Here is a 72,089-nt window from a genome sequence, read left to right on the forward strand (position 1 = left end):
TCTCTCTTCAGCCCGTTAGCATTTCCCGCCTAAACCCACCAATTCAAATAAAGAATTTCGAATTTGATTATTTCTTCTCAGATGCTGTTTTGAAAATTAAATAGAATAAAATCTACCAAACCAAATTGAACAAATTGTATATATTTGGAAACCTTGTTAAATTATCTACAAGACTACACTGGTCCCAACCTTAGACTTATTGTAGAATAAATGTGACAAAATAAACAAGGCAGGGCCTTTTTCCTCTTCAATTAATTATTAAAAATTAAATAAAAATGCTATTGAGTTGATTCCAACTCTCAAAAATCATATATCACCCTATCTATCTAAATCTGTAAAAATGTGGCATAGTTGTTTGTATGATCTGGGCTTAGTTTAAAAATTGGCCCTATGGCTATTTCTAGATCATTTTAAATATGCTACATTAATTATTAAAATGTATGAGAGTTTCTCTCTCATTTAAATCCTGTCTCAACTAAGTTAATGTGAGTGAGAGACCATGGTCAACTAGAACTCATATTGAATTAGTGGATGATATTAAATCATTACTATGTGTTATCAACATGCATGAGGTGCATCACCTCATTTAAATCACTTTCCCAATTAATACTTGTGAAGAGGTTGACTTTGGTAAACCTAGGTCATATACTATTAATTGAGGAAATTAAATCTTAATAAGATTCAATGAGAGGAAATTATTTCTCCCAAGAATTAAATAGAAATCTTAATTAATATATGTAATGAGAGGAAATTATTTTTCTTAAAGAATAAAACAAAATCAACTCACATAAGAAGCATGTTGTGATGATAGTTTAGTTTGAGTGACTCATGTGTGCTTAGATTAGTACTTAAGCTTTGTGTGGTGATTGTGTGTATTGTATTCGTATTTAGACGCTAGTACCGAGGAGTACACCGAGGAGGAGGAGGTCTACTTCCAAGAAGAGGAAGACCACTTTGACCAGTACACCACTCAAGGCAAGATAATACTCTTGCAAAGTGCAAGCTCATTCATGAGCAAGGCATTACCCATTTACTTTATGTTCATGAGCCTACTTCCCAGTTTTATTTCCAAGCTTTATTTACCTTTGTTTTATCAAAGTACTTTTTGATTCATGATTTACTAGGTTAATGTTAGAGTAGCACAAGAGTATCAAAGTTAGCTTAGAAGCAAAGCAAAGTACTTAGCACCCCTCATACCTAGATGCTAGTACTAAATTAAAAATGACTACTCTAGATGGGAACATGTGTGGTGAAATGATGATGGTGAAAACTATGGAATGATTTTTGAAGGTGAATATGATCAAGAGAAGATAGTGATTTTAATTAAAAACTAATGTTGGTTTGGATGCGATACCTTTCCAATTTTTGAGTACCCCCACAATACCTGATTATGGGTAAGGGCTTAACTAGAAGTTTATGTATCTTAGTATGGGTTCCCTCTGAACACACATCATAGGAGTTATGCCGAGGCTGCCTCCGTTGTTGAGAAATGATGTGAATTGAGGTGAATTGTACGGCCAAGCCTCCGTGCGGCTCCTGGGCTGACAGCTTGGTCTTCACTGGGAGGCCAAGCTCATGGGGAGAGGTGCTCATACTAGGGTTAGTAAATGAAAGGTTATGGTTGATGATCCGCGTACTGTGTTACGATGATTCGGGGTAATCCCGACGGATGAAATCAAATGTTGTGGCACAAGTGTGCAACCTCTGCAGAGTGTAAACCTATTCGAATAGCCGTGTCCACGGTTACGGACGGTTGGAAAGGCCATACAGTTTCCAGTATTAGATATTGAAAATATGAATGGTGAATGATGAATGGTGGTGAATCACAACTAAGTTGTGGGAATGACACTAATGTTCCCACTTGAGCTAGTTAACTTATGAATGACCGATATGAAATGCTTATGAACTAAAATTGGCTTTATGCAAATAAAACTAGAGCCTAGCACCCCCTTACTCCAATTAATAGTAACCACATTAGTATTAGATTGCGAGTACTTTGAAGTACTCACGGCTGTGTCCCTGGCTATTCAAATTGCCAGACTATGAAGAGGAGCAGCTGTACGAGGAGGACGGTCAGCAGGACGTCTACAACAACTAGGAGTCTGCTAACGTCAAGCGTTGGCCTGTGGACTATAGATTCCATTTATCTTTACGCTTCCGCTATGAACTTGTGCTTGTTCGTTGATCAATAGATCAACTATTCGTGTAATATGGATCATGTGATTCCAAAGTGTAAGACATTATGGTTTGTAATAAATGATGACTGTGATACTTAACTATTATGCCTCGCAACAACAATATTCCTGGGATTGCGATGTATGACATAATAGGCATCCCGACTTAAAAATCCGGGTGTTGACACTAACACAAAAGGATTGAACTAGGAACAGACGAACCGTAATAATGCTAGATCTAACACAAAATGATTGAAATGAGATAAGAACAATGGAACAAAGGGTTACCTCCGGCTCGTTGTCGACGATGCTGGTGTCGTAGGGGTTCTCCAAGGCGTCGTACCGCACCGGTTCGTACGGGTCCCAATCGACGGGGACCGGACGGTGGCGGCGGCCGATGCGCCGACCGCTACGTTGGAAGCAGCGACAGGGGCCTGGACGGGGGCGGCGGCCGATCCGCCGGCTGCTACGTTGGAAGCAGCGACAGGGGCCTGGACGGGGGCGGCGGCCGATGCGCCGGCTGCTACGTTGGAAGAAGCGACAGGGGCCTGGACGGGGGGCGGCGACTGATGTGCCGACAATGGGCATCTCATTCTTCTCCATCGCCGGCGGTTTTCTTCGGGGTTTTTTCTTCGGTTGTGGAGAAGATGATGGGACAGGAGAGGCGGTTGCAGTGAGCTGATACGTCTCCAACATATCGATAATTTCTTATGTTCAATGCTACATTATTGATGATATCTACATGTTTTATGCACATTATATGTCGTATTTACGCATTTTCTGGAACTAACCTATTAACAAGATGCCGAAGAGCCAGTTGCTGTTTTCTGCTGTTTTTGGTTTCATAAATCCTAGTAAGGAAATATTCTCGGAATTGGACGAAATCAACGCCCAGGTTCCTATTTTGCCCGGAAGCATCCAGAACATCCGAGAGCCGTCAGAGAGGGGCCACGTGGGGCCCACACATGGTGGCGGCGCGGCCCAGGCCCTGGCCGCGCCGCCCTATTGTCCGGCCCCACCGCACCCCTCCGAGGCTGCCCTTTCGCCTACAAATAGCCTCCGTCGCGAAACCCCCAGCACCGAGAGCCACGACACGGAAAACCTTCCGCAGACGCCGCCGCCGCGAATCCCATCTCGGGGATTCAGGAGATCGCCTCCCGGCACCCCGCCGGAGAGGGGATTCATCTCCCGGAGGACTCTTCATCGCCATGATCGCCTCCGGAGTGATGAGTGAGTAGTTCACCCCCGGACTATGGGTCCATAGCAGTAGCTAGATGGTCGTCTTCTCCTAATTGTGCTTCATTGTTGGATCTTGTGAGCTGCCTAACATGATCAAGATCATCTATCTCGTAATTTTATATGTTGTGTTTGTTCTGGATCCGATGAATAGAGAATACTATGTTATGGTGATTATCAATCTATTTTTATGTGTTGTTTATGATCTTGCATGCTCTCCGTTATTAGTAGAGGCTCGGCCAAGTTTTTACTCTTAACTCCAAGAGGGAGTATTTATGCTCGATAGTGGGTTCATGCCTTCATTGACACTGGGACAAGTGACGTAAAGTTCTAAGGTTGTGATGTGCTCGTTGCCACTAGGGATAAAACATTGATTCTATGTCTAAGGATGTAGTTGTCGATTACATTACGCACCATACTTAATGCAATTGTCTCGTTGCTTTGCAACTTAATACCGAAAGGGGTTCGGATGATAACCTCGAAGGTGGACTTTTAGGCATAGATGCAGCTTGGATGGCGGTCTATGTACTTTGTCGTAATGCCCAATTAAATCTCACTATATTTATCATATCATGTATATGCATTGTTATGCCCTTTTCTATTTGTCAATTGCCCGACTGTAATTTGTTCACCCAACATGCTTTTATCTTATGGGAGAGACACCTCTAGTGAACTCGTGGACCCCGGTCCTATTCTTTACATCGCATACAATCTATCGCAATACTTGTTTTATCGTTTTCTTCGCAAACAATCATCTTCCACACAATACGGTTAATCCTTTGTTACAGCAAGCTCGGTGAGATTGACAACCTCACTGTTTCGTTGGGGCAAAGTACTTTGGTTGTGTTGTGCAGGTTCCACGTTGGCGCCGGAATCCCCGGTGTTGCGCCGCATCACATTTCGCCACCATCAACCTTCAACGTGCTTCTTGGCTCCTCCTGGTTCGATAAACCTTGGTTTCTTTCTCGAGGGAAAACTTGCTGCTGTGCGCATCATACCTTCCTCTTGGGGTTCCCAACGAACGTGTGAGTTACACGCCATCAAGCTCTTTTTCTGGCGCCGTTGCCGGGGAGATCAAGACACGTTGCAAGGGGAGTCTCCACTTCTCAATCTCTTTACTTTGTTTTTGTCTTGCTTTATTTTATTTACTACTTTGTTTGCTGCACCTAAACAAAACACAAAAAAATTAGTTGCTAGTTTTACTTTATTTATTGTCTTGCTCTCTATATCAAAAATACAAAAAATTAGTCACTTGTCTTTGCTTAGTTTACTTTATTACTATTAAAATGAGTAATCCTGAAGTTGAAGTTCGTTCTTTTAAGCAACAAGGTGGAGAGAGTTTTAAGGATGCTTGGTATAGAATTAGGGGGTGTTTGGTGTGGCTTTTTTTGGCTTTTGGCTTTGGCAAAAGCCACCAAAAGCACCTAAATAGGTGCTTTTTTTGGCTTTTGGATTTTGGAAGCCAAAAGAATAGGATCTTTGTTTTTGGCTTCCAAAATCCAAAAGCCAAAAAAAGCACCTATTTAAGTGCTTTTGGTGGCTTTTGCCAAAGCCAAAAGCCAAAAAAAGCCACACCAAACACCCCCTTAGTAATGCTCATCATAGGTGCACTAAGAAACACTCCACCACTATCCTTCTTAGGAACTTTTATGTTGGTTTATCTAGTTGGAACAGGTATGTTCTTGATACTCTTTCGGGAGGTAATTTCCTAGGTACTCCCGCTTTAGAAGCTAGTTGCATCATTGAGAGTCTTGTTGGAATACCACCTGTTGATGAAGTTAAAATTGAAATCTCTCTTGAGGATGTTATGAAAAAATTGGAAACCATAGAGAAAATTTTTCCAAGTATTGAAACTAAATTGGAAATGTTATTGGATAAAACTGATGAACTTGATAAATCCCTAGGAGGAATTGATGAAAGAATTAGTGTCCTAGGAACTTGTGTTGTCCATGATAATCAAACCAATAGGATTGATGAACTTGAAAAAGCTATGGGAACCTTGGGTTCAACCTTTTCTTCTCTCAAGTATAATGAGAAAGCTTATGTGGGTAAAGAGCAAAAATTCATGTATGCCTCTAAAGTGCCTAAATAAAAGAATTACTATAGGCCTAAAATTGCTAAAACCCCTAGCACCACCATAGAAAATTTAGATAATGGAGCACCTAAAGTACCCTCTGCAACAAGTTGTGTTTACATGAAAAATAATGATGTTGATGCTTCTACTCTTGATGTTACTTGATTTGCACTTTCTGCGCCTAGCTGAAAGGCGTTAAAGAAAAGCGCTTATGGGAGACAACCCATATTTTTACTACAGTAATTTGTTTTATATTTGAGTCTTGGAAGTTGTTTACTACTGTAGCAACCTCTCCTTATCATTTTTTTGTGCCAAGTAAAGTTTCTATGTTAAAGTTGATGTTATATTTGGGATCGCTGCGCAGAAACAGCATTGCTGTCTGTCACAAATCTGGGCACAAGTCTCTGTAGAAAATTCGAAAAAATCTGCCAATTTACGAGCGTGATCCTCAGATATGTACGCAACTTTCATTAGTTTTGAGTTTTTCCATTTGAGCAAGTCTGGTGCCACTTTAAAATTCGTCTTTACGGATTGTTCTGTTTTTGACAGATTCTGCCTTTTATTTCGCATTGCCGTATTTGCTATGTTGGATGAATTTCTTTGATCCATTAATGTCCAGTAGCTTTGTGCAATGTCCAGAAGTGTTAAGAATGATTGTGTCACCTCTGAATATGTGAATTATTAATTGTGCACTAACCCTCTAATGAGTTTGCTTGAAGTTTGATGTGAAGGAAGTTTTCAAGGGTCAAGAGAGGAGTATGATATACTATGATCAAGAGGAGTGAAAGCTCTAAGCTTGGGGATGCCCCCGTGGTTCACCCCTGCATATATTAAGAAGACTCAAGCGTCTAAGCTTGGGGATGCCCAAGGCATCCCCTTCTTCATCGACAACATCATCGAGTTCCTCCCCTGAAACTATATTTTTATTCAGTCATATCTTGTGTTCTTTACTTGGAGCGTCGGTTTGTTTTGTTTTTGTTTTTGTTTGAATAAAATGGATCCTAGCATTCACTTTGTGGGAGAGAGACACGCTCCGCTGTTACATATGGACAAATATGTCCTTAGGTTTTACTCATAATGTTCAAGGCGAAGGTTGAAACTTCTTCGTTAAATTGTTATATGGTTGGAATTGGAAAATGCTACATGTAGTAATTATAAAATGTCTTGGATAATGTGATACTTGGCAATTGTTGTGCTCATGTTTAAGCTCTTGCATCATATGCTTTGCACCCATTAATGAAGAAATACATAGAGCTTGCTAAAATTTGGTTTGCATATTTGGTCTCTCTAAGGTCTAGATAATTCTAGTATTGAGTTTTGAACAACAAGGAAGACGGTGTAGAGTCTTATAATGTTTACAATATGTCTTTTATGTGAGTCTTGCTGCACCGGTTCATCCTTGAGTTTGCTTCAAATAACCTTGCTAGCCTAAACCTTGTATCGAGACGGAATACTTCTCATGCATCCAAAATCCTTGAGCCAACCACTATGCCATTTGTGTCCACCATACCTACCTACTACATGGTATTTCTCCGCCATTCCAAAGTAAATTGCTTGAGTGCTACCTTTAAAATTCCATCATTTACCTTTGCAATATATAGCTCATGGGACAAAATAGCCTTAAAAACTATCGTAGTATTGAATATGTACTTATGCACTTTATCTCTTATTAAGTTGCTTGTTGTGCGATAACCATGCTTCTGGGGACGCCATCAACTACTCTTTGTTGAATATCATGTGAGTTGCTATGCATGTCCGTCTTGTCTCGAAGTAAGAGGGATCTACCACCTTAATGGTTGGAGCATGCATATTGTTAGAGAAGAACATTGGGCCGCTAACTAAAGCCATGAATCATGGTGGAAGTTTCAGTTTGGACATATATCCTCAATCTCATATGAGAATAATAATTGTTGCTACATGCTTATGCATTAAAGAGGAGTCCATTATCTATTGTCCATGTTGTCCCGGTATGGATGTCTAAGTTGAGAATAATCAAAAGCGAGAAATCCAAAATGCGAGCTTTCTCCTTAGACCTTTGTACAGGCGGCATGGAGGTACCCTTTGTGACACTTGGTTAAAACATGTGCATTGCGAAGATCCGGTAGTCCAAGCTAAGTAGGACAAGGTGCGGGCACTATTAGTATACTATGCATGAGGCTTGCAACTTGTAAGATATAATTTACATAACTCATATGCTTTATTACTACCGTTGACAAAATTGTTTCATGTTTTGAAAATAAAAGCTCTAGCACAAATACAGCAATCGATGCTTTCCTCTTTGAAGGACCATTCTTTTACTTTTATTGTTGAGTCAGTTTACCTATCTCTCTCCACCTTAAGAAGCAAACACTTGTGTGAACTGTGCATTGATTCCTACATACTTGCATATTGCACTTGTTATATTACTCTATGATGACAATATCCATGAGATATACATGTTATAAGTTGAAAGCAACCGCTGAAACTTAATCTTCCTTTGTGTTGCTTCAATACCTTTACTTTGATTTATTGCTTTATGAGTTAACTCTTATGCAAGACTTATTGATGCTTGTCTTGAAGTACTATTCATGAAAAGTCTTTGCTTTATGATTTACTTGTTTACTCATGTCATTACCATTGTTTTGATCGCTGCATTCATTACATATGTTTACAAATAGTATGATCAAGATTATGATGGCATGTCACTTCAGAAATTATCTTTGTTATCGTTTTACCTCGCTCGGGACGAGCAGAACTAAGCTTGGGGATGCTGATACGTCTCCAACGTATCGATAATTTCTTATGTTCCATGCTACATTATTGATGATATCTACATGTTTTATGCACATTATATGTCGTATTTACGCATTTTCTGGAACTAACCTATTAACAAGATGCCGAAGAGCCAGTTGCTGCGTTTCTCGCTGTTTTTGGTTTCAGTAAATCCTAGTAAGGAAATATTCTCGGAATTGGACGAAATCAACGCCCAGGTTCCTATTTTGCCCGGAAGCATCCAGAACACCCGAGAGCCGTCAGAGAGGGGCCACGTGGGGCCCACACATGGTGGCGGCACGGCCCAGGCCCTGGCCGCGCCGCCCTATTGTCTGGCCCCACCAGACCCCCTCCGAGGCTGCCCTTTCGCCTACAAATAGCCTCCGTCGCGAAACACCCAGTACCGAGAGCCACGACACGGAAAACCTTCCAGAGACGCCGCCGCCGCGAATCCCATCTCGGGGATTCAGGAGATCGCCTCCGGCACCCTGCCGGAGAGGGGATTCATCTCCCGGAGGACTCTTCATCGCCATGATCGCCTCCGGAGTGATGAGTGAGTAGTTCACCCCTGGACTATGGGTCCATAGCAGTAGCTAGATGGTCGTGTTCTCCTAATTGTGCTTCATTGTTGGATCTTGTGAGCTGCCTAACATGATCAAGATCATCTATCTGTAATTTTATATGTTGTGTTTGTCGGGATCCGATGAATAGAGAATACTATGTTATGGTGATTATCAATCTATTTTTATGTGTTGTTTATGATCTTGCATGCTCTCCGTTATTAGTAGAGGCTCTGGCCAAGTTTTTACTCTTAACTCCAAGAGGGAGTATTTATGCTCGATAGTGGGTTCATGCCTTCATTGACACCTGGGACAATGACAGAAAGTTCTAAGGTTGTGATGTGCTGTTGCCACTAGGGATAAAACATTGATTCTATGTCTAAGGATGTAGTTGTCGATTACATTACGCACCATACTTAATGCAATTGTCTGTTGCTTTGCAACTTAATACCGAAAGGGGTTCGGATGATAACCCGAAGGTGGACTTTTTAGGCATAGATGCAGCTTGGATGGCGGTCTATGTACTTTGTCGTAATGCCCAATTAAATCTCACTATATTTATCATATCATGTATATGCATTGTTATGCCCTTTTCTATTTGTCAATTGCCCGACTGTAATTTGTTCACCCAACATGCTTTTATCTTATGGGAGAGACACCTCTAGTGAACTGTGGACCCCGGTCCTATTCTTTACATCGCATACAATCTACCGCAATACTTGTTTTACTATTTTCTTCGCAAACAATCATCTTCCACACAATACGGTTAATCCTTTGTTAAAGCAAGCCGGTGAGATTGACAACCTCACTGTTTCGTTGGGGCAAAGTACTTCGGTTGTGTTGTGCAGGTTCCACGTTGGCGCCGGAATCCCTGGTGTTGCGCCGCATCACATTTCGCCACCATCAACCTTCAACGTGCTTCTTGGCTCCTCCTGGTTCGATAATCCTTGGTTTCTTTCTGAGGGAAAACTTGCTGCTGTGCGCATCATACCTTCCTCTTGGGGTTCCCAACGAACGTGTGAGTTACACGCCATCATGAGCCAGTGAGAACGTGCGTCGAGGGAGAGAAAGAGGGGCTCTATAAAGACGAAGGTGGCGTGTACCGCAACACGCGTCCGCTATGCACGGCTGCAGCGTGCACCGCTACACGAGTCTAACCCTGGGACGTTTGGTGTACTCGGCTATAACCTCATGCCTTATACAGAAATTTTATCCGTACTCAGTTTTCCCCTCGAGGACTTAGACCGGCAAGTGCAATATACCGAGTTTTACCCTCAAGTAGCTGGTCAACAGAGAGTCAACAAATGAGATTAACATAGCTAATTGAGTCATTTCATGCGCAAAAAAATCCAAAAAAATAAAAACATAGTGGCAACTACTCATGGAGTCTTCCTACGCAACTCTGCCACCTAGAAAACCTTAACAAACATATATAAATCAAGTTTTACCACAAATTGCCACTTCTCGAATCACTAGTGTAGCTATGAAGATGCATGGTTTTCCACCCAAACCCCTTTGCAAAACATCTTTCCCAAAACATAGTTTGTCTAAATGATGCCATAATTGTCACACTCATGTATATTTGAATTGCAAATAATTTGATGTAGCCCAATATGAATTATATTGTACAAAACACACATTTTTCATTTTGTAATTCTTTTGTTTGAATTCCTTAGTCTATTTACTATTTATGTGCCCTTGGATTCTTAGTACTACTCAGTTTTGCCCTCAAGTACTGTCACAAATGCTCTAGAAGCCCAAACTTATCCTGATTGGTTGAGCCGTTGTCACATGGATCGACTCCACGAACTGTTGATCCACTGATCTAACGGGCAGTATACCCCTATCCGTCTCTTCGTGGCAACCTCTCTCTCTCTCTCTCTCTTCGTGGCCACCCCTCTCTCTCTCTCTGTCGGTGGAGAATGCAATAATGAGTTTGCCACTTAATATAGTTTGGGATATAGTATTGGTATAAACATGAGGCATACATATTTGCGGATTTCGGTGATTGCATTATTTGTCACCCCTCTAACAATTATCAACTATCTTTAGCTGTCCTTTTCTTTTAGGGAATATAGTTTGGGATATAGTATTGGTATTTTGAAACGGCCTAAAAGTGGTATAATTTTGGTATAAACATGAGGCATACATATTTGCGGATGTCGGTGATTGCATTATTTGTCACCCCTCTAACAATTATCAACTATCTTTAGCTGTCCTTTTCTTTTAGGGAATATAGTTTGGGATATTGTATTGGTATTTTGAAACGGCCTAAAAGTGGTATAATTTTGGTATAAACATGAGGCATACATATTTGCGGATTTCGGTGATTGCATTATTTGTCACCCCTCTAACAATTATCAACTATCTTTAGCTGTCCTTTTCTTTTAGGAAATATAGTTTGGGATATGGTATTGGTATTTTGAAACGGCCTAAAAGTGGTATAATTTTGGTATAAACATGAGGCATACATATTTGCGGATTTCGGTGATTGCATTATTTGTCACCCCTCTAACAATTATCAACTATCTTTAGCTTTCCTTTTCTTTTAGGGAATATAGTTGGTAATTTCGGTGAATGCACACACTAACTTTGAAAACAACTACAAGTACATGTAACTGAATAATGGATTTGTAACAAGGTATCCCTTGTAACAACTTCTAGCGCCTGGTGAGCAATGATAAGAACCCGATCGTAATTATACAACAAAAAAAACAACCAGCCATCAGATTAGCTTGCTTCTTCAACTCGATCAGCTGCCTTAACTGCTTGTTCATTTCTTCAGTTCTCCCTTCACTTCCACCAGTTCTGCATTGGGAGCATTAGGCATAATCGGAACGGCTCCTCTCTCCGCCGCATTCTCTACAGCAAGTCCCCCCTCCCAAATTGCGCCCCCCAATAGCGCCAATTGATTCCTGCAACTGAAGCCTCTGAACGTACACATCAATCCACTCGAAATGCCTGCATTTCTTCAAGATCTGAAAACAACAACGTGAACCCTAAATCCCAAATTTGAGGGAATAACAAGAAAATCGAGAGAAAACAGAGAAATTGGAGCGAGATCTAACCTTATCCCCCTCTCTATATGGCAAGCTCTCGCATGCAACGAACTCACGTCCACGGTTGCCGTTCTCGTCCGTCTTACTGCATCGACCGCTTCGAGGCTCTCGGTGTGGGCAGTCAGGGCATCTTGTCAAAGGCACGGGTCCATACTCGTGGCCATGAAGAACGGGAGGTCGAAGAGAAACTAGACATCACCCGCGTGCCGGAGAAGGGCTGCCGCCGGCGGAGAAGAAGAACAATGGGGCGCGGAGAAAGAAAGGGGAAGCAATGGCACGGGCACGGGCGCGGGCTAGCTCGGGCTCCCATTTTGCAACGGTCACCTGGGTAAGCTGTGGGTCCGGCGCGCTAACGTGGACAAGTTGTGGGTCCCACGATGATCTGGATAAGTGGAGACGTGTCCACTGCGGGGCACCAATAGCGCCCACACTTGCCAGCACCAACCAACGTCAACTAAATGGGATTCCTTCCGTCCGAGCTCTTTCTGCGGGTTTCAGACAAGGGCTTGGTGAAAACTGAGGAAAAACTAAGGAGCTGAGGAAAACTGAGTACAACTAAGGATCCGAGGGCACGAAAATAGAAATCCCTTGAAACAAACAAAAGCCCTTCTAAAACATTCCTTCTGCATTACCTTCCCGCTTTTTAATTTGTAGGGAACTGTATGCTTGTCTATCGCTACAACACTGTATGGACTAGCCATCTCCACTTCAGCTTTGAAAGTGTAAAGCAACTGAAAGCTTTTATTCCATGGACCATTGATCCTGTCAAGAGCCATTTCCTTTGCATAGAACATCCTCATGTAAGGTACATTTATATCAAACCTCTCAAGAATCTTTTTCTTGAGTGCTGTTGGACCAAGTGAAGGAGTTATCTCTCAGCCAATCTAGGATTGCATCTGCCAGCCACCTAGTCTTCGCTAGCTTTGTTTTCACATCTGGCTCTCCCCCTCGAGGTGGACACCTATGGACCTCCTCATTCTTCTTTATCTGAAACATAATGATAAGGGATGTCAGTAACAGTTAACAAATTTTACACCGTGATCTAAAATACACAACTGGCTGGCGTAGTACCTGAACCAAGGTGCTTCTGCGCATTGTGGATGCATGCAGCCTCCACCTACACCTCTTGTATGAGCATTTAACTGTGAACCTATCTGGCTCACTTTTAATAACCTCATAATTATTCTTAGAGTGAAGGCAATATGTAGTAATTGCATTACGGCAGTCCATCATCGTTTGAAATACGGTGTCTGCTGCAAGATGAGGATCCTACATGTTCCACTCAATTGTTGGCAAGTCATCACCTTCGTAATCGGCTAAAACGAGGCTATCATTGTTCTCATTCTTCTCTTCCTCATCAGTGTCATCAAATCTGACACCAAAAGCAATATCTTCCATGTATTGATCCTCCATTGCCTGCTTACTGCATCGATCTACCAATTCAGGAAACATCAACTCATCCTCATTATCTTGAGGAGACTGATCCCCAATCTCTGCATCGTCCTCCACATCGACCGCAGGAACGATCTGGCTACCACTAGCACTGGGGATAGATGGTGCTGCTGTGGACCTACAAGGAGCGCCGCGGCGCACACTATTAGCAGAGGCAGCAGCAGTAGAGAGACATGATGCCCGACCACCTGATGATGCCCCAACACCAGATGATGCTTGTCCCCTGTTCACATGGATACGAATTTTACCGAAACGGCAAGAAGCATTCAAAGCAAAAAAGAATTCCCAGATCGTCGTCGGAAATTAGTAGAACCAATCTTCGCTCCGTGTTGTTGAAATATTCGAAATGAACTGCATCGCAAGAGCTCTAGGCGTACTTATTGTAGATGTTAGCTTTCAAATCCCTCAACGAGATGGTGGTTGCAACCACCGCAGGGATGTAAAACTCATTCATATGGCGCTTAGAATCACGTGTAAAGCTAGAATCCAGCCTAACCACCAGCCGAAAAGCCAGCGCTGGATCAATCCTATTCGAAAAGCAACGCAGTTAGTTGAGCAAAAACGATTGGCGCTCAAAAACTACCTACTATTAATTCACATAGGCAGACGATGCTTACCCAGATGGAATCGTTGCGTTAGATCCCTCCGATTCCCAATCTTCTCCGCGGCTAAGGGGAAGAATCGGCACACCAGACGGATGTACAAACTCTACCGCGACAGGGGTAGATCTAGATCTGGTGGAGGCGGAGCCCTATCTGCCTCCCGGGGGTGGTGGTGGGGGCGGGGGCGGCTCGGCGGCGGACGACGCCATAAGGTAGGAGGGCAGGACGGCGTGGCGGCGGAGGGGCGGTGTGTGAGCTCCTCCAGTCTCGGGCGGAGGGGAAAGCTTTGGGTGAGCTCCTCCAGTCAACAGTCAACACAATTCAAAAGCAACGGTCAATTCAAAACCACCGCGGCTCCCTAGCCGTCACCGTAACGGTCAAGGCCTCTGACTAGACGGCAACCCTCCCGTCCGAGCGTCTGCGAAGATTTTAAACTAGAGGGAGGGGAAAACTGAGGAAAAATTAAGCGGCTGGGGAAAACTGAGTACAACTAAGGAACCAGGGGCACGAGAACAGAAAACCCATAATTTAATGCAGGGTCCAACTATAGATGAATAAACATGATGTCTAGAGGAAAACGGAGAAGTCATAGACAAGAATAGTAGATGAAACCAATCATAACAAGAATGGCAAACCTTGGGAAGCTATAAAACCCTTTGGATTTAAACTAGACTAATTTCATGTTTAGAAATAGACCATGTCAAATTATACTAGTCATCATTAGCACTAATCAGCTAATGTGATTATCCAATAAAGGTCACAATCAACAAGTTATAGCAGTAAGAATAAAACCAGTAAGTAATTCCACTTGGCAGTCACCAGAAATTTAATTTAGTATGAATAACTCACACCAGCCAAGCTCATCCACAAGGGGAGCTACACCCAAACCTGGTAACTTATACCAAACAGGACCTACAGGTCTCCACTTCTTCCCGGCCTGTTCAAAGCACCAAAGCATCTCTTCGGTAGGCAATCTCGAAGAAGTACATCGCAGCAAATTCGAAACCATGCAACTAGTACAGTATCGCTAGAGATCAAGAATTTCATTGACATCACAGATTAGTTTACAATTACAGACAAGGCAAAATATTTCTGCTACTCCCCACGCCGAGACATTTGGAATCGAAACTCTCCTAGCTAGAAGGCTAGAGCCCTAAACCCTATGATGTGAAGGCAGCCTGGTGACGGTGACGGTCTTCTTGATCATGGAGCTGCCGCACCTCGCTTGGGTCCTCTCCCTCATGATTGGGTGCTTCTTCTTCAGCGTTTGCTTGATCATCTCCGGCGCCACCACCTTTATTGGCAGACGTCGTCGCTTGGCGTCCTCCGCCTCTCGGTACCGTTCGTTGAACTTGCGTTTTGCAGCTTGCATCTTCTCCTCGGAGACGAGCCCGACACGGTCGCCGCGGAAGATGAGGCCCGGGGCGACGGGATCAGACGCCCTGTTTGTTGTGATCTCCACCGTCTTCTTCTTGGCGGGTGTCTCCGGGATCTTGGCAGGTTGCGTCGGATGGTCCATCGTCTTGAGCTGCTGCGGCAGGTTGGCCAGGAGCTTGGGGGGCATGGCATTTCTGATCGTCTTCTTGGCGGATGTCTCCGGGATCTTGGTAGGTTGGGTCGGATGGTCCATCGTCTTGGGCTGCGGCAGGTTCTCCACCTTGTGCGTGGCCTCTTTGACCTTTGTGTCGTCGTCCTTGACGGAAGCCCTCCACGCGGCGACGATGCCGCCGGCGAGGACGCGGACGCGCTCCGACTCGTGGTTCTTGTGCAGCGCGCGGACGCACTTGGCGAGGTCGGTCTTGGCGAGCACCGTGGGCATGAGCGGGACCAGCCTGAGCGTCTCGAGGGACTCCACCATGACGTCGTCGAGCAGGAGGCAGAGCCGCTCTGCTTGGTCGTCGTCGGCGGCGTCACACAGGCGTTCGACGATGTCGCCCCTTGCGCTCCGGAACTCGTGGCGGGAGAACTCTACCGGGTCGAAGGCCTCCATGGCGGCGTCGATGGAGTCGAAGGCGCGGAAGAAGGGCTTCCAGCGCCGGAGCGGGCTCTGCGCGGGCGCGGCCATGGCGGCGAATTCAGGAGCTTGCGATCTAGGGCTCTCAACTCTCAAGCCGGTGGATGTATGCAGACAGAACAGCAGAACTCCCGCAGCTTATATGGATGGACTTACGATTGGAGACGGTGTCGATTACGGAAGCGCGTTCTCGCTCCAGTCCGAGTCCGGCTCAGCTCTCAACACAACAGTGGGTCTGTGGTATCCATGAGTTGCGCGCGCGCCACGAAAACTTCGACAGGTGCCACCTCTTGTAGCGGCGCGGCCACCTCTCGTCGCTCGCAAAAACGCCACCGTGCGAGTTACCGCTGATGAAGACGCTATCCGCGCGACCGCGCCATTTTGGACGACCACGCCGCCGGTTCATGCAAGAGACGACGGATAGGGAGCACCCAGACTACGAGCTGACGCGCATGCTCAGGAAGTGTGTATTTGCTCTTTATTGTTCTGTTGGATTGAACTTCACCGCACATTTTGGTCCAAACTCCACCGTTTGTAAATTGTATCCGTACAATAATATAGTATCATGATGAATTAAGGATAGTGATCTTGAAAGTGTATGCAAATATTTGGAACAATGTCATACTCCCTTTGTGTCCTGAATTATGTGTCGCAATTTTTTTTTAGATTCGCATTAACTAAAACTAAAACATGATTAGGGTACAGCGTATCTAGATAAATACAAGACAAGTAATTCGAACAGAGGAAGTACTTATTTACAAAAGAATGATGTGCTCGGGCTCCTACATGGATCCATATACGAGTACTTGAGTTGTTTATGAGTGTGCACTTCGTTCACGGCGGATTGTTAGATCCATTTGCTCCACCTAAGAGCATTTTTGGTGGCTCCTCTATATGATCATCTAAATGTGTATAGATGGCCATGAGCTGAAAAAACGCTTTCAGTGGCTCATCTAAACGGTCATCTAAATATAGAGGATCATCCATTTCCTCTACTCATCCTCCAAATCTAGAGGACGGAGCGAGGACCATCTAAAGCAAAATCCTTCCCCGCGCACGCGTCCCCACACACATCTGAGATCAAGAGGTCCACTTGATAGTGACTAAATCAGAAATATAGACGGTCTAGACATAGACGTTCCACTGAAAAACTTAGGACATCTAAAAAGGAATCTTTATAGATGGTCATCTATATGGAGATATAGAGGTCCTCATTTAGAGGAACCACTAGAGATGCTCTAAGGCTTGGTGGTGGCTAGGGTTTCCACCATAGGAATTGCGGCGTATCCTTGGTCTCGCATGCCTTCCCTTATATAGGCGTTCACTCAGAACACGTATGGTCTTTCCAAACAGTAATCAAGTATAACACAAATCTCATGTGTGCATTGTTTTTCCTGAATGGACTCGGTTCCAACCCAAGTTTCCTACATTCGGAATGGTTCAGTCCCCTTATGTAGTTATGTTTGTGACCACATAGGATCAAGACCACTTGGGCGCCAAAACTAAAATTACCCTTCCAAGCTTCCACCGTGGCTTCAAGCCTAACTTGCTCCCATGAACACTCAACCTCAAGTCGATAGTCGATCTGAAACGGCTTCTAGCAGAACATGCCAACTTCCGAGTGTTGTAAAGTCAAAACGACAAACCTTAACAGTTTGTCATATATCTCATTCCCTTTGCTTCCGGACATACCTAATCAAACTGTAGATGATTTCTTATCATTATTTTAATAGCTTGACTCTCTTCTTGATATTTGATATACTAACTCTTAGTTTGACTATTTGGTTAACTCTTAATAGAGTCAACTCTTTATTAGGATAGTGAGGAACTTGTACCATTAATTTTTATCATCATATGGCGATAATTTTGACCGTGCAATTCTAAGGTGAACCTATTGACCCACTTTAGGACATGTGACAAATGGAGGCCCATAGTTTGACATACTCAATAGCCCATAAGAGAAACCATATCCTCACACATGTTTTCTATATAATGCATGGAACACACTTGCCACACATCCCTTTTTTTCACTATCCACAACGCCACAGCACTCTCTACTCTCACCCTTCAGAACCCTTGATCTCAGGCCCTCCTCTATCCACTTAGACCACAAGATCTTAGGAACTCCTCTGCCCACATTGAACACTAGATTTCAGGCACTCGTCTATCCACTTCGAAACCAAGATATCTCTCACTCTTCTCTCCTCTCCCCAGATCAGACATGTCCAAGTGCTCCTCGGCGGTCATGTCGCTTCATCTACTCAGGCCGCAGTGGAGTCCTCCACCTCTCAGGTACATGTTCGTTACATATCATGTTACATTATGTTTAGTTTCTTCTTTTATGTACTCGTCGTGCTTGTGTTTCTTTCGTATCATCCACGAAGGACGACGGGCCAAACCCCCGTACAAGGACGGCGTGACGAAACCTTGCCCGAAGGAACACCGACGGGTCATCGATGAGATCATCATTAAATGGAAAGTTGAAGATCGTGGCCAGAACTGCCTCACGGAGAATGTCCGGCAGGTCGTCGGTGAGGTCCTCATCAGCGTAAGGCAAGTTGAATATGGATATAACTAGAATACAAACTACTACTCCCTCCGTCACAAGTTATTTTAGGACAGAGGGGGTAGATTATTTCTAAAGTAGGTTGTTTATGTTGGATGTGCTGTAGTGTAATGTAGTGAGCTTTATGTGTTAATGGAATATATTATCTTATCTTAACAACAAGTAAATTACAATCTGAATGGAATGGTAATGTTTTGTTAGCAGTGACTGCGATTAACCTTTAGGCCCCCGTAAGGTGAACAAAACACATAAAGAATAATGTGCCGCACCTTCTTTGTACATGACACTATTTTTTTTTGCTTCATGTTGATCTACAGAGACGTATTGGCGTGGTGCCACGATGCAAGAGTGCGTGGCAGATGACCGTGGGTATAATCCGTCAGGTTTCTACCATTAGTGTGCATGGTCTGGCCCAGCTAGAGGCCCACATGATGTTTTGCTAAGGACCATGAATCCTAAGGGAAGCTAGCAGCTACGGAGCATCAGAGGTCCAAATTCTTGGCGTGCGGAACAATGACAAGCCCACTATTAGGAAATCCTAGGGTTCTCCTGTATCTTATAACTGACCCGGCCACAGTACCTGAGATCTAGCCTCCCATATATAGGCTAGGAGAGACCGCTGGGAGGACATATAATCTCTAACCCACACATAATGTACCATAGGCAAGATCCGATCTACGCCACTATAGCTCTCTCGGTGGCACTATAACTTTCATCAATATATAATCAAGATCGCAAAGGCAGGAAGTATGGTTTTACCCTCCGGGGCCTGAACTTGGGTAAATCTCGCCTTCCCCTTTGTTTGATAGCCGACGAATCTACAACGCATCTTTTTCCCTAAACCCAAGTCGATCATCAATGAGCATTGCCGTGGATACCCCACGTCAATTGGGGCAGTTTGTGGGAAGAGTGTGCGCTGGAGTCAAGGCCTCGGCGGATCCAACCTCCACGTCTACTATGGCTCCATCATATTCATCCCGCACTCGCCGGCCTCGCGCTTGGATATTTACTCACAGGGGGTGGATATGCCAAGTCAACTCGGTGGGCATCCTTCGTCTCCCGAACTAGATATGTTGGACTCCGGGTGAACTGGAATCACTATCGACCATTGTGATGCTCTTTGTCCTTCTTCCGTCGGCTCCTTCAGCGAGTCGTAATCGACCCCAACATCAATATTCTACGTCGACTGCGACGCCTACCATGTCGAGGGTGAGAACGACGTCGCTAGGTATCACGTCGGTGGATCCGCCTATCACAAAAACTGCAACAACAGCGGTTACCCGGCAAGTTTTTAGCGTGCGGTCATCGACTCCACCACCGGAGCTGACAACGGGAACAACGACACAGCCGATCGGACCACCATAAACATCCCTCAGGAGGCCTGGAACAAGGAAAAGGAGGCCTTAAAAGGCTCAACCCTATGCGAGCGAACACGACGCGGGAGGAGCTAATGACCTACCACACCCTCCTTCACCAACACCACACACGCTTGACTACGGCACAATCAGAACTCGAAGAGTGCAAGCGACATGCTGATGCTTCGAGCAAATGGCGGCAAAAACTGTCCTCTCTCCACTCTTCCTCATCAAAGCACACCACCGCAGGCGTGCTACCAAAGCGACGTTCTCAGCTGCAACATCTGCCTGATGATGGCAGGCTCGAGTTATCTAGAAGCCTCAACTCACCCTTCATGTCGGTGGACACAACAGGCAACGTAGTGACGAAGACACCGCAAGGCGTTGTAATCGCGGCTACTACGTACTTGCTGTCTAACCAGAGAATGATCCCCGGGCGTCTCTTCATTGATCTATCATCATCGGCCTAGGCTTGATAGGAGACGTAGGAACGAATCAAATCAGATGGTTCAATTTTTCAATGCCGCCCAGTGTCCCGGCTTCTCGGAGCTGAAGCACAAAACCATCGGCGCTGAGGTCAAGAGGCTCCTCAAAGCAAAATTCATCCGGGAGATCAAGAAGTTCACATGGGTAGCTAATCTAGTGTTGGTCCCGAAAAAAACACGGAAGTACTCCGCATGTGTATCGACTACACGGTCATGAACAAGCACTGCCCGAAGAACCGCTTACCGCTCCCGTGCATCGACCAAATAGTTGAGTCGATCGCTGGCTACGAGCGCCTCTCCTTCCTTGATCCCTACTCAGGCTACAACCAAATCAGGAAGAAGGTCGAGGACGAGAAAAGACTGCCTTCATCGCGCCCTATGGTGTATTCTGCTACACAACAATGCATTTCAGGCTCAAGAACGCAGGCACCACCTATCAAGGGTGCATGCAGGCCTACCTGAAGGAGCAAATATGCAAGAACGTCTAGATCTGCATAGACGACATAGTCATCAAGACCAAATATGGAGCCATACTACTAGACAATCTCCGCGAGACATTCGACAACCTCAACAGATACCGCATCAAGCTGAACCCGAGGGAAATTGAAGCAAATCCGGAGAAGACACAAGTAATCCTGACGATGGAGCAACTGAAAGATCTCAGATGTATCCAGGAGCTGGCAGGACGCGTATCAGCGCTCCGCTCTGCCGTTTCATCATCAGGCTCGCTGCCATTATATCGGTTGCTGAGGAAATCCGACAAGTTTGAGTGGATGGCCGAAGCACAAGCAACCTTTGAGGATCTCAAGCACATGTTATCGATCTTGATTGCAATTCAAGACGTAGTTTATTGTTCAAGTGTGAATGAATGTATCTTATAAATTTAGGCAGAAGTTTAACTTAACAGTCTACTGATGATTGACAAATCTCTAAATAGGCATTTGAGATGCCGTGGGGAATTATTGAAATAATAAGCCTTTTACATAGGCCCATGCAGTATTTCAGAATTTGATTAAATCTCATAGCCAACATATGTGGCAGGCCATGTGAGTTTAAGCCCATGTTGTTGGCAGCTCACAAGGAAGTACCAAGAGGCGGGGGTGCAAAGTTTAGTACCACATAAAAATTTAGGAGCAAGTTCAACCATCTTACAAGGTGTATTGTTCCACCACTTGTAAGTGAGTGAGAAGAGAAGTGGTACACACGCTCTCCTCCTCCTCCTCGCTCGCTCACCTCGTCTTGCACGTCGCGCTTGTGTTAAGTGGACTGAGCCTCGAGCCGATATAAACTCTTGCCTGGCTATCCTCGTTTTAGTTATGGTTGTTGTCATGTTTAATATTCTGAAATTAATCATGAAAATATTGCATAATTATCCAACATGTTCGTACTATTACTGCTGACGTCCTATAGAGCAGATGTGCGGCTCTTTTTTCTTGCTTTGTTTGGCATGGTAAACTTCAGGAAAGCCAAGGTTTAGTAAGAAGAGCTGATAAACTTAAAGCTTGAATGCGGGCCACCTGATATAAGCTAGTACACTGGCATGTCGACTGTCCGGAGGCAGCTTTGATCATGAGGCTCGAGGAGGTCCTGCAGCAGCTGATTATGAAAGATTCTTGCTGCTGCGTAGTCTCTGTAGCTTGTAGAATTCAGTGCTAACCGATTTCAGCAAATCTGGGGTCGCCAAAGATGCAAAGTCTGTATTCAATCTTTTTGTTGAGATTTGAGAAACGAGACATGTATGCATCCAATCTTATTGCGAAGAATGAGTGCAATTGGGCAGGGCAGTGTCAGATAAATCGTGCCATGTTACCTTGGGTTCACTTGAGATGTTAGTGTCCCAGAATGGTTTTGTTGTCGTGAGTGTTTGACTTGGTCGATTAATCATACATTCATACTGCCCATCAACAAATTTTTACAGTGACCCATGCACACATTTTGCGGTATCACACCCCCTCCGGCCCTGCCACTCTTCCCTGTCAAAGCCCCAAAGCATCTCCTCGATCGGCAACCTCGAAGATGTCTTGTAGCTTAATGGTTCCACATCGCAGGAAATTCGAAACCATGCAACTAGTACAGTATCGCTAAAGATCAAGAATTTTATTGACATCACAGATTAGTTTTACAATTACAGAGTACAGACAAGGCAAACAATTTCTGCCACTCATACTATTACAATTTTGAGCGGAGACATTTGGAATCGAAACTCTCCTAGCTAGAAGGCTAGAGCCCTAAACCCTATGATGTGAAGGCAGGCTGGTGACGGTGACGGTCTTCTTGATCATGGAGCTGCCGCACCTCGCTTGGCTCCTCTCCCTCAGGATTGGATGCTTCGTTTTCTGCCTTTGCTTGATCATCTCCGGCGCCACCACCTTGATTGGCAGGCGTTGCCGCTTGGCGTCCTCTGCCTCCCGGTACGCTTGGTTGAACTTGCGTTTTGCAGCTAGCATCTTCTCCTCGGAGACGAGCCCGGCACGGTCGCCGCGGAAGATGAGGCCCGGGGCGACGGGATCAGACGCCCTGTTTGTTGTGATCTCCACCGTCTTCTTCTTGGCGGGTGTCTCCGGGATCTTGGCAGGTTGCGTCGGATGGTCCATCGTCTTGAGCTGCTGCGGCAGGTTGCCCAGGAGCTTGGGAGGCATGGCATTTCTGACCGTCTTCTTGGCGGATGTCTCCGGGATCTTGGTAGGTTGCGTCGGATGGTCCATCGTCTTGGGCTGCGGCAGGTTCTCCACCTTGTGCGTGACCTCTCTGACCTTTGTGTCGTCGTCCTTGACGGAAGCCCTCCACGCGGCGACGATGCCGCCGGCGAGGACCCGGACGCGCTCCGACTCGTGGTTCTTGTGCAGCGCGCGGACGCACTTGGCGAGGTCGGTCTTGGCGAGCACCGTGGGCATGAGCGGGACCAGCCTGAGCGTCTCGAGGGACTCCACCATGACGTCGTCGAGCAGGAGGCAGAGCCGCTCTGCTTGGTCGTCGTCGGCGGCGTCACACGGGCGTTCGACGATGTCGCCCCTTGCGCTCCGGAACTCGTGGCGGGAGAACTCTACCGGGTCGAAGGCCTCCATGGCGGCGTCGATGGAGTCGAAGGCGCGGAAGAAGGGCTTCCAGCGCCGGAGCGGGCTCTGCGCGGGCGCGGCCATGGCGGCGAATTCAGGAGCTTGCAATCTAGGGCTGTCAACTCTCAAGCCGGTGGATGTATGCGGAATTGCAGAAGAGGATAACTCCCGCAGCTTATATGGATCCATTTACGGAAAGTCGGTGTTGATTACGGAAGCGCGTTCTCCGTCCCGTCCGAGTCCGACTAAACACTGGCATGATCAATGAGTTGCGCGCGCGCCACGAAAACTGTTTCGACAGGTGCCACTTCTTGCACATACATATGCGCGCGCGGCCACTCTCCTCGCTCGCAAAAAACATTCCATGGCCACCGCGCGAGCTACCGCTGCCGAAGACGCCATCCGCGCCATGATCGACGACCACGCCGCCGGCTCCTGCAAGAAACGACGCATCGGGAGCACCGAAGACTACGAGCTGACGCGCATTCTCGGGAAGGAGGCTTCGGCGTCGTCGTCAAGGCGCGCCACCGCGCCACCGGCATTGACGTCGCGCTCAAGTCCCACCTCCGCCGCTCGCCGGCGCGCGCCGGCTGCAAGAAGACGAGCCACCATTCCCACGTCCTCCATCGTGACCTGCTGCGGGAGGCGTGCTACCTGGCCGCGTGCCGCGGCCACCCGTCCGTCGTGGGCTTCCACGGCATCGCGCGGGACCCGCGCACGGGCGAGTGCAGCCTCGTCCTGGAGCACGTCGGCCCCAGCCTCGCCCACGTCCTGCGCCTACGTGGTAAACCGTTCACGGAGGAGGAGACGCGCCGCGTGATGCGGCAGCTGCTGAGCGGCGCCGGGAGGATGCACGAGCGCCGCATCGTCCACCGGGACATCAAGCCCGGGAACATCCTCCTCGGCGCCGGCGAGGGCCGCGGCGACGTGGTGGTGAAGATATGCGACCTCGGGCTGGCCGTGTCCATGAATGAGAGGCCGTCACGCGGCCAGGCCGGCACGCTCTGGTACATGGCTCCGGAGGTGCTCCTGGGGAAGCCGGACTACGACGAGCTCGTGGACGCCTGGTCTCTCGGCTGCGTCATGGGGGAGCTGCTCTCCGGCGGGCCGCTGTTCAGGGGGCAGAACGCGACCGACCAGCTCCTCAGGATCTTCGATGTGCTCGGCGGCGCCCACGGCAACCCGCGGCTGCGCGAGCTGTTCCCCGAGGAGCGCTTGTCGCAGGACGGGTTCGAGATTTTGGACGGGCTCCTTACGTGCGACCCTGCCAAGCGTTTGCCGGCAGCCGCCGCGCTCCAGTGCCCATGGTTCGCTATCTCCGGCTGACATCCCTGCCTCTGCTGCTGCCGTGGACGACACGCCGGCGTCGCCCAAGCAGAAGGAGACCTGCTCTATCAACATCTCGGATGCAGATTGCCGTTGCTGGCTAGTGAGATTGTTTCATCATCTTGGGGTGTATAGTGTATTCGTTTAGTCCTCGAGGTCACGAGATGATTTGTTGTAATGATTGGCTCTTTGTTGTTCTGTTGGATTGAACTTCCCTGTACATTTCGTTCCTGATTCCAGTTTGTACATTGTATCCTACGATACTCTATTACCATGATGAACTTAGTGGCAGTGAACACCTCTAAATGGAAAGTACAAGCATGCTTAATACTAGTCATAGTGGGGAGTAACATAGAGTAGTAACATGTACAAGTTACTACTCTATGTTACTACCTTCATAGTGGGAAGTAACATATGTGTAGTGTCATGCTAAATCATATTAATTAGGTTGTAGACTCATCTAATCTTGAAAAATGTGATGTGATGGTAACATAGCTAGTTACCACAATGCTCTCTCTCCTCAATTAATGATGTGCCATGTCATCAAAATGCTTAGTTGGCATTGCATGTAGCTCTATGTTACTACTCAAGTTACTCCCACTATGAGTAGTCTAAAGGTGTGCAAATCTGTCTGTTGTAACAGAATTGCAAGTAGAGCATTTCTTGCAAATACTACTATATTCTGCTGTAAAAAGCCACTTCAGTTCTGCAGAAGGCTAGGATCTGCCTTTCTGCAACCCAACAAGCAGGAGGAAACTGCAACACACATGTTACTGTGCTGTCAATATTGAAGTACATCAATCTCAAGAGTAGCAAAATACTACAGAAACGTGACAGTTAAAACATTGTTACACACGCACAAAGCCGTACTAAATTATTTGGCCATAACACGAAGAAATGAGAAAAGTTTATATACAATAACATTGCTTAGAGAAATTGGACGATGCCGCCTCTAGCGCGCTGGAACTCGTCGCGGGAAAGGACGGGGTCGGCAGCCTCAATGGCGGCATCAACAGCGCCAAAGAAATGCTCCCACCTGCGGAGTGGGCTCTGCGCAGGCGCGGCCATAGCGGCAATTACAAGCTCTGACCTAGCTAGCAGTAGATCAGGCCAGTGGTGGTACCTCGTGGACGGACCGACACGGAAATACAGCAACAGTTCCGAGAGAGGGACTCAATCCTTATAGCGCCGATCCTTACAGTGATCTGTACCTTCAAGAAACAGAGCACCTGCAACCAACAACAATCATATCACCCTCATCAACTTCATGCTCATTTTGCATCTCAAATTGCAGATACGTCTAACACACTTACTGAGTCACCGGTTTCATATCTGGCACTGAGCTTGCGCTGTGTCAATACACATGAATGGATCTGCTGCAGTGTGTTTTCTTCTCTGTGTCCTATCCAATATCAAGAGAAGGATCAACTAGCTCTTTCATGTTCTCCAGTCAAGCGGCGGTTTTGCCTTCAAGAATAGATTGATAATTGGAGAAGTAAAAGGTCCATATCAAAACATTGGAATCTTCTTGTTATGATCCCATGCATGAAGTAAAAAAAGAAGTATTCTGGAGCCATATGCCTGTATAAGGGACGGATAAACAGTCAAAGGTTTAAAAAACAAATTACAATACTGTTCTGGTTTTCTGGCTAATATGGAATCATTCTTAAACAATGATAATTCAATGGGGAACACAACACGATTTGTCAGAAAGCTGTTTTGCAAGCCCAAAATCAGAGAAATGTTCAACGGAGAAAACATGTTGCACTTGACATCCCAAGGAATAACAGAATATATGGGACTACTGTGACAGACAAACCATAGAAGACATACCTTAGGTTGACACCCAGTTGAGAATATTTGAATCCTTGGTGTCTCTAAATTAAGAATCGTTTTGCAGCCTTAAAGTAGGTTACGCGTCACACAGAGATTCCAATTTTCAAGTGCAATCACTGAACCTACCCTTCAGTTGAGGGTGTCCTTTGGACCTGACCAGCTGAGCATCATTTCCATTAATCACTGACTAATAAAACCTAAAGTAAACTCTTATACCTATATGGCTTATAGAAAAGGTGATGCTACACACCATGCATGTGTTATCAATTATGGTAGGATATGAGGCTTAAGGCCTATCCGATATTGCCCTGGAGCTAGGTGGCACAATCATGCCTTGATGGCGGACATACTGGCACCACAAGGGCAGAAAGGAGAGTGGGAACAGATTGATTTACCATGCTTAATGAAATCTTTATATTTAGTGCATATATATACAGAATTCTAGTTTATGGATCCAGATGCAACCTGTGGTGCAATTTACTCTTATCAGTTAAAGTACTATAATAATTGTTAGAGAGTGTTATATGTAAGCAAAGCCACGGTATAGGATCAGATTATCATCTCACACAATTCCGACAGTCAGAATTAGAGCTGAATTCTGCATTTTTTTTGTTCAAAGTTCACATACTACAGACCATTATGCTACAGGAGGACTAAGAGAGGCTGGGATAAGTCTGCTGTTATTTCCCAATAGTGAATCCAATGCCATCATGCTACTTAGGGGGTGTTTGTTTGGGTTTTTTCTAGCTTTCTACTAAAATAAGCAGATGAAATGAACCAAACGGGATGCTTTGGCTGTAAGCTTTTCCAAAGCCACCGAGCGAAATACACATGGAAGAGAAAGCACCTCGGAAGGTGCTTTTCTGGGCTTCCCGCAGCTTTCTCACTTAAGACTGAACCGGTATATCCTTTTGACTCTTTTATCCATGGTATTTAAAGAGAACTGCCACTGAGCATCCTGACCGAAACGTCACGCGCGCCACTCCAGCCAACAGGACATGCGGCGTTGCTTCTCCCAGACAAACAAATAATCACTATAGCTAATTATTACGCTGGCCCACTGCATGCAGCTGCTACTAGCTCTTTGATTAACGCACAGTGCATCAGAGAGACAAGAGAATCGCCGTAGAAATTTATAAGTAAACTTTGGCATGCATGCCACATACGGATATAATACAAATGTTTCAAAATCATTGGAAAGAAAACCGTTTGGTGATCCATATTTTTTCTTTGAGTCAAATAAAGTATTACAAATAAATTTGAAAAATTGTATATTCTCATAGCCATGAAGGGTATTTGCGACATTCATCTATTCACAGCCAGACAGCCAGCTAAGTTGCCAAACAGTGAAATTCGGAACAGCAGCTTTTCCTGCACAGCGGCTTTCTCTGCACAGCAGCTTTCCCTGCACAGCCAGCCAGCCACAGCCCAAACAAACAGGCCCTTAAACATCGACTGGTTGGTTCTCCTGGTCTGAGGATATGAATCAAATCAGGGCCATGAATGCTAGTATTATCACTCCAAAGGTTGTCATGTAGGGAAAAGAATCAAATATACATGTAAATATTGCATCTACATTAATGATGCTATGAGATCATATTTTTATTCTGCATACTTAAGCCTTTGTCCTTTAAAGCAATGAGAAGAACCAAATTTCAACAATTTATATGAGCAAGGCTGGTACACGGTCACATTGACAAAGGCTGGTAGCAAGTTGCTTGTCTATACAACTTTTGCTATTTATTTATTTATTTTCATTTTTACAATATATCCCCTCAAAGTATCACGTTTAGTGTGGCAGTATTCAACCCAAACCACTATCCTTTCTTGGGTACCACGATTTGAGGTATATCAAGCATGGGTTAAATAACAGGAAAACCTACTCCATCCGGTACTTTTTACAGTCTCCAACACGGAGACTATGACTGCAATTTCTGAACATAATGTGTATTACAGAGAACAAATAAATGTGCAAAACATAAAAGAATACTACACCATGAATCAAATGTACTTTCACACACATTATGGTCAACATTTCTAATGGTTGACTGCAAGCATCCCATGTTGATATACGTTGAAGAAAAGAGTTAGTAGTAAACAAGTTTATTTACATATTAATTTTTTACACAGTACATATATCTACCTATCCAACAATTTTTAAGTTCAGTTCTTCAAGTTGATGAGTTACTTTGCACCAGACTATATGGTCTTATACGAACCTCAACATAATATGTGTTGCAGAGGCAGACTGTTTAATATTGTCTGAGGAAAAGAATGACAATTATAATTTATTGCTCCCAAAGCAAAGCAAGACATGGAACTCCGCAAATCCTAGGTGTGGAGAGCCTGACACTGACTATCTGCATGAAAAGGAAGGATGGTGCCTGTAAGATCGACATAAGAAAAAGGAGCAGTATGACTAACTTGTTTGGCTTTGTAGATAACCAAATGCATAACAACACGAGGTAGCACATAGTTTGCAGAAGCCATGCAGTACCTCCCAACTGCGATGATGAGAAGTGCCTTCAATTTGACTAGAAACAGGAATTGGTATGATAATCCTGTTTCGGCTAATTGGTCAGTTTGAGCAAAAATATATTGGCATCTAGCTGATCAAACAGCATCCTAACTGGATGTTGCTCCATGCAGTGATCCATGTAACCTGCATAGGTGCCTCACTAATATCAAAACTGCACCTGTCTTCCTGGCCAAAAGAAGTAAGGATAAGTATTAGTTTGTAAGCAAAAGTTCCGTTGAGTAAATTGTAAACTCAGGAAAGAGAAGTGCACTAATGGGCACAAAATTACGTCAACTAAGTTTGTAGACACTTACCATTGAACAGATAGTTCCAGATGAACTGCTCACCAGAGAGGCCAATGGAATTTACAAATCTATTAGCATGAACACATCAGTCAGGCTGACTCAAGTAGCTTCTCCTTGGACTTCACCAACCAGACTGCTAGACACCTCATGCATGCCATTGGTCACCATAGCATATGTCTGAGAACTAATGCAACAGTGTTTATTTTCCATGGTGGACAGCATCTGTGAACATATATCAACATAACCAAATTTGAGCAAACCATCATTTAGAATATTCCATGCAACTTCATCATGATTATAGCCCAGTTCAAGCAAGTCGCTGAACAACAAATTAGCCTTCTCAAATTCTCCCTCGTTACAGAGTCCCAGTATAAGAAGCTGGTATGAGTCAAGATGAGGCTGAAAGCCACATTCTATCATGTTGTTAACAAATGACGAGGCCTTCTCAAAGGACTTGGTATCACAGCAGCACTTTATCAGCAATGTATATATCTCTTCATTGGGTGTTATATCTTTTCCACACATATGATCAAGAAGAATACATGCTTCCTTAATACGGCTGGCTTTGCAGAATCCTGCAATGAGAGAACTGTATGTCGTTGTTGTGGGATTTAGACCATGTTCTGACATCTTTTCAAGAAACTGCCAAACAGTATCCAACTCTATTAAGTTCCACAGGCCGGAAACGTCTATATAACGGACATTAAGATTCGCTCTTAGAAGATACTTGAGCAGAATACAATAGGTCCGATAATCTGGCTCACATGATGCATCCATCATGCGCTTCAGAGTATGAAATGTGCGGTCAATATATCCCATATGCCCACAGCCATCAATAAATGTGTTGTAGGTCACCACATCAGGGGCAACACCTTCTCTCTCCATTTCCATAATTAATTTCTCAGCCTCCTCCAATTGACCTTCCTTGCAGTACGAGTTAATGAATACAGTATATGTGGTTGCACTTGGCTTATGACCTGATGATACCATTTCATCGTACATCCTTTTAGCATGGTCATGCATCCCCTCTCTGATCAATTCGTTGATTACAGTTGTATATGCAACAATGGTACATTTTATTCCCCTTTGAGTCATCTGATCCAGTATCGGCAAAGCTTCCCGCAGCTTCTTTTTTTTGCATAAAGCATGCAACAGTACACTATATGTGTATGAATCTGGTGTGCATCCCTCAGCAACCATGCTCTCTATGAGTGTGGCGGCAAGGTCACTATTTCCAGCCTTGCTGAAACCATCAATTAAAGTAGTATATAGCATCTTGGTTAGGGCTACTCCTTTTCTAACAAGAAATGAATAAGCTTCTTCAGCCTTTCCAGTTTTGCATAATGCACCAGTTAAGACAGTGTATGATTGTTCATCAGGTGTCAAACCACTCTGCTCCATCATTTCAAATAACCTGAAAGCATTGTCAAATTCATGTTCCTTGCACTGGCCTTGAACCAAAGTGGTATAGGTGATAACATTAGGAGTTATTCCATCCTTCTGCATTTTGGTTATGAGCGCCATTGCCTTGTGAAGTTTTTTATCCTGAATCAACCCATACATCAGAGAGTTGTAGGTCCAGGCATTTGGCCGGCAACCATCTCTTTCCATCATTTTCAAGACCTCTAGTGCCAAATCAACTTTCCCGATCTTGCAATAGCCATCAATGAAAGACGTGTAGGTGACCACATTCGGAACTAAACCAGCTGCCAAAATTTCAGTTAACAACATGTTAGCCTCTTTTAACCTATCCTTCTTAATGAGGCTGTTGATGAGCTTTCCGTACACATTTATATCAAGTTTGCATTTCCTCAGCATCATATTATTTTTCACCCTGAGGGCATCATCTATCCTTTCAGCTTTGCAGTACCCATCGATCAAGTTAGTGAACGTAACAACCGTAGGCGTAAAACCTCCTTTAACAGCACTGTCCAGAAATCGCTCAGCTTCATCTATCCTCCCATCACAGAGGCCATGTATCAAAATGCCGTATGTCCAATCATCCGGGCGGCACCCATTTCGTTCCATCAGCTCCTTGATCCCCAGCGCATCCTGCATCCTTCCCGCCTTGCAGTACCCTGTGATCATCGCATTGTACGTCATAGCACTTGGAACAGCGCCTCCCCGAGGCATTTCATCAAGCAGCATCCTGGCATCAGCAGCCCTGCCCTCCCTACACAGGCCGGCTATCAAGAACTTGTATGTGTGCGAATTCGGGGAGCAGCGTTCCCGCCTCATCATCAGCAACAGCGCAAGTGCCTCCCTTACAGACCCCGGCGAGTCGCAGAGACCCTGGATTAAAATGGTGTAGGAGTACTCGTTTCTGCGGCAACCCATCAGCGGCATCATCAGCAGCAGCCAGCAGGCCCTCCTCAGGTCACCCGTCCGGCAGTAACCGAGAATCAGCGCATTGCACGTGAACGTATCCGGCTCCAGCCCACACTCCAGCAGCAGCCTGAAATACCTGTGCGCGGTGGCGAGGTCACCCTCCTTGCAGTGCGACTTGATCATGGCGTTGTAGGTCCTGGTGTCCGGCAGCAGCCCGTCCCGCACGAGCTGCGCGTAGACGCGCTCCATCTCCCCCGTCATGTCGAAGCGCGCGAGCGACCTGAGCGCGAGGTTGTAGCAGGCCGGGGAGAGCGCGTGGCGCGCGGCACCCGTTCGGCAGATGGCCCGCACGGCGTCGGCGGACGCGCGCGCGTCCTCCGCGGTGCGGGCGCAGCCGAACATGCCGAAGACGAGCGCCTCGTAGCGCGCGGAGGCCCGCCGGCGCGCGAGGAGGTGGATGAGCGCGGCGTGGGAGGCGGCCGTGTGGCGGAAGCCCTCGCGGCGCGCGACCCAGTCGAAGAAGGCGAGCGCGGCGGCGGGCTCCGGGGCGGCGGAGGGGGTGTTGAAGAGGTCGGCGACGAGCGCCGGGGTGATGTGGGGCGCCAGGCGCTTGTAGGCCCGGCCCTTGTTCCAGCGGCGCGTGGAGAGGACGCGGCCCAGCTCCGCGACGATGTCCGGGGTGGATGTGGATGTGGATGCGGCGGCGGCGGCGGCGCGCTGGGAGAGGGGCGCGAAGAGGCGCATGGCGGGCGGCGGCGGCGGGGTTTAGGGTTTTGCGGCGGCGGCGGGAGCGTCTGGCTGTGTTGTGGGGTTAGTGCGGGTTTAGCGGCGCGCCGGAGCGGAGGCGGAGGAGGCGGCCATGCTTCTCTTTCTTTTTCCCCAATCCACTCTAGTTTCTGTTTGGGACAAGGGCAGCAGATTGACTAGAGGTGCGGCGCGTTGATCTGGACCGTCCGATAGATCCGACGGCCCGCAGCCTCCCGTCACCCTCCCCAAATTCCCCAACTCCCTCCCCTGCCTCCAAACTTCGACTCCGGCCGCTACTCCGATCACCTCTCAAAGGGGACCAAGTTTCCAATTCCGAATCGGAAGCCGCAACCGGAGTCCTTTGCCCATTTATGCAACCGGCGCTATCCATACGTCAGGTAGCAGCTTCGCTCTCCACCGGCGTCTCCGGCTCCGTTGCCCATCGCGTCCGCCGGTTTCAGGTACAGTACATTGTTGTTGTTGCCAGCATCCACCTTCGGTGATCGACTTTGCTGCTTCATCGAATCATTAGATTCAGAGCTGCTTGATTGCTCCATTGCCGCCAAATCAGGATCTTCCTGCACTACTCTGTCGTCTTGCTACAGATAGCTGCTTGAGCAGTTAATTTTTTTAACAGTTGGTGCCAGCCAGAGTAGCCTTGTTAACTAAAGTCCTGTAGCCGTGTCAATACTGAAGCTACGATAAACTGTACTAGCTATTCAGCATTGATTTCTGGTAGGTCTGGCAAATTAAGTTGGTTCTTAGTCGAAAAATGCATTTGGAACTCGAGCTACCTGTAACCCTTTCTATTTTGAAGATTGTAAAATTGCATTTTAAAGGTTCAAAAAATCCTGCAAAAAATATGTACATGCAGGCAACGATGTACGCTTCAAAATTTCAATCCGAAACTATTTGTATTCTGGGCTATAAAAACAAGGCAAAATCTAACAAGGTTTGAATAGCACTGTTCACAAATCTAGATCTAAAATTTTGTCTTTTTATGTACTCCCTCCGATCCATATTAATTGATTGAAGTTTCTCCAGATTCATATTTATCTAGTTAAACTTCTAGACTACATGCATGCGTATCTAGATAAAGTAGAGTCAATTAGTTTTGACCGGAGGGAGTAGCGTAAAGTACAAAATATTTTAAACTAAGGTTTTGCAGACTTGAAACATACATCTTATCCTACATGTACATATATTTTTAGAATTCTTTGAAACTTTGAAACACGAGTTTCTCCGAATGTTTAAAATAAAGGGCTCTAGGTAGCCCCGGTGCCAAAACGACACACTCGGTTGTACGGGAGGGCGCTACATCTACACCTAGTTTGGTGCCTGGTAAAACTTGATCTATTTTTCCGTAGAAAGTGGTGTTGGTAAAGTTAGAGGTTTGCTGGTTCATAATAATGAGTATGCTAAACCATACGACTCTTTAGTATAGCGTTGCCACCATATTAGAAATCATGTGCTCGACTGATGTTCTAACCAGTCCACATTGCTTCTGCCAGCAGGTATCCTTGAGCAATGGAAGCAAATGCTGTCAACAGGAATGGCAGCTCTAAAGAGGTGAACGTGCCATTGGCCTTGTTTGCTGTGGAATGCAACAGCAAGAAGCGGCTGCTGTTTGATGTTTCGAGTGGAAATATCCGCGGAATAAGCAGCACGCTATTTCCAGATGCCTTTGTCGAATTCGAGAACTCTGGCTGGCTTCTCATGGTCCGACACAAGCCATTTTACTTCCGAGAGCAGATTGTCTTCCTGGTCCACCCTAGCACCGGCAGGCGGATTGACCTGCCGGTGCTTCACTCTCCACTACGGGAAAGCCAGCCTTTGCCGTGCTCCACTTTGCACGGCAAAGAGCTCTATACGCACGGCAAAGCCTTTGCCGTGCGGGGACACACGGCAAAGCTTGCACGGCAAATACATCGACGGCAAAGCCACCTTTGCCGTGCGCTTGCAAGGATTGCACGGCAAAGCTCTCTGCCGTGCGCTTCAATCTCTGCCGTGCGCTGCAAACTCTGCCGTGCGGCACTTCTTTGCCGTGCGGCAGGGGGCTGCCGTGACGGAAAACTTTGCCGTGAGCTGCATTTCTTTGCCGTGCAATGGTCGTTGCCGTGCGCCGACCATCTCTCGCCGTGCGATCCTTTGCCGTGCGGGCTTGCTCTACGTGGCACGGCAAAGCCCCCTACAGGCACGCCCCAGGAGCTCCCAGGTCTACAGGCTGCCGCCACGTGGCTCCTTTGCCGTGCGTGTGCGCACGGCAAAGTGACCAAAAGTCCTTTGCCGTGTGCACACGCACGGCAAAGGGCCCTGTTTTTTTCATTTTTTTGCTGTTTTTTGCTTATTCCCTGCATTTCAAATATAGCAATTGACAATAAAGCATATACACATATAATCTTCAACATAACATCACCAAACACTACGGGAACACCACAAATACATCAAACACACATATTAATGCATACAATGCATTACATAGAGTCCATAGTCCATCCACACAAGTTACATAGAGTCCATAGTGCAATGTCCAATATTACAATCCATTAGAAGCAAACAATCCGACAAAGTGCACGAAGACCATGCCATCAACCTTGTCCTCCGCTTCCGCCGGCCTCATCGTCATTTCCTTGTGACATATAATCTATAAGGTTGATGGAATGAACATTTACATTTGCATTTGCATATTGATCACTTGAACAAGCACAAGTAGCGGGTTGGGCACAAGAGGACTCACCGCGGTTCATGCTCCGGATGATGTTCAAGTTGTTGACGGTGATAGGTGTCCCCGGGTCCGAGTGGGCGGTGGCGGCATCCACGGCATGGAGTAAGGTGGAGGAGCAGGAAGACTCCCGGTGGAGAAGTCGAACCGTCCGGCTCATCAGCCAGCTCATCCGTGCCTGCTCGCGCTTGCATCATCTCGCCGCTGTCGTTGCATCTGCTGCATCATCCGTATCCGCTGCCGCCGGTACTCCGGAATCTGCTCGCTCCATGTGCGCCCTTTGCTCCCGGGCCGCCTGCTCCTTCGCTGCCATCTCCTCCTACGTTGTGTTGCCGCGATGTCATTAACATTTCAATGGAAAGCATGTAAAGGAAATGTAGAGGCTCGAGGAAGAACATACCCGTAACCGCTCGACGCCTAGATCCGGAGCCCGTGGCCGGGGCTCTACCTCAGGCTGGCCGCTCTTACGACCACGACGGATCCGGCGGAGAGAGGGAACCTTCGCCGGGTCGACGCACCCGTCACCAAACCACAGGCGGCCATGCTTCAAGCCTTCTCCCGCAAGCACCGCGACCTCGGGGTCAAAGTCCTCGGCCTCCGGGTTGGCCTCCTCGCCGTACTTCCGCTTGAACTTGGAGACATACGACGTGCACTCGGGTCTCGGATTGCGGGTTAAGCCACACGGCGGACCCCGTCTCGAGATCGGCGTCTTCCTTTGCTTCATCTTCTTTAGCACGGCAAAGACGTTAGGCTTCGCTCCCGTCCCGACTTCCCGCAAAAGAGAACATGTAATCAAGTGAAGTGGCACACCCTTGCGGAGTTAACAAATATATAACATGAATTCAAAGAATGAAGGAACCATTAATTTGCTCACCTCGTTCGCAGGTGAAGAGAGAGGGGGATGCTGCCTTGGATATGCGATCCACCTCGCATCTCTCGCCCGCTTCTTCTTGCCCTCCTCGTGCTTCTTGAGGTACCGGGGGCATGTCCACCACATGACCATCGCAAGAAAGCACCTATCGTCCTTGCCGACGTACTGAGGAGGGTTCTACATGCACAAGATAAACCCATTATGGTAAAATAAACTACATGGCGCTAAAGCAAATCAATAACACATAAATGCAAATACCGCATGTATCGCCACGGCCGCATGAGCGTGTCGCGAGCGTCCTCCTTAGTCATGTGGACGAAGCGGTCGGCGTGCCGGTCGCGGACGCATTGAATACGTGCCTCGTAGTGCATGCCGCTCACCCTCTTCCTTGCAAGCTGGTGTAGGACATCATCGCACGCACGCTCCTTGCCCTCGGCCCTCTTGAAGTATTTCGCAACAACCATGCACATAGGTAAAACAAGGGGCATTAGTGCAATTATTGTGAACCAAGGAGAGTGTATGAATGGTAAGAAGTCAAAAGTCACGTACCCAGAATTTGGCAACAACCAAATCCGCCGCGGTGCCGCGGCCCATAGGATCTTCCGCGAGGCTGTAGTGCGCCCACCTCCAAGCTACGTCGCAGCCACCACTAGGGAAATTGACTATCCCGTGGAAATACCATCTAAGTAGGCCCCCAAGGATGTTCGAGTACCCACGTGGCGGTCTCTCGCGACGGGTCTTCGTACGTTGAACGAGCTGCACCATGAAACGACAACATCAATATGTATGTGATAATAATTTTGATAATGACAAAATTGCGATAACGAAATGCCAAAAATTAACATGTACCTCCTTCCATAGGGCACTAGAACAACGTGCCTCGTACCGCTAGGACTTCAGCCGAGGGAGCCGTGTTATCCCACGCCGATATGGCTTCCTATCACGTGGCCTCAGCCCTCTCCACAGCTGGAACGTACTGGTAATCCGGCCGGCTCTTCCCAATCTAGGCTTTGATCAGGATCGAACACTAAGTTCCCCGCCCACCCCTCATCCTCCGAGAGGTCCTCCTCGTCCCCTCCTCCTCCCGGTCCTCCCCACCCACCTCCTCCTCCCCGGTCCTCCCCACCCCCCTCCTCCTCCCGGTCCTCCCCACCCACCTCCTCCTCCCCGGTCCTCCCCACCCCCGTGGTGCTCCCCGGTCCTCCTCCTCGTCATCATCATCGGCCGCGGGAGGGGGCTAGGACTAGGAGTGAGTACCCGCGTCGCATTCTTCCTACGCGGCCGCGTTGTGGTAGCGACAGGAGGGGGGCTAGGAGGGGGGGTACTAGGTCGGCCCCGCCTCGAAGTCCCTACACCTACCAAGTCCTTGAGCTTCTTTTTAAGACCGCCGCCCCTTTTTTTTGGCGGCATGCTTCAATCACCTGCAAACACAAATGAAGAGAGTGGTTTATTAGTACGCAATATTGTAAAGAGATAAATATTAGTGAAAGCAACAGTAAATATAAGTAGATGAACATTAATGAAAGCAACAATAATGCAAAAGGATGAACATTAATTAGTGGAAGCAACAAATAGCAAGCATAGAGTTCTCTATTACACGGAGTTATTACAAATAACCTAGCTAGCCTCACAATTACTACTACATAGATCAAGAGCTCCGTGTCGCCGTCCGTGATTGGACCGCGTGTCTCATCATCGTCATCGTGCTCGGCGAACCAATAATCATCAATGAAACCCGGAGGTGGTCCATCTGCATCGAGGTCAATCCTCTGCTCCGAACGCCTCGAGCAAACTCAGGTCTTCCGGGGCACAAACATCCTCGCCTTCATCTTCTCGCATTGTCCCCATCCATGCCCGCATCTTCTTGTTCATCGTCTACGACCATGTCATCGATAGTCGGCAAGGCGATTGTGAAATGCCCGGGGAGCCCTTCTTCCCGATAGAACTCGACACTCTTTGCCGAGGGGTCTACGCGGCGGTAATCGTCCTTGTTTGGCGGGGCGGCCTATTGCGTGAAGGCACCGTCATCACAACATCCCATCCATGTAGACGTTTTGTCGGGTTTCGCACGCGTACGGGAGATAGAATACTTGAAAGGCTCTGGGTAGCCAAGATGTACACATCCTCTCCCTTATAAACAGAGTTCCTCTCAACTTCGACCAACCCAATTTCAGGATCCCGTCTCACCCGACGTGGGTCAAACCAATGACATTTGAAGACGACGGGATTTAGCCCTTTCTGAAACCCGTAATTCAGCTCGTATATACCCTCGACTCTTCCATAGTAATGGAGCCCATCGTCACCTTGACATACCACCCCGCTATTTATTGTCTTCGCGTTGGGCCGGCTTGTTGTGTATTTATGGGTCTGGAAGCGATACCCGTTCACGTCATAGGAGTTGAACGCTTCGACGGAATGGTCAAAGCCCCTAGCAATTTTTCTTAGCTCGACTTCATCTCTTTGTCGGTTCTTGCCTACAAGTTTAGCACGAGAAGTTTAGAACGAGAAATGACCGGTAAATGTCTGAAGTGCTAGCTAATTTGGGATAGAAAAGTACCAAATTACGTAACCAGCTTACTAAAACCGAAACCGCCGCCCTTATCGAAAATTTGCTTGGATTCTTCCGGGTAGGCTCCCTGTGGGTATTCTTCCAATGTATAGCCTTGAATTGCCTATACCGATGAAAAGAGGAAGAGTTAGCCACGCAAATACGAGTGAATGTTTGCGAATAACTAAATGGTTCGCACTTACTCGATGTACGGCTTCAGTTCGACCATGGTGTTCAAGACATACGAGTGGATCAAGGTCCGCTCCCGCAGGTCCGTTCGTACGGCTTCGAGCCACTTGACTTGCCACCAAGCCCCACGAAGATGCTAAGCTTGGGTACTTCTTCATTGTTGGCGGCATTGTAACGGAGGACCGGGTTGTGCTTTGTGGGAATGTTGGGATCATAGTGCTTAGTGGTGAAGTTTGCCACCTCCACGTTCAGGATCGCCTCGGCTATGGATGCTTCGATCTTGCATTTATTGCCAGTCATTTGACGAAGCTTTTGTGTTTCTCTCTCGGGACCAAACCGCCAACGGCCCCAATTCGGCCCCCCTTTAAGCATTCCTCCGCGAGGTGCAGGATCATATGTTGCATCGGATTAAAGAACCCCGGAGGAAAGATCTCCTCTAGATCGCAAAGCAACACGGTGCCTCTTCATCCAGACTTCTCAATCACTTTAGTGTCTAACTCCCTAGCACAAATCTGGCGGAAGAAAAACTCAACCTCGCTAGCACTCGCCAAGTCTTCTCGTGGACATAGCCTCGAATCATCACCGGCATTATCCGCTCAAGCCATATGTGGTAGTCATGACTCTTCAGCCCTTGTACTCGCAACGTTTCAATGTTCGGACCCCTCATCCAAGCTTGGTCGCGAACCCATCGTGGGAAAAACAAGGAGTCCTTCATCCATTGGAAGACCTCCCTTTTTGGGCCTTTGTGAGACAGAACGGGGCGTGTGGCTTAGTCCAAGTTTTTTTGGCACCATGAGGTGGCTGCATGTTCAACTCCGGCCTATCGCACCACATTTCTTGATCAATTCGAGCCTTTATGTTATCCTTCGTCTTCTCGGTGTCCACAATCGTGCTCCAAATGGCTTCACCGATATTCTTCTCGGTGTGCATTACATCAATGTTATGCGGGAGCTCGAGAAACTCAAAGTAAGGGAGCTTCCATAAGCACGGCTTGTGAGTCCATTGGTGTGTCTCCCCATATCCCAAGAAACCATTCCCATCAGTGGCTAGGCTTAAGAGCATCTAACTCGGCCTTGATTTCCGTTCCGGTCTTCGGAATTGGCTTCGGGCCACGGACAACACGGCCTTTCTTGAAGCTCTTTACATCACTCCCGTATGCATGCCTCCGCTCAAGGAACTCGTCGAGCTTCATCAAAGCATGAATACTTGCCTCCCTTGTTTAGCCGTAAGAAAGTCACGGCCTGCCCGCACCGTGGGCAAGGCCACTTCCCATGTGTACACCACCCGCGTAACAAAGCACGTGCCGGCGGGTCATGCAGGGACGTGTGGTACCACACATACATATCGAAGTACTCCTTCTTTGATGCGTCATATGTTCGGATCCCGCGACCTTCCCAGCCACGAACCAAGTCATCCACCAGCGGTTCCGGTACACATTCATGTTCTTACCCGGTATTTGGGCCCCGGGATTATCATCGACACAAACATGTTCTCTCGATCTCATGCGTACGCCGTGGGGAGGTTCATGGGAATAACAAACACCGGCCAACAACCGTATACCTGCAGCCGACATACCATATGGATTGAACCCATCGGTTGATATCGCAACTCGCTACGCTCCTCGGGTCACCCGCTTTCGGTGGAAATTTCTTGACAAAGTTCTTCCATGCAGCATCATCCGACGGATGTATCATCTTGTCGGTGTATCTCGTTTCCTTCCACGGCCCACCTCATCTCGCTGGGCGTATCCTCGGTCATGAAGAGCCGCCGGATCCTCGGTAGAACCGGAAGATAGCGGAGGATATTCTTGGCAACCGTGGTCCGCCTCTTCCGACCATCACCATTGCGGTCTACCTCAAAGTACCTAGAGGAATTGCATTTGATGCAATAATTTGTGTCGGCGTGCTCCTCTCCGAATAGCATGCATCCCTTTGGACAAGCGTGTATCTCGCTGAGATGACATCTTAAGGTCACCGAGCAATTTGGTCGAATAGTAGAAGTTTTGCGGCAAGAGGTGCCCTTTCGGCAGAAGGCTGCCTACGATGACCGTAAGTTCATCGAACCCATCTCTGCACAAGTTCCTATGGCACTTCAAGGCCATAAGGCGAGCGATGGCATCTAGTTGGGTAACCTCTCGTATTTTCATGTAGGGGTTTTCGCGAAGCAAACGAGCCTCATAATACTCCTTTGTGTTTTCCTCCGGGTCCTCACTTGTCTCCGCATCCCGAGGTGTCTCCACCTCTACATGAGGGCTTTCGTGCACATTACCATTGGCCAAGTTTTCTAAGCACCTATCAAAACCAAGTGTCATATTCCCCCCTAGGTTGAATCTGCCGCACCTCCTTCCTAGCACGTTTCTTTGCCTTTTCTCCATGGTAAGTCCAAATCCCGTAGGACGGTGTGAACCCAAACTTGATCGGTGCATACTCATAGTTTCCTTGTCCCGTGCCTTTCGGTTAGCGCACTTACTACAAGGGCACCAAACACTTATAGGTCCGCTAGGGATGGCAAACGCCCTATCCACAAACTGCTCGGTCTTTTCTCCCCATTCATCAAGCATAGTTCCACCGACCGATTCTCGCCATCGTACATCCAGCCACGATTATCCATCCTCTAATCAGCAACAAAACAGACGAACATAGCATTTATATATCAAATAGGAAATAAATGCATCATATATTTATTTTTTTACGCGTGCATCAACCCGAAACTCTACTAGGTGGGCTCTTAGCAGCCGCCGGATCCGTAGATTGAGTACGTTCTCCCAGATCTACCCCGATCCGAGACAGAATTTCGGCAGCACCTCCCCGCTGCTCTCCCGATACACGTCTCGGCAAAAAGCCGAGAGGGGTGTGCATCCGGAGAACAAGGGGGAGGCGCTACCGAAATCTTGTCTTGGATCGGGGTAGAGCACGGAGAACATACCCACTACGCATCCGCCGGCTGTCCCGATAAATGCCGTAAGAGTTACGGTTCATAATATGCGAGACCACTAATGCATATTTATCCGCGTAACCCTTACGGTCGGGAAGAGACGCCTAGGTATCGCAACAGACTTGGTGACCTAGACATAAAGAAAAAACCTAGGTACATGTAAAGCTGGGAGGGCCGGAGATTTATACCCTAGACGCGTGAGAGAATCGTCGAAGAAGATTTGGGACGCCGTCCCCCGTCAAACACCCCCACGACGCCGCCCCCCGTGTCCACCTCAAAGCTTCACCTCGCATAGCGAGAAAATAAAATTGTCATGCAAGTGAACATGAAATCCCCTAAATAAAATCATCTATACAATAAAATCATCTACACTAAAATCCGGCGAGCACGTCCGGCGAGCCGGAGAGCTTCTTGTCGCCCGCCGTGGTTGTTGAGCAAGAGGCCAAGAGCATGTGGTACGCACTTCTCACGGCTGCCTTTTCTCATTCATCAATGCAACATATATACACACGAGGTAGGCACTTCTCACATGCCACTCATGCCACTCTTTGACCCACTACTCCACTAACATGCACTAACTATCCCTACTAACCATGGGCATCTCAACTTCTCACCGCGTCGCACGGCAGCCCGGCATCTCGCCTCTTTCGCCCACACAACCGAAGCATCATTGGCATACCTATACTTCCCTAGATCGCCTAAATTACATGCAATGCTTGAATAAAAACATGTAGATACATGGAATCAAGATTAAGACTAAGAACCTTACATATGCGAGGGCTCGGGAGGACTGCACTGCGTGCGCGCAAGGCGGCGACGGCGTGGGGGAGGACTGCAGGAGGTGGCCGGGGGAAGGGGCTGCGGCGGCGTGGTCGTGGGGCCGGGCAGCGGCGGCTGGGAGGAGCAGGAGGTGGCGGCGACGGCGTGGGGGAGGAATGCAGGAGGTGGCCGGGGGAAGGGGCTGCGGCGGCGTGGTCGTGGGCCGGGCAGCGGCGGCTGGGAGGAGCAGGAGGTGGCGGCGGCGTGGTCGTGGGGGCCAGCGGCGGCGGCTGGGAGCAGGAGGTGGCGCGCGGCGGCGTGGTCGTGGGGCCGGGCAGCGGCGGCGCCTGGGAGGAGCAGCAGGTAGCGGCGGCGTCGTCGTGGGGCCGGGCAGCGGCGGCGTGGTCGAGGTGGCGGCGGCGGCGTCGTGTGCGGGGAGGTCGATGCGGCGGCGTCGTGTGCGTGGAGGATGGGGAGAAGGTTTTCTGGCTCAGGACGTCCCGACACCGCGCCTTATCCTCACTCTTTGCCGTGCGGCCTTCTTTGCCGTGCGGCAAAGAACCTTTGCCGTGCGGGGCATCTTTGCCGTGCGCAGGATTGCCTTTGCCGTGCGGCAGGCTTCTTTGCCGTGTGCCTGCGCACGGCAAAGAATTTTTTTTTATTTTTACCACTTCTATAACACTAAGAATTTTATTTGTAAATTATCAATAACATTAAGTTTTATTTGTAAATTATATTAAACTTGTTTTTCAAAATGTGTATTATTTAATACTATATGTGTCATGTTTTTCAAGAAATGTGTGATTAACCATAACCCTAACCCTAACCCTAAATCCTAACCGTTCCGTTGTTTTGGGGGGAGGAGGGGGATAACGACCGCCGGAGCACCGGAACCCCACCAAACCTTGCATGTGGACCTATGATATGTGTCAAAGTGTGATGCAAGGTGTAATGGTGCAAAAGTAGCTCCCCTAAACCCTAAACCCTAAACTGGGGGAGGCTTCGAGCCCTAAACCCCTCTAAATCCCTAAACCACGACGCCGGAGTCGCAGAACCATGCATCATAAAACCTAACCCTAACCCTAAACCCTAAACCTATACCTAAGCATAAATACTTACCCTTTAACCTAAACCCTAGCCCTAGCCCCTAAACCCTAGCCCCTAACCCTACACCTAACCCTAACCAAGAGATCGTGCACACCGTCGATCGTGTGATAATGGCTCGAGCTGCGGGTATGTATGTGCCAAAGGGTCCCAATCTTGGTTCTCCATGTGTATATGTCCTAAACAAACCTAAAAGAATGAAAAGTTACATTGGTGCACCCTCGCCGGAGAAATCTAGGGGGTAGACCCGCCGGGGCACACGTTCCGCTCTTTTGGGGGAAGGAGGGGAGAACGACCGCCGGAGCACCGGAACCCCACCAAACCTTGCATGTGGGCCTATGATATGTGTCAAAGTGTGGTGCAAGGTCTAACACTGCAAAAGTAGCTCCCCTAAACCCTAGACCCTAGCCCTAACCCTACACCAAACACTAACCAAGTAGATCGTGCACACCCTCGATCATGTGATAATGGCTCGAGCTGCGGGTATGTATGTGCCAAAGGGTCCCAATCTTGGTTCTCCATGTGTATATGTCCTAAACAAACCTAAAAGAATGAAAAGTTACATTGGTGCACCCTCGCGCGGAGAAATCTAGGGGGTAGACCCGCCGGGGCACACGTTCCGCTCTTTTGGGGGAAGGAGGGGGAGAACGACCGCCGGAGCACCGGAACCCCACCAAACCTTGCATGTGGGCCTATGATATGTGTCAAAGTGTGGTGCAAGGTCTAACACCGCAAAAGTAGCTCCCCTAAACCCTAGACCCTAGCCCTAACCCTACACCAAACCCTAACCGAGAGATCGTGCACACCCTCGATCATGTGATAATGGCTCGAGCTGCGGGTATGTATGTGCCAAAGGGTCCCAATCTTGGTTCTCCATGTGTATATGTCCTAAACAAACCTAAAAGAATGAAAAGTTACATTGGTGCACCCTCGCGCGAGAAATCTAGGGGGTAGACCCGCCGGGGCACACGTTCCGCTCTTTTGGGGGAAGGAGGGGAGAACGACCGCCGGAGCACCGGAACCCCACCAAACCTTGCATGTGGGCCTATGATATGTGTCAAAGTGTGGTGCAAGGTCTAACACTGCAAAAGTAGCTCCCCTAAACCCTAGACCCTAGCCCTAACCCTACACCTAACCCTAACCGAGTAGATCGTGCACACCCTCGATCATGTGATAATGGCTCGAGCTGCGGGTATGTATGTGCCAAAGGGTCCCAATCTTGGTTCTCCATGTGTATATGTCCTAAACAAACCTAAAAGAATGAAAAGTTACATTGGTGCACCCTCGCGCGGAGAAATCTAGGGGGTAGACCCACCGGGGCACACGTTCCGCTCTTTTGGGGGAAGGAGGGGGAGAACGACCGCCGGAGCACCGGAACCCCACCAAACCTTGCATGTGGGCCTATGATATGTGTCAAAGTGTGGTGCAAGGTCTAACACCGCAAAAGTAGCTCCCCTAAACCCTAGACCCTAGCCCTAACCCTACACCAAACACTAACCAGTAGATCACGCACACCCTCGATCATGTGATAATGGCTCTAGCTGTGGGTATGTATGTGCCAAAGGGTCCCAATCTTGGTTCTCCATGTGTATATGTCCTAAACAAACCTAAAAGAATGAAAAGTTACATTGGTGCACCCTCGCGCGAGAAATCTAGGGGGTAGACCCGCCGGGGCACACGTTCCGCTCTTTTGGGGGAAGGAGGGGGAGAACGACCGCCGGAGCACCGGAACCCCACCAAACCTTGCATGTGGGCCTATGATATGTGTCAAAGTGTGGTGCAAGGTCTAACACTGCAAAAGTAGCTCCCCTAAACCCTAGACCCTAGCCCTAACCCTACACCTAACCCTAACCGAGAGATCGAGGCACACCCTCGATCATGTGATAATGGCTCGAGCTGCGGGTATGTATGTGCCAAAGGGTCCCAATCTTGGTTCTCCATGTGTATATGTCCTAAACAAACCTAAAAGAATGAAAAGTTACATTGGTGCACCCTCGCGCGGAGAAATCTAGGGGGTAGACCCGCCGGGGCACACGTTCCGCTCTTTTGGGGGAAGGAGGGGGAGAACGACCGCCGGAGCACCGGAACCCCACCAAACCTTGCATGTGGGCCTATGATATGTGTCAAAGTGTGGTGCAAGGTCTAACACTGCAAAAGTAGCTCCCTAAACCCTAGACCCTAGCCCTAACCCTACACCAAACACTAACCAGGAGATCGGGCACACCCTCGATCATGTGATAATGGCTCGAGCTGCGGGTATGTATGTGCCAAAGGGTCCCAATCTTGGTTCTCCATGTGTATATGTCCTAAACAAACCTAAAAGAATGAAAAGTTACATTGGTGCCCTCGCGCGGAGAAATCTAGGGGGGTAGACCCGCCGGGGCACACGTTCCGCTCTTTTGGGGGAAGGAGGGGAGAACGACCGCCGGAGCACCGGAACCCCACCAAACCTTGCATGTGGGCCTATGATATGTGTCAAAGTGTGGTGCAAGGTCTAACACCGCAAAAGTAGCTCCCCTAAACCCTAGACCCTAGCCCTAACCCTACACCTAACCCTAACCGAGAGATCGTAGCACACCCTCGATCATGTGATAATGGCTCGAGCTGCGGGTATGTATGTGCCAAAGGGTCCCAATCTTGGTTCTCCATGTGTATATGTCCTAAACAAACCTAAAAGAATGAAAAGTTACATTGGTGCACCCTGCGCGGAGAAATCTAGGGGGTAGACCCGCCGGGGCACACGTTCCGCTCTTTTGGGGGAAGGAGGGGAGAACGACCGCCGGAGCACCGGAACCCCACCAAACCTTGCATGTGGGCCTATGATATGTGTCAAAGTGTGGTGCAAGGTCTAACACTGCAAAAGTAGCTCCCCTAAACCCTAGACCCTAGCCCTAACCCTACACCTAACCCTAACCAGCAGTAGATCGAGCACACCCTCGATCATGTGATAATGGCTCGAGCTGCGGGTATGTATGTGCCAAAGGGTCCCAATCTTGGTTCTCCATGTGTATATGTCCTAAACAAACCTAAAAGAATGAAAAGTTACATTGGTGCACCCTCGCGCGGAGAAATCTAGGGGGGTAGACCCGCCGGGGCACACGTTCCGCTCTTTGGGGGAAGGAGGGGAGAACGACCGCCGGAGCACCGAACCCCACCAAACCTTGCATGTGGGCCTATGATATGTGTCAAAGTGTGGTGCAAGGTCTAACACTGCAAAAGTAGCTCCCCTAAACCCTAGACCCTAGCCCTAACCCTACACCAAACACTAACCAGTAGATCAGGCACACCCTCGATCATGTGATAATGGCTCGAGCTGCGGGTATGTATGTGCCAAAGGGTCCCAATCTTGGTTCTCCATGTGTATATGTCCTAAACAAACCTAAAAGAATGAAAAGTTACATTGGTGCACCCTCGCGCGGAGAAATCTAGGGGGTAGACCCGCCGGGGCACACGTTCCGCTCTTTTGGGGGAAGGAGGGGGAGAACGACCGCCGGAGCACCGAACCCCACCAAACCTTGCATGTGGGCCTATGATATGTGTCAAAGTGTGGTGCAAGGTCTAACACCGCAAAAGTAGCTCCCCTAAACCCTAGACCCTAGCCCTAACCCTACACCTAACCCTAACCGGTAGATCGTGCACACCCTCGATCATGTGATAATGGCTCGAGCCACGGGTATGTATGTGCCAAAGGGTCCCAATCTTGGTTCTCCATGTGTATATGTCCTAAACAAACCTAAAAGAATGAAAAGTTACATTGGTGCACCCTCGCGGAGAAATCTAGGGGGTAGACCCGCCGGGCACACGTTCCGCTCTTTTGGGGGAAGGAGGGGAGAACGACCGCCGGAGCACCGGAACCCCACCAAACCTTGCATGTGGGCCTATGATATGTGTCAAAGTGTGGTGCAAGGTCTAACACTGCAAAAGTAGCTCCCCTAAACCCTAGACCCTAGCCCTAACCCTACACCTAACCCTAACCGAGAGATCGAGCACACCCTCGATCATGTGATAATGGCTCGAGCTGCGGGTATGTATGTGCCAAAGGGTCCCAATCTTGGTTCTCCATGTGTATATGTCCTAAACAAACCTAAAAGAATGAAAAGTTACATTGGTGCACCCTCGCGCGGAGAAATCTAGGGGGTAGACCCGCCAGGGCACACGTTCCGCTCTTTTGGGGGAAGGAGGGGGAGAACGACCGCCGGAGCACCGGAACCCCACCAAACCTTGCATGTGGGCCTATGATATGTGTCAAAGTGTGGTGCAAGGTCTAACACCGCAAAAGTAGCTCCCCTAAACCCTAGACCCTAGCCCTAACCCTACACCAAACACTAACCGAGTAGATCGTGCACACCCTCGATCATGTGATAATGGCTCGAGCTGCGGGTATGTATGTGCCAAAGGGTCCCAATCTTGGTTCTCCATGTGTATATGTCCTAAACAAACCTAAAAGAATGAAAAGTTACATTGGTGCACCCTCGCGCGGAGAAATCTAGGGGGTAGACCCGCCGGGGCACACGTTCCGCTCTTTTGGGGGAAGGAGGGGAGAACGACCGCCGGAGCACCGGAACCCCACCAAACCTTGCATGTGGGCCTATGATATGTGTCAAAGTGTGGTGCAAGGTCTAACACCGCAAAAGTAGCTCCCCTAAACCCTAGACCCTAGCCCTAACCCTACACCTAACCCTAACCAAGTAGATCGTGCACACCCTCGATCATGTGATAATGGCTCGAGCTGCGGGTATGTATGTGCCAAAGGGTCCCAATCTTGGTTCTCCATGTGTATATGTCCTAAACAAACCTAAAAGAATGAAAAGTTACATTGGTGCACCCTCGCGCGGAGAAATCTAGGGGGTAGACCCGCCAGGGCACACGTTCCGCTCTTTTGGGGGAAGGAGGGGGAGAACGACCGCCGGAGCACCGGAACCCCACCAAACCTTGCATGTGGGCCTATGATATGTGTCAAAGTGTGGTGCAAGGTCTAACACTGCAAAAGTAGCTCCCCTAAACCCTAGACCCTAGCCCTAACCCTACACCAAACACTAACCAAGTAGATCGTGCACACCCTCGATCATGTGATAATGGCTCGAGCTGCGGGTATGTATGTGCCAAAGGGTCCCAATCTTGGTTCTCCATGTGTATATGTCCTAAACAAACCTAAAAGAATGAAAAGTTACATTGGTGCACCCTCGCGCGGAGAAATCTAGGGGGTAGACCCGCCGGGGCACACGTTCCGCTCTTTTGGGGGAAGGAGGGGGAGAACGACCGCCGGAGCACCGGAACCCCACCAAACCTTGCATGTGGGCCTATGATATGTGTCAAAGTGTGGTGCAAGGTCTAACACTGCAAAAGTAGCTCCCCTAAACCCTAGACCCTAGCCCTAACCCTACACCAAACACTAACCAAGTAGATCGTGCACACCCTCGATCATGTGATAATGGCTCTAGCCGTGGGTATGTATGTGCCAAAGGGTCCCAATCTTGGTTCTCCATGTGTATATGTCCTAAACAAACCTAAAAGAATGAAAAGTTACATTGGTGCACCTCGCGCGGAGAAATCTAGGGGGTAGACCCGCCGGGGCACACGTTCCGCTCTTTGGGGGGAGGAGGGGAGAACGACCGCCGGAGCACCGGAACCCCACCAAACCTTGCATGTGGACCTATTCTATGTGTCAAAGTGTGATGCTAGGTGTAATTCACCAAATGGTGCATGGCATGGATCCCCGGTCTGACATTCCTCAACTTCGGGCGATAACACTTAACGCATTCTCCGGACGTGTACGGTGAAGTGTCCCTCCGCGGGTATATCGGGGGCTAGACTGTGCCAAAGGGTGCCACACATGGTTTTCCATATGTCCATGGACTAAACAAACCTAAACCTATGAAAAGGTATATTCGTGGAACCTCGCGCGGAGAAATCTAGGGGGTAGACCCGCCGTCCCGCTGTTTTGGGGGGAAGGAGGGGGACGGCCGCCGGAGCACCGGAACCCCGATATATGTGGGGGATGAGCATGGAGACTAATTTTGTATTTCACATAGTGTAATAAATAGTCATCAAAAAGAAAAACTAATTAACAAAATAAATATAAGTAGTAGATGAAATAAAATAGTTAGAAAAACAAATAAAATGTATATTGGCGCACGGCAAAGGGAGAAGCGCACGGCAAAGGACCCTTTGCCGTGCAACTGGTCTGTCTGCACGGCAAAGGGGCGGGCACGGCAGTGCATTTTTTCCTTTGCCGTGCGCTGTTTCTTTGCCGTGCGGCTTGCAGGGACTTTGCCGTCTTAAAATCTTTGCCGTGCGCTGCTCCCATTCTTTGCCGTGAGGAACTACTTTGCCGTGCGCCATATCTTTCTTTGCCGTGCTATGTTTCTTTGCCGTGCGCTGCTCTAATTCTTTGCCGTGCATTTTTGCTTTGCCGTGGGCTCTTCTTGCTACGCACGGCAAAGAAATCTTTGCCGTGCAGCAGCTCACGGCAAAGCTGGGCTGCACGGCAGCGCCTGATTTTCCCGTAGTGCTCCCAACAAAGGATACTTTGTTTTCTATGTTGATCCTCGTGGAACTCCTCTGGTTGTTGCGTGCGTCCAAATCATGAGTGTTGTTCCGACTGTCCATGTCGTGTGTCCTGGGGACGTGTACTGGTGCGTCCACAAGCATACCAGCAATCTGCACCTTTCAGAAGCAATGTGCAGACCAATCGACAACACGTTGATCATGGACGTGGCTCTGATCGGGACATGGGTTGTTTGTGCCGAATTCCTTGGGCAGATCCTGATCTTCGACATCACAGAGATGACATGGAGAACGGCCTCTTGTCCAGAGTGGAGCATACAAGATGCCCATTACCTTGTTGCATCCAATGGGGAAGTTGTGATCGTATCTTGCCTTCGAGCGATGGGGGGAAGTGCTTTCAAGTTCTTCAAGCTGGACATGGAAGCTTTGGAGTGGTCGCCACTTGATGGCCAGGAGCTGGATGACACCAGCTGGTTTCTGTGCAAGGGTCAGTCTATCCGTGTGAAGGAGGAAGGCGAGAGGAAAGTCTACACATTCTATCCAAGACGATGCAGCGGCTCAGTGACAGAGAGCTCAGATGGAACAAAGGCAACCATGTATATTACTAGCACATCAGGACCTCCCACACTGAAGAACATCACAAATATATATGCATACGATTTAGTTGCTGGGACTGTCGAGACAGTTATACCAACGTCGATCGTAACGGAAGTGCGCCGATGGGTTCAACCTGGTATATTTGCTACTCCAACAAAATAATCCGATGCACCGAGGAGGCCTCAGTGATACACATGTGACTTTTATTTTTCTCGGTCTATAGGACTTAAATTCGTTCTTTAGAGAGAAATTTCCTTGTCTTACGTTTTGTTGTAGCAGCTTTGCACTGCTCAAGGAATGAAGGTTAGAGACAAATCTTCATTGTTGTTATCTCTACTACTTAAAAAGATTAAAGTGATTCCTTATTCTGCCACAATACATTTGGTCGTCCTTGGTCGTTCGTCGTCCCGCAAACCGTGCCTCGCGAAAAAACCGCTTCGTCAAAACCATCGCTTCTCTCAACCCACCCACGACCGCACATCGGCCGCCGTCCATCTCCATGTCTCCCATCTGCACGCCACGCCCGACCCAACCACCAACGTTGCCACACCGCCGCTCGAGCCCTACGACGCCGCCACACCGTCTACCATGAGTGGCTGGCTTGTTCCCGCCCGGCGACCTGCCGCCTGAGGACCACTCCGTCGCCTCGACGCCGCCGCCCGCCGCCCGCAGCCTCTCCGATTGGATTCCTCCGCAGAATCACCCCCACACCCGAGGTGAGAACTCGCGGCCCTCCTCCGCCCCCCTGGTTTTCTTCGTCATCGTTAGCCTCGATTCGATTTGTTCGAAGCCGATCGCTTTGGTAGGTAGGAGGATCCGATCTGGATGTGCTCGCGCTCCTGGGCGTCGATTTGGTTAGCTCGCCGCTCGTTTTTGTGGACGCGGCGTGAACTAGGGTTTGGGTCAATCTGTGCTCGGCATTAGGGCTCGGTTCTCGATTAGGATTCCGTGGTGTTGTTGACTTGTTGTTTCAGTTCGGTCAAAAAATCGTGGCACTGTGCGTATCGGTTGAATTAGACTACCTCTCCTTAGTGATGGAATGTTTGATTAGATTTGATGATCTCGTCGGATGGTAGTTCTGAGTATAATTCAGTGCTGTCCGTTTTGATTAGTAGCGTGTGGCCAGATTAGATGAAGGGGCGGCCCTTGCATGAATGTCTTGTGTCATTAGTTGCGTCGGCACTCCCAGAGATTGCCCTCGTCACATGCTCATTATTTTGTTGGTGAGCTTAGCTGTAGAGCTAACCATGTGTACTGATTTCTTCAATATAAATCGAATGAAATGTAATGATGGGGATGCTTTTGGTTGAGCCATTTGTGTATGAACATAGATGGGAGGTGCGTGCATAGCTGCATAGAACCCCCCATCTGCTGCCATGAGTCATCTTCGGCAAGCGAAAGACCCAATTTGGTTTGCATCTCTCCTCCTCCTCCTCCTCTTAATTAGATTGCAATATCTATACAAGAACAGTCCTGTCAGAGGATTTCTGGCAAGATATGTGTATTTATGTTTGGAATTTTGGTCGATTTGGTCTGAAATTTTGATGCGCGCTGCTCGAATTGAGGATTCCAGCTCTGTGATTCTAGCACGGTTTTGTTTGTTTGTGTTTAGGTGATGCTGAAACAAAGATTGCCTTGCTCGTAGCAGATGGCGAGGACCCAGGGAGGAAGGAAACCATGTTGTTCCCGCATAGCGCCGGTAATTTGGGTGGCGTGCAGGATGCAGCTTCCCCTGACGCTACTAGGTATTGTTGGAACAAGCTAGCTTTCCTAGGCAAACAACGATGGTCCAAGTACAATTTATGCCAATCAGTGGTTCATGTAACATTAGCTAAACTCTATTTTGATGTTACTTTTGGTACCACTCCGATTGCTCATGTTGTCAAGGCTATTTAGTATTTAATGTTCTGAATTTGTCTCTTCTCTCATTTGTCCTTACACCTACATAATTCAGTTTTCTTGTTCAGTGTTCGCCTCATTTGAAAACGTATGCTTGCAATATCTGGCCAATAGATGGTTCTCTATGCAATTTGATATGATATGATATGATATATGATGCTGCAGTGCGCCTCATACGCTCGTCATCAAGAATATCCCCATTTGGTATAGGTTGGTTCAGATGTTGCCCAATATTCCTTTATAAATCTATGTTGTCTTGTGTCTTATTTTTTATGTATACCAACACCGGTATTTAGTTATCTAATTTGTGTCCTTATGGGTGCAGTAATTTGGTGTTGTTCAAACAAGAAAGTTTAAGACGCCCAAGATTGAAGGTGATGGTTTTTGCAGATCAAGTGGTGGCCACTTTGTGGAGGGATGTGGTTCAGTCCATGGAAGACGTGAGGATGTGAGTCTTGCTGTGACTACATGCACTGCATCAGTATGCTTCTGTAACTAAAGCTGCCGCTATATTTTTTAGTCTTTTCACTGGTCATTTTGGGCTTGTGTTTTTAGTGGGACACAAACGATGATTTCAATGGGGTGATGTATTGCAATTGATTCTCCTTTCCATAGAAAATTTTCCGAGATAGATCGGGACAGAATTTTTCATGCCGTATTTCTCCTCGAGCCGGCATTTTGCGTGCTATTGGCAACTATTGCGGGCGTGCATCCTACCCAGTAGTTTTCATGTGGTATGGGAATACAAAACCTAGAAAGACATTATTTTTTTGGTACAATTGTTTGGTGAAGAAATATGTCCTTTATATACTCACCCAATTTTGGCTGACGATGGTAAGCTTGTATTCCAGGAAGCGGCATATGTTACGCATTTACTTGCATTATCCTACTACTGCGGTCTTAGGATCACATTTATATCTTGTAAGCTCTGTCTGAAGAGTATGAAATATCAAATATTCATGTGACAATTAATTAGATTAGAGAATTACACCATTTCATACAAAACAAAAATGAGAAGGATATTGTCTCTATGTTTATGTATCCTAGGGATCTTATTTTTTTCACAAGTTCAATGTTGTAAATCCAGGGAGTGAATAATCAAGAAAAAATGTATGTATGTACAATCCAATCAATGGTTATTTGTTCCTATAGTTTACTGTTAAAAAGCATTGGACTACAAATATCCATTGTATAAAAGTCTTAAATTAGCATGGAAAGATGGCTAACAAATTTCACTCAAACTTTAGTTTAACCAGAAAGCCTGCATTGATACTGCCAAAACTGTAAATGTCTGCAGACTGTCCTTCCAGTCATAATTGGGCTCTTGGCATTTCAATTTAACAATTTATGAGCTAATAAAGAGGATTAGTATCCTTTAGGATCTTCTTTGGAGGGTTGTCTGTTTGTAGCTTGCTAGACATACAATATCTTTCCTATCGATTTGTACAAGATGTAGAATCATATAGCTATATTGAAAATGTGCTATGCCACTGACTTGGTATTTACAGGAGTATATGGACTGAAGTTGTCGTAAAACTAAAGTTTCTCATCCTCCATCTTTGCCCTGGATTCGTCTATTTGATTTGTGACCTTGCCATCTTCTTCCTGCAGGCTCTCATGTAGTACCAAGGGGCAGCTGCACGACAAAGAGTTGGGAGCAGGGACGCGAGCTGGTGCATGAGAGGCGGAAGTTCAGACGGTGAGCCTTCTCCATCTCAGCATTTGGTTTCCCTTCTATTTCTACTTTGTAGACAATAGAACATTTAGATTTTGTTTCCATTCTATATTACCCAATTCGTAATTATCAGGGTAACTTTCTGTGATATAGGATGAGCTGCGTGATGATGTGTTCCTTGTATTTGCAAACAAACAAGATATTCCTAATGTCATGAATGCAGCTGAAATAGTTGACAAACATGGTCTGCACTCCCAACCTTCCAGTGTCTACCATCCAACTTAAACCACTGATATTGGTTTCAGCAAAAGTGCAGCATCCTCTGTTATAATGTAGCTCTTTTGTAGCATATTTTGGAGAAAGGAAATGAAAGGAGCCAAATTATCAGTACGTTGGCTAGGCAGGTTCTGTCCATGAGCCAATGATTTATGGTTTAGTTATCAAATGTGTCTTGAGCTGAATTTTAAAACGCCTGTAGGTGCTAGACTAATCATATCTGAGATAATTGTTGGTATCATTGTTTGCCCTTTTGGATTCATAAGGTGCACATGCTGGTGCTAAAATAAATTATTTTGTGGGGTGCAGGTTCATTCAGAGCATATACGACTTCTGTATCTTTTCTAAAGAAGAACTTAAGGAGGACCTGACGCATATTCCTGTTTGGGGAAGAGGCTTATATTGGAGACAATGCTTGCTCAACATACGTACTTTACCGGTTCTTCTTTGGATATGGATGTTCTAGAAAATTAATTCACCGACACTTTTTTGATGAACAAAAAAGTATTGTTATGTTCGTATATTATTCCAGAACCATGAAATATTGTAGGAACTAACTCAAGGGCCATGGTAGTTTGTTGATAGTTTACTTCATCTGTGTTGTGCGATTTTGTACATTTTGTCTATTCAGTTCACATGTTAGATAATTTGGAAATGCAACTTTGGCAATCTGTACCAAATGTTAGGTAATAGATCGATCATTAATATTATTTATTCCCCTCTCACATTATTCATTTATAAATCATATTTTCAAACACGTTTCAATCCATCACATAATTAAGCAATATGTTGTTTCTTTAATATATCTGTAACAAAGAGTTTTACTATCACTCTTTGGGCAATAAAACTGTAAAAATGGTTCCGTGAACCAATTAGAAACATTATTTGAAAATAATTTAAATACTTATTTGTTTCCAAATATTACATGGGTTGATTATTTATTTATCCCCCAATTTGTTCTTGTGTTCATTTATTATTCACCAATGAATTCAATGTATTATTTATTATATACCGTTCATTTACTGGTAACTTCATAATTTCTATTGTAGATCTTACTCCCTCTTTGACACAAAAAAATATCCCTTTGCCTCCGTTTGCTTGGGCGTATTTGGTGGTTCTGTTGGAGATCACCCTATGGACAATTTGACTTCGCTCTATCTCAATGCACCCTATTATTCGGTCCAGCTTGTCTTCCACTGGTCCTAACTTGGGAACCGCCGCACCTGAAATGATGTCTACATGTTTTTGATAGGTTAATTTTTTGTGTGTGGTGTGTGTTGTGATAAGAAACTATTCCATCACCTCGATCTTTATGTGTCTTTGGATGGTCATTAACCAATGATCCACGATTTGGTATATGTGTGAGTTGTCTTTTCATGTATCTGAATAATAATTTATTGTAATTTTTTATCTAAATGTCTATGAATGATCTATGCATATCACTACATCTTTGTGTAAAGTTGGAACAATATAATTTATTTTCTGGCTTTTTCATATTGCCTGAACTTTTTATGATGTGATTGACACAAAGTAGAGTTGACTAATACAGATCGGACCAAGTATACAAATATTACATTTTAAAATTATGTTTCCAAGTACGATGATGATATAAACTTGAGGCATATACTAAAGGGATTATAGGAAAATGGAAGCAAGTTTAACACAGTTAAGCAATCATTTGAACACACATAAATTAGGACACATGCTTCAGTTTATTATCTACTAAAATTTCCTATCCCGTGGCAACGCACGGGCATTTGTCCTAGTTGTTATGAAATTCCCTTGTAAATCCGGTTGTATCATTTATAAGCGAATGCCCCCCTATCGAAAGAAATATAAGCGAATGTAGACAAGCACATTTACAATGTTTGTAAAAGGAAAAAGATATAAGAAATATCATAATTAAGAAGTCTCCATAAGTGGCTTTTCTCGTAAAGGCCCGGGGTTGTTGAGACAGGAACATCGTCCCGCAGAAGGAAATGGATTGTATGCAAGCCTGCATAATTTCCTCTTACCTCTTCTCTTCTTTTGTTACAGCTGTAAGCATGTAAACTTAGGAGCATTGTGTGAAGCACTAGATGAAAACCATCGATAAGACAGTGAATGTGGATTTTGAGACTTCAAAATCCCGAAAAGGTTGTGGTGCAATGTTATAGTACATATATAGCTAGTATGATAGTCTAACCAAGTAATTCTAGGAAAAGAAGTGGAAGTGGAGGCATGTGTGCGAGGTGAATTTAACCTGAAGTAGTAGTTCGATCGATTTGAGTCTTTGTTTTCTACCAGCTCCATTGGATTGACAGGAATGGATTGCGACTTGCAAGACTGTCAGACGAATTTGAGCTAAACATACTGTCGTTGCCTAATCGACGATACCTCGGAGGAGGGATCCTCACGAGGGGGAGAAGAAGTAGGAGCCATAGGGCGGTGTGCACACGGGACGGTGGTACGCGAGTTACCCAGCTTCGGAACACCTGCACGATGATAGGGTCTACTGCTGCTTGTCTGGAATTATCTGGGCGCTTGAGCGTTGTTACAATGGTTGTGGTTGTGCCTCTAGGGCTCCCGGGATCCGGCTTATAAAGGCGCACGGATCTAGGGTTTACATGAAGAGTCCTAGCCGGATTACAGATTGCTTAGTCTACGTTACAATATCTTGCCGTGTACGTCAAGGATCCGCCTCCCCTATACGTCGTACTGGATCCGGGTTCCTCATGGGCCTCCATGGATCCGGGTTCCTCCAAAGGTCGGTACGGATCCGGCTATCTGATCCTGGGCCGGACTTCATCCTTCATGATCAACAGCAACTGGGCCGCCCGATGGGCCTCATGCCACCATCACCGTCTATGGGCCACCCGGAGCTTGCCGGATCTAAGCACTCGTCGATGGTACACCCATGAAGTATACCCACAACAGTAGCCCCCGTAGTTCTCCGAGTTTCTCCTCGCAATTTCCGCCATGCTTGCACCTTATGATCTCCGGCATCGATGGTAACGCGGAGAAAGTTGAAGAACTCCAACTTCATATCTTTTTTTTCCAACTTAAGTCGGAAAATTTCCCATCCTGCGGGACTTCATCCATCGACGACCTTAAAGCATGTTTCCGGGTTACTCCCCTGCTTGCGAATGTGAACTGCTTATCTTCGCGCTTTTACCCGGAGTCTTAACAGACTCAAACGGTTCCGCCAACTCTGGCGCCATTTTCGCGCGGTTCGTGCGGTAACTTATCTCTAGCCATTTTTACTGTTAGGGTTTGGGACACGTGTCATGCATCCAACGGCGCGACGCTTGCGTTCCGACCACAGGATGTGGAGCACGAATCTCATCCCTCAGCCTATAAATATCCACCGTCAACCCCAGCTTCTCATTCACTCCCTCATTCTCACCTCTCTACACAGCGCCGCCCGTGAGCTTTTCCTCCGCCGTGCCGGAACTCGCCGGAAAGTCGCCGGAGTATCACCGGAGCGAGTCCACCACCGTGGTGTTCTTCGTGTTCTTAACTCCGACGAGCCACCGCACAAAAAACCTCGCCGCCGGCAACTCCGACCACCGCGAACTCCATTGCGGTAAGTTCTCCGAGCTTCGATCCTTTGCAGTAGTTGGTAGGGATGAGTGCTAGGTTGACGACGAGGATCCGACTAAGTTACGCTTTCCGCTACTGCTTTTACATCTTCAGATGTCGTCCTCGACTCCGCCTCCTGCCGACGAGCCGATCATGGCGACGCCCCTTTCCTCCGCTCCGCCTCCCTTCATCCCAGTACAGCTGGATCCTACTAAGGATTCCGGCAAGGACATCGAGGGCACCTCAGCTGTCCCCGAAAAAACATCTGAGGCGGAGAAGAAGGCGGAAGAAATGGCTGCCAAAAAATCCAAAGCTCGTCAACGGGACTCGGAATCCAAAGGTAAATGGTGGCCTTGCACCACCACTAACATTGAACTGCAAAACTTGGAGGGAGAAGGGTTCTTGCAACCCGGAAGCTGGAGGGCGACTCCGAGTGCCTTAGCCCCGGCCCCTCAGGACAACGAGATGGTGCTGACGAAGGCGTTGGTGGAGCGAGGCTTCTCATTTCCGCCTTCGGACTTCTTCCTCGAGATTCTGAAGGCCTATGGGCTCCAACCCCACAACATTTCTCCGAACAGCGTGCTTGCGATCAGCAATCACGTCACTCTGCGAAGGCCATCTCCGGGTAACTCCCGAGCTCTCCTTGTTCCAATATTATTTCACAGTCAAGAAGGAGAGGATCCGGCAGTCCTCCGAACTGGCGACATGCGGAACCATCACCTTTATGATTCGCCCGGGCCGCGTCTATCCCCACACCGTCCGCCACGAATCTGCGCGGTACTGGTCCGCAGGCTTCTTCTACTTGAAGGACGTCTCCGACCCTGCGAACGCAAGAAAACTGCCACCGTTCAAGAACTGCCCCGCCACCGAGCTTCCGACATGGTCGCATTGCCCCCACATCTCCGAGTCACTCCAGCTCACGCGCGCCGTCAGGCGGATCTGCAAGCTTACGGAAGAGGGGTTGACGGGGAAGGACTTGACCCTTTCCTGGTTCACCAAGCGGATCCAGCCGCTTCAACACGAGGGACCGCTTGATGTTCCAGTACACAGGGCGCGATGACCCGATGCGCGTCACAAAAGACAACCTCTCCGCCGACGCCCTCGACAAAAGAATCCGGGTCCTCATCAAAGTTCCGCGTGAACTCCGCGTTCACGTGTGCAACAAAGATATTCTCATGAATGGTTCCGGAACCGCGGTACGTCGGCTTGACTGTAATCTCTTGTTTCTTTTCGCATTCAAATTTTTATCTAAGTGTTTAACTCTGTACCAGCTCGAAGCGCTCGAAGAAATTGAACTCGGAACTCTTCTCTGAGTTCCTTCCACCGGAAACACGGATCCGGATGCCGCGTCGGAGGCGGAAGCTCCCGAGGACTCCCGCCCCGCGAAGAGGAAGAAGGCCGCTCCTTCCAGCCCCCATGCGAAACGCGCCCGCGAAGTGCCTAGCACTGCTGCTACCCGGAGAGCGGAGGCGGAAAAGAAGCGCCTTTCACTGATTGACACCAGCAACAAGGGGCAACCTGATGTCCAGCATTTCTTCAAACCTTCCGGGTAAGCGCCTGTTTCCGAGATCCAAGTTCTGGTTTCACGCTCAAACTTATACTTTTATGTTTTTTCTGAAGTTCCGGAAGCCAGCCCCCCAAGGCCCCAAGGGCCCCGAAGAAGAAGGCCAAGCCGTCTCCGGCTTCTATTCCTGTTACTCCTGAGGTTGAAGTTCCGCCCAAGGCTTCATCCGCCTCCAAGCCGGATCCGAAAGATATCATCAATGTTGATGATCTTCCTGAAGATTCCGCCCAGCACGGCGACTCCGCCAAGCGGACCTCCTCACCCGTTCCTCCGTCAGCTCAGCCAAGCTCCGCTTTCGCGGGGCCGACAGAAGAAGAAAAAGAGCAAAAGGCAAAGCTCCTTCAAGTTACCAACGCGACTCGAGTCCACCTCCAACCAACTCCGTCCCTTCAAAAGCTTACCCTCTCACAGCGCCACGCGGAAGTTTCCGACATGCTGAACAAAGTGTGGGGGAAGCCGGACGAGGAGGTGCGTGAACTCGCCGACCCGGAGGACAGCTCGAAGGAATTTTTCGCCAAGCACAGGGAAGTGCGGCAGGTAACACTAGCCCCCAAGCATTGGGTGATATATTTCCGTGTAACATGTATTAACCGATGCTTTCCCAAAATGTACCTGAGGCGGAAATTTAAAATTTTTGAACCAAGACTTTAAATTCCTCGCTAGCCCCCAAGATTTTAAATGTCCGACTAACTCTTTGCTGCTTTGCAGACCACGCGGAAATTGCACGAAGATCTGCGCGTGCACGTGCTGGAGCAGATTACGGAGATCGAGGGGCTGCGCCAGAACGCGGAAAATAGCCAACAAGCTATCCGACTTCTTGAGTCCCGCCTTCAGGGTACGAGATCTGGGTCTTGCTTTTTTGTTCTGATATAATTGTTCAGGATGCATAATATGTGTAATTTTTCCGCCTTCAGAAGAGACTGCCAAGCACTCCAAGTTCGACGAGCTATCCGCCAAGGTCCAGGTGCTTGAGGCGGAGAACGAATCACTCAAGGACTTTGTGAAGAAATCCGCTTCCCACGAGAATCAAGCGAGGAAAGAGCTGTCCGAAAAACATGCCCGTGACCCGGCGGAACTGAATGAAAAACTGGAGAAAAGCCAAGGCCGCGTGATTTCCGTGATATCCAAGAACAAAGTTCTGGAAGCGGAGGCGGAGGCCATTGACAAACTTATCTTCCGTAAGCGTTTTCCGTGTCGTTGCTCCGACTACCTTGTAAGCTTTCTTTCTAACGGAATTGAACCTCCTTGTTTCACGAGCAAGTCTCGGCTTTGAATGGTCAAAGGAATCGAATCTGAAGAGGACGGAGGCATACGATGAAGCGCGGATTTCAATCGACGCGCTATTCGAAGCCTGTCGCGGAATTGCCAAGACCTTGTCTTTGAAGAAGGCAAAAACCACTGTGATCGATACAATGACCAAACTTATGCAACAAGTGCCGGATTTCATCAAGGACTGGCAAAAGTCTTCAGCACGCGGAGTCGCCTCCCTAGTCCTGGCCACCTGCAAGGCTCACTTCCCCGCGCTCAAACTGGCGGATGTTGCACGCGGAGCCCCCGAGGATTCCGACATGGGTGCCCTCCTCGCGGAGACCGAAGGCTACGAGCAGTTGTTTGTCAGGCGAGTGGATCACTCGTTCTGGTACAACCAACACGATCTGCCCTCGGGATTTTCCGATGCAGAGGAGGAAGCGGGTGAACCGGAGTATTATGGGGAAGGCTCCGGGTCAAGCGGCGAGCATTCCGGAGGGGACTCTGGTGACGACTCCAAGGCCGGATCTGGTGACAGCGACGGCGGCTCCACCTACCAGCAATCTGAAGAAGAGGACTCCGAGTAGAGTTCCTGTTTTAAACAATGAAACAAGTTGCATCATTTTGGCCCCGGAGTGGGTTTGTAACATAACTTAAATTCTTAAGTAGTTAGGGACGAAACAGGCATGCATGCGTGGGCGGAAAATACTTATCCTGCTATCCGTTTTTATATTATGTGCATGTGTTGTTTCTTGAAAGCAAGTGCTGGTTTGATAATTTCCGGCTTGCCCACTTGACCTTCCACGAGCCGGAAAACCCGTGCCGGAACGCTCGCCGCCGGCGACGAAGCCCAATGGCAATCCGTCAATAACCGCGGAAACAAGCCCCCAGCCCAAGTGCCGGAAGTCGCTACCAGGAATCCATGGGTTTGCAACAGAAAAAATTTCCGCCAGAAAACTTAAGCTTACGTCCTAAGGAACGATTTTGAAAATCACAACTTTCGTACACGCTTAGGCGGAAAGATCCAGCTCTGCGGTTTTAGTCGGAAAAAACATACACGATCCAGAAATGAAAAATTAAAGGAGGTAAATGACTCTAAGAGTGAACCAAAAGCTTTATTTCATTGATCATGTATCATAGATATTACAAGGTATGTAATGCGTAAAGCGCTAAGTGTGGAAAGGACGTAGGCTGTGCTATGTTCCAGGGACGATCTGTTTCATCATATATGTCACCCGGATCTTCTCGTTTTCGTTTCCGATGCCAGTTAGCGGGTCTATCCTTTAGTTCCCGGAAATCAACGAGGTAATAGGATCCGTTGTGTAGTACTTTGCTGATGACAAAAGGTCCTTCCCATGGAGTTTGCAACTTGTGATCTTTCACCTGGCGAAGGCGGAGGACTAAGTCTCCGACCATGAACGAACGGTTCCGAACTCGACGGCTATGATAGCGTCGGAGCTTCTGCTGGTAAATGGTGGAGCGTTGGTCAGCTAGATTCCGAGCTTCTTCGATCAGGTCCACAGATAGCTGTCGAGCCTCGTCAGCGGTTTCTTCATTGTAGGCGGAAACTCGCGGTGAATCATGGATGATGTCAGTGGGGAGCACAGCTCGGATCCGTATACCAGGAAGAAAGGAGTAAATCCTGTTGACTCGTTAGGGGTAGTTCGTAAACTCCACAGAACAGAGTCCAGCTCATCAGCCCAAGCTCCGGCTGCGCGGCGCAGCGGTTCTTCAAGGCGAGGTTTGATTCCGGCTAGTATAAGGCCATTGGCTCGTTCGACCTGACCATTAGATTGTGGATGAGCCACAGACGCAAGGTCAAGCCGGATCCCAACTTCATCGCAGTAATCCTTGAGTTCTCCCTGCGCAAAGTTTGTGCCATTGTCTGTGATTATGCTGTGTGGGATGCCGAATCTCGTTACGAGGCTGCAAACAAATTTTAGTGCCGTAGCACCGTCGGCTTTTCTCACTGGCTTTGCCTCGATCCACTTACTGAACTTGTCAATAGCGACCAGGAGGTATTCATGACCGCCAGGAGATGATTTCTTTAACTTACCAACCATATCGAGCCCCCAGACCGCGAACGGCCAGGTGATAGGGATGGTCCTCAGCTCTTGGGCTGGAGCGTTTGGTTGAGTAGCGTAGTACTGACAACCGCGGCAAGTTTTCACCAGCTTGTCAGCGTCTTCTTTAGCTGTTAGCCAGTAAAATCCTAACCGAAAAGCTTTTGCAACGAGGGATCTGGGGGCGGCATGATGCCCGCAATCCCCTGCGTGGATCTCTCTGAGGATTTCAATGCCATCTTGACTAGAGACGCATTTGAGAAAAACCCCGTTTGCACTTCGTTTGTAGAGCTGTCCATCAACAATTGTGTAGGATCTTGCTCGTCTGATGATCTGACGTGCGTGGACCTCGTCCTCCGGCAACTTTTGATCAATGAGATAGTCCAGAAACGTCTGAGTCCAGGCCGGAATGATTGCCATCACTTCCTTAGCCGGAGAAACTGCCAGATCGGGATTTTCCGGGTTTGCACCCTTTACTGAGGGTACTCGGAGATGCTCAAGGAACACTCCGGGCGGAATTGGTTTCCTGCCGGATCCGAGCTTGGACGAGCATGTCTGGCTGCCGTGTTATCGTCTCTCCTGACGTACTTGACTTCGTATCCGAGGAAGCACTTGGCGATCTCGTCCACTTCGTCTCTGTAAGCCGCCATGATGGAGTTTCTGGCGTTCCAGGTTCCGGCTACTTGTTGTGCCACCAAGTCGGAATCTCCGCAACATATGATGTGCTTGATCCCAATTTCCTTAGCGATGCGCAGACCGTGTAGTAGAGCCTCGTATTCCGCCATATTATTGGTTGCTTCGAAGTGAATCTGCAGAACGTACTGCAGTTCTTCTCCGGTAGGTGACTTCAGGGTAACTCCAGCCCCCGAGCCTTGATGTTGCTTGGATCCGTCAAAGTGCATGACCCAAGCTTCAGGTTCCGGCACAGGTGTGCCCTCCGGTGCTTCAGTCCAATCCGCGATGAAATCCGCTAGAACTTGAGACTTGATTGCAGTTCGGGCTTCGTAGTTGATGTAAAAGGCAGATAACTCGATGCCCCATTTTGCTACGCGTCCTGTTGCGTCAGAGTTGTTGATGATTGTTGCCAGGGGAGCCTTGCTCACCACTGTCATTGGGTGCTCCTGGAAGTAGTGTCTCAGCTTCCGGCTGCCTAGGAAAACTCCGTATGCTAGCTTCTGAAAGTGAGGGTATCTCTGCTTGGATTCCGTCGGGACTTCGCTAATGTAATAGACAGGCCTTTGGACTCCGTGCTCAAATCCTTCTTCCTTTCGCACCACCACGATTACGAGGCTGATAACTTTGTTGGTAGCCGCTATGTAGAGGAGCATAGGCTCTGACTCAGCTGGAGCTGCCAATATAGGTGGGGAGGAGAGTATGTTCTTCAACTCCTGAAGTGCTTTATCTCGCTGCCTCATCCCGGACAAATTTGTCTCGTTTTCTTCAGCAGCTTGTATAGAGGTAGGGCTTTCTCGCCAAGACGGCTAACAAATCTGCTGATTGCCGCAACGCAACCAGTTAATCGTTGCACATCTTTGAGACAAGTTGGCCTTTTGATGTTCAGGATAGCCTTGATCTTTTCCGGGTTAACTTCAATGCCCCTGTGAGAAACAATGAAGCCAAGGAGTTTTCCTGCTGGTACGCCAAAGACGCACTTCAGCGGATTCAACATCATCTTGTACCGTCGGAGATTATCAAAGGTTTCCTTGAGGTCGCTCAGCAGGTCGGATCCCTTTCGGGTCATGACCGCGATGTCGTCGACGTAGGCGTGCACGTTCCGGCCAATTTGGTCCTTCAGGCACCGCTGCATCGTACGTTGGTATGTGGCACCTGCGGTTTTCAAGCCAAAAGGCATGGTAACATAGCAGTATGTGCCGAAGGGTGTGATGAAAGAGGTCGCCTTTTGGTCAGACTCCTTCATCAAGATCTGATGATACCCGGAATATGCGTCAAGAAAACACAGAAGTTCCGCCCCCGCCGTCGAATCAATGACTTGGTCAATGCGCGGCAAAGGGAACGGATCTTTCGGACAATGCTTATTCACGCCGGAGTAATCGATGCACATTCTTAGTATTTCAGAATTCTTTTTGGGTACAAGGACGGGGTTTGCGACCCAATCGGTATGGATAACTTCTACTACAAAACCTGCCTCTAGTAACTTTGCTAATTCCATTCCTATGGCGCGGCGCTTCTTGTCTCCAAAGCGTCGCATAGCTTGCTTCACCGGTTTTGCACCCGGATTTATGTTGAGGTAGTGCTCGGCGAGTTCCCTTGGTACTCCGGACATGTCAGAAGGTTGCCATGCGAAGATATCCATGTTAGCTCTGAGGAACTCGACGAGCGCGCTTTCCTATTTGGGGTCCATGTTGGCTCCGACAGAAACCTGCTTGGAGCTGTCACCTTCGACGAGGTCATGCTTCTTGGTTTCTATCGCGGCCTTGAACGAGGTCTTCTGTTCGGAGATCTGCTTCTTGGTGGTCCGCATCTCGGTCGGATCCACCGCGGCTCGTAGCCTTGCGGCTCCTCTCCGGATATGACGGATTCCGCAAAGGCGGCTTCGCCTTCCTCGCAGTCCCTAGCTTTCTTGTAGTCTCCTGGACACGGTGATCCAACCGTTAGGACCCGGAATCTTGAGCTTGTTGTAGATGTAGCATGCTCCGGCGTGGAACTTGTGGTAGGTGGGCCTGCCAAAGATCACGTGGTAGGAGCTTTGAAGGGCACCACTTCAAACGTGATCATCTCTTCGCGGTAGTTGTTCACATTGCCGAAGGCCACGGGAAGTTTGATGCTGCCCAGAGAGTTTGCCTTCTTACCCGGAACCACACCATGAAATTCAGTGGTGCTGTGCTTGAGCTGTTCCTTGGTGAGGTTCATCTTCTCCAGGGTCTCCAGGTACATGATGTTCAGGCTAGCTCCTCCGTCCATAAGACACTTGGAGAAGTCATACCCGTCTATGCGGGGACTCACAACCAGGGCGTAGCACTCTTTGGGGATGACGGCCGGGTGATCCGACCTGTCAAACGTACAGGCTTTCTCCGACCACTTGACATACTGCGGCACAGCCGGAACTGTGGCGTTCAAGATCCGGAGCGCTGATTTTTTCGCGCGGACAGTTGGGGTTCCGAGGAAGGTGTGGTAAGTTCCGACACTCTTCTTGCCAAAGGGGTTAGATTTGTTAGCTGCGGTACCCTCCTTGGGTTCCGGCGAAGCGTCATCCTCGTCCATGGCTTCGGAACTGTCCTCCTCTTTGTCCTTGTTCTTGCCCTTGCCTCCTTTGCCGCGCGGGCGGTGCTTCCGGGCTCGCTTGTATCCTCGCCTCCGGGTCATTCTTCGGATCGTTGACCCACTTGCGGCTTGCGATTGGTATGGGTGGATTTGCCCGTAGCCGGATCCGGATGAGCCGGGCACGGCATATCCTCGTATTCTTCATAAGTTTGGGGGCGCGGGATCCGGCTGCGGTGACCTCGTCGGCGCGCTCGCCGGCCCCTGCCCGCTCCGCCTCCATGTCCGCGGCCTCTTCCGCCTCCTCGGACCTCCGCGTTGGAACGTCATGGCTACCATGTCGGATCCTCCGCCCTTCCGGTCTTCGGGGGGTTCTTCCGCTTGTTGCTCGCTGCCGACGCCGTTATCACGGTTTTTCTTCGTTGGTGCGGGGGTATGGCCGTAGCTGCGAGATCTCCGCCTGCGTCGTCATCGGCGGCAGTATGATCGCCGGCGATGTTTATCATCTTGTCAAGAGTGAGTTTGTTCGCGTTCACCGGGCGTGTAAGCTTGTGGCGCAGCGAGCCCCCACGCCGCAAACCACCAATGAAGGCGTGCATTGCTGTGCGGTTATCTACGTTCTCGCACTCGTTTACGGTTGCCAACCATCGGGTGAGGAAGCTTCTAGATGTCTCGCCCTTCTTCCGGATGCAAGCTTGAAGATCGCTGGTGGTGGCCGGTCTCTTGTAGGTACCCCTGAAGTGGTTCTCGAAAGCCTTCTTCAGGTCCAACCAGCAAAAGATAGTGTTCTCCTCAAGGTCACTGAGCCAAACACGAGCTGGACCAATAAGGTACAACTGGAGCATGCGGCGAGGCTATATTCGGGGTTCCTCCGGCGAAGGTTACTCGCATTGTAGTAATCCTCGATCCAGGTATCCGGCCTCTCGCTGCCATCATAATGCTTCAGATTTCCTGGTAGCTTAAGGTTCAGGCTTCTTGGCTTTGGTTCCTCTCGGATCATCCGGCCAAAGCACCTTGGACCGATGTAGTCGGATCTGTACTCGTTGAGGCGATCCCGGGCATCACGAGGGGCACCACCGGGTGATTTTGAGCGGGAACGGGATCTCCGGCCTCTGCCTCCGCCTCCACCTCCGCCTCCACTTGGTGGTGGCGAGGGAGATCTGCGAGGGGGCCTGTAAGATGATCTTCCGCCTTCGGACTCGTGGCGTGGCTCCCTCGGCTGGCTCCGGCTTCGGTGGCTCCTTTCCTCTTGGTGGTGGTCGCCTCCGTCGTTCCGGCTCCTGCGTGGCTCAGGTGCGTACTCCTCGTTCCGGCTCCTCCTTGGTTCCGGATCGCGTCCTTGGCTTCTATGAGGCTCAGGGTCGCGTTCTTGATTTCGACGAGGCTCAGGCTCACGGTCTTGATTCCGGCTTCTGCGTTGCTCCAGCGTACGCTCCCTGTTCCTGTCTCTAGGTGGCGGCATACTGTCGCGGATGTTGATTCCACCTGGTCCATGGGGCCGGGGTTTCCGGCAGGGCTGCGACGTCGAGGGGGTAGCGGAGGACGCGAAGCTCGGGGTGGTGGCGATGGAACACGGTACTTATCTCTGCCAGTATACATCGCATCCTTTCCCTTTGCCGGGTCTTTCGGGGTTGAATCCGATGGTATGGGGATTGGATTTGGATGATCTCTGACTTTCCTCCTGCGCTCCGTAGATCCGGTGCGCGACTCGCCATCACGGTGTTGACTTGCTATGGCGTCCTTCTGCGCGGTGGATATGCACTGCTCCGGATTGGATGCTAACCTGCGCGAAGTGTCTGCCTTGCTCTGTTGCTGCATTGCTGAAGCAACGAGCTTCCGGACGTAGTTGATGTCAATCTCCTCGTCCTTCTTCTTTAGGAGCTCTGCAGCCTTCTTCATGTTATCCTTTGGAGTTGCGAGCGGCTGCTGCTCCGTGGGTGTTGCGAAGGTAATCCTGCGGGGAGGGATGGCTTCTCGAGCGATTCTATCAGCCTCCGCTCCGCGAGAGTCTAACCTTTTCTGCCACTCCTTTCGGAGTCCCTTGGCTGTTGCCATCATTTCGTCGACTTCACGATCCTTCTTTAGGGAGTAGTCCACAAAATTTGCAGCCAAGGTTCTTTCTTCCGCCATTGCGGCTGCAGTCCTGGCGAACTTCTGAGCTGTTGCCAGCATCTCCTGCCGTTTGGCTTCTAAGGCCTCCGGGTCTGCAGCCTCCTCTGGAGTTATTGGTTTGTTGAGAATATCAGACTGCGCGACTAGATCCATGCGTGCTTGCTCGACTATCTCTTCTGGTGACAGTACATCCCTGCGCGGTCGTGGTCCCAAGGGAGGCCGCACGTTGGATGGTCCTGGGCTGGAGTTGGAGGCTTCGTCTTCCGTGTCCGGCTGATCCAGCGGTGCCACGGTTGCTAGAACCTGCATCGGCTGGGCGGATTCCACTTCAGCTTGCTCACCGCCTCCGAGTTCCTCGAGCTTGCGGTTGAATTCCTCTCGTGTTCATGGATGAAGCGCCGTCATCTTCTTCCCCGATTGCGAGCTCCTTCGTCAAGCGATTGTATTCTTCTGTGCCTATTGAGGAGGCATCATCGGAATTTGGGCTCAAGTTTCCGAGGATAGATTCCTCAGGGTTTCCGGCTTCCTCTTGTCCCGGAGCGTCGCTGTCTCCGACTGCTTCTGGCAGATCCGGAGCTACGTTGTTTCCGGGTGCCTCAACCTGCAAAGGATCCGCCTCGTCCTGGTGGAGGGCGTCTCTCGCGGTATGGGCCAAGAAGTGCACGAAGTGACACCTTTGCTTCTCTAACACACGGGAGACCCGGGCGGTTCCGCATTGGTCTTCCACCGTTTTCTCCTGCTCAGGGGCGGATTGGGTGGGTTTTGATTTTTCCTGATCCAAGGCGGAATCTTCCTTAAGAAGCTCCTGCGACTCAGATCGGATCTTCGCGACGGCGTCCAGCTCAGCGGCGGTCGCGTCAGCGTTACTTACCAGTGCGTTTCCGTCGGAATCGACGGTCTCGCCGATGAAGATGTGGATGCCGCCGATTGGGACGATGGAGAGCTTGACGGGGTTTGTTCTAGCCGGAATCCAGAATTCGTCCGGACGGACGATCGGAAAATTCCCGGCGTAGAGCACGCGCCCCACAGCGATCGAGTCGTCGTAGCTTCCCATGGCGGAGCCCTCCCGGTTCCGGCCTCCAGACGCCTCTGGCCCCACGGTGGGCGCCAACTGTCGTTGCCTAATCGACGATACCTCGGAGGAGGGATCCTCACGAGGGGGAGAAGAAGTAGGGGCCATAGGGCGGTGTGCACACGGGACGGTGGTACGCGAGTTACCCAGCTTCGGAACACCTGCACGATGACAGGGCCTACTGCTGCTTGTCTGGAATTATCTGGGCGCTTGAGCGTTGTTACAATGGTTGTGGTTGTGCCTCTAGGGCTCCCGGGATCCGGCTTATAAAGGCGCACGGATCTAGGGTTTACATGGAGAGTCCTAGCCGGATTACATATTGCTTAGTCTACGTTACAATATCTTGCCGTGTACGTCAAGGATCCGCCTCCCCTATACGTCGTACTGGATCCGGGTTCCTCATGGGCCTCCATGGATCCGGGTTCCTCCAAAGGTCGGTACGGATCCGGCTATCTGATCCTGGGCCGGACTTCATCCTTCATGATCAACAGCAACTGGGCCGCCCGATGGGCCTCATGCCACCATCACCGTCTATGGGCCACCCGGGCTTGCCGGATCTAAGCACTGTCGATGGTACACCCATGAAGTATACCCACAACACATACCTTTCTCGAGGGCAATACCAAATCTTCTTTCTGAATTTGTATATCGAATCTTATTAAGCACCTCCCATATTGGTGCCACTCCATCTTAGGAAGTACTGTATATAATCGACGGTGGAAGCCATCCATCGACACCATGACGACATGGTTACCCCCGTCCCCCACATGCCCCTGGGAACAAAACTCCACGCCGAGCCGTGGACGGTGGACCAGCCCTCCTTCCTGAGCTGCTCACTACCACCACGGCCATTACCGCCACCACATTCCTCGGCCTCGCCGCCGCACCACAGGCGATCAGCCATGCAATTATTCACCGCCTCCATTGCGTCCTCCTCCGCCCCGCCCCACCTCCGCGTCTCGAGGCCCCCTCGTCCCTTCCCGCACCTCCACCGCCGCCGCGCTCCCCACCTACCACCCATAGCCCCCAAGCACCCGCTCCTCCTCGCCTCGCGCCGCTCCATTCTCTTCACCCCTCGCGCCCACGGCAACCACTGCCATCACTGCGGGCACGGCCACCATGGACACGGACACGGCCACGACGGGGTGGAAGTGCACGGGGGAGGCGGGGGCGCGGCGGTCATGCGGGTGGCGAGGGCGATCGGGTGGGCCGACGTCGCCGACGCGCTGCGGGAGCACATGCGGGTTTGCTGCATCTCCCTCGGCCTCCTCCTGATGGCCGCCATCTGCCCGCACGTCGCGCCGCTGAGCTCAGTCGAACGTCTGCCGGCCGCCCTCATCGCCGTTGCATTTCCTCTTGTCGGGGTAAGAGTCGTAAGACCCACCGGCCGGCTCTTCTTAGAGCAAGTCTAACAGGCCCCGTATTTTTTCGCCCCGTAAAACGCGAGTAGAGGGCCCTGTATCGGGTTTTCGCCGGCCGAAAACTCGGACGAGCGCAGACCCCGTATCCCCACCCCGTAAAACATTCTGTTTTACGGGGTGGGGATACGGGGTCTGCTAGCTCGTCCGAGTTTTCGGCCCCTCAAAACAGGGTTTTAGATAGCAATTTGCACAACAATTTCACATCAAACATAGCACATCCAAAATATGTGATGCATAATTCATAGTTTTAACATCACAGCCCGATCATAAGCAATGTTTAAGCCACGGAAGTTCCCAAATGTGATCAACCATCATATGATCCATCGCCACCGGCGCCACCGCTCGCCGGAGACTCACCTTGAGCACGAGCTTGACGCGCAGCCTTCTTCCTCGCAATGATATCCGCCTTGGTCTCGTTCCACCACGCCAGCTGATCCTCGTCCATGCCGTCGGTGCGCATCATCATGATTTCCCTCTCCTCGGCCAAGAGCTCCTTCATGGCCTTGGCTTCTTTGGCTGCGATCATCTTCATGTCAAGCTCCTTCCTTGCTTGCACCTTGGCAAGCTTCACCTCCCTCTTCTTGTCGGTGATGAGGAGCTTCGTCTCCAACGTCTTCATCGTCAATGCCTCCTTGGACTTCATGAGTTGATCCAACTTCTCCCGGAAGCTAGCTGCTTCTTGTTCTACCTTGACCCTCTCCTTGGCCTTCTTGTTGCCCTCGGGCTTGCCGGTGTTTCTCCCACTCATGTCCTCCGCTTCATCATCCATGTTGAGAAGTGCCTCCTTCTTGCACTTTGGCTCGTTGTCCCGCAACTTCCACTTAGGAAGATGTTGAAGGATGGCAAAGCAATGTTGAAATTGAAATTCCTTGTTCTTCGAGCCGGCCATGTCCTTGTACCGTTGTTTAGCATACTTGGGCTGCACAACAATAGTAAGAGGAGATGTTTCCACATCATCAACACATAATATGGATAGCTTGTGATGTTTCACATCATCAACACAAGGAAAACTTACATAGTCCTCCGGCACGCATCCACTAGCGGGGTTGTCGGTCACTTGATCCATGGCAGCACGCCAACGAGAACAAGCCGGCTTGATGATATTCCATCGGCCTTCAAGGGAGCGGTAGGATCTGTCCGCCATGCTCTTCGTGCGAGGCTTAAGCTGGTGGTACAGATCCTCAATGCGCCGCCAATAGCGCTTGCCGCCTTGGTCCACTCCGGTGCACGCATCCATCCCCACCTTGCTCCAAGCACGGACCAAGATGGTGTCTTCGATCTCGCTGTAGTTCGCCGTGCGTGGC

General features: G+C 48.6%; 1 protein-coding gene and 2 long non-coding RNA genes across 3 annotated transcripts; 2 read left to right on the forward strand and 1 right to left on the reverse strand.

Moving 5' to 3' along the window:
* Positions 1 to 26,055: 26,055 nt before the first annotated feature.
* LOC124684274 lies at positions 26,056 to 29,477 on the reverse strand. Its single transcript, XR_006996970.1, has 4 exons — positions 29,379 to 29,477; positions 29,044 to 29,250; positions 28,766 to 28,906; positions 26,056 to 26,291 (listed from the first exon to the last, which is right to left on the reverse strand). It is a non-coding gene; the product is annotated as an uncharacterized LOC124684274 (long non-coding RNA).
* Positions 29,478 to 33,971: 4,494 nt separating this feature from the next.
* On the forward strand, positions 33,972 to 50,837 carry LOC124662195. Its single transcript, XM_047200068.1, has 2 exons — positions 33,972 to 34,251; positions 50,080 to 50,837. Exons 1-2 carry the CDS (start codon positions 33,972 to 33,974, stop codon positions 50,835 to 50,837), a joined length of 1,038 nt encoding a protein of 345 aa, XP_047056024.1.
* Positions 50,838 to 52,961: 2,124 nt separating this feature from the next.
* Positions 52,962 to 54,878, forward strand: LOC124684275. The gene is made up of 3 exons (XR_006996971.1): positions 52,962 to 53,055; positions 54,186 to 54,273; positions 54,835 to 54,878. It is a non-coding gene; the product is annotated as an uncharacterized LOC124684275 (long non-coding RNA).
* Positions 54,879 to 72,089: the final 17,211 nt, after the last annotated feature.

The sequence above is a fragment of the Lolium rigidum genome, chromosome 1 (genome assembly GCF_022539505.1).
Source record: "Lolium rigidum isolate FL_2022 chromosome 1, APGP_CSIRO_Lrig_0.1, whole genome shotgun sequence".
In the NCBI taxonomy this organism is placed as follows: domain Eukaryota; kingdom Viridiplantae; phylum Streptophyta; class Magnoliopsida; order Poales; family Poaceae; genus Lolium; species Lolium rigidum.

Coding starts and splice junctions, on each gene's coding strand:
- LOC124662195 (XM_047200068.1), top strand. CDS start 33,972: ATGGAAGCAAATGCTGTCAACAGGAATGGCAGCTCTAAAGAGGTGAAC. Junction 34,252..50,079: donor GATTGACCTGCCGGTGCTTC/ACTCTCCACTAC, acceptor GATTTTCCCGTA/GTGCTCCCAACAAAGGATAC.